The following is a 72,052-nucleotide window of genomic DNA, read 5'->3' as shown; positions in this document are numbered from 1 at the left end:
AATGAGAACAATCAACTTGGACTAATTCCTGATAACGTCAGCGGCTAAGGCTTAGTCTTTAATACCTAAAAATATATATGATTTTAAAACTAAAAGTTTTCGGGTTAACCCGAAACTTAGAATTCGGACCCAAGAATCAACCCGAATTACTTCGGTTTAGGTTCAGGTTAGTATTTTCTTGGGTTCAAGTTTCCCGGGTCGAGTTAGTTTGGGTTCAAATACGGGTTTTCTTGGGTTGGGTTTCATGTTACGGGTAAAAGTGACAGCCCTACTTTCAACGATTATAAATAAGAATCACCATCTTCACTTTATGCAACTTTTAATCTTCTAATATTCTTATAACTCAGAATAAGCACTATTATTTGAACATTGTTTTAATGTTAGTATGTATTTTTCATTTTTCTGGCAATTACATTCATATGAAATAAACAAATCATTTTTTTATATTTAAATTTTTGATTTTTATGTTGCTTGATTATACAATTTTTAATTGTAAAATATAAAGTCAATTAAAGATTGGTCATACATAGAATATTTTTTCAGTGACAACAAATTTATCATGATAAATCAATTTCAAATTTTAAAGATTTTAAGGATGATTATATCATTAAAGTTTAGGTATATGGTTTTTGGGATAATAATGTTTTTTTATAAACATGAGCAGATGTTCTTAAATGACATCATATTAATTGATTAAAAGCTTTGATATTTATGTGTATGAATATTATTAGTATCATGGATATATATTATCATTTATCTAGAGTTGGTATGTACTTGGAGAACCTTTTTTGTCACACGGACAACTATATATGGCTATATCAAGAGTTATAAGCAGGCCTATATGTTACTTTATTAAGAGTTACAAGCAAACATTGACTAAAAATTTTGATTTTTGATAAACAATGTATACCTGCTAATACAATCACAAATGTAATGTAAAAGGAAGTTTTTACCTATTTGTAACATATTTGTGTAATCTTAATTATGTAATTTCAATTTAATTGTAATTGTATTAACAATATATGATCAATTTGTTGACTGTATTTCATTTAACGGTCAAATTTAAAATTTTCAACAATTACCCATGTAATACACGGGCCTCAAACTAGTTATCTCATAAACCATTGCAAATAACCTTATTTTTAACAGCAAAAAACATATATATGTAATATATATATATAAAAAAGCTTGTGCCCCCGAAACTTATGTGCCCCGGCCGATGGTGCGGCTCGCACACCCTCCGAGCCTCCCCTGCACTTCTGGTAGCTATATCGATATATTTAGTTGTCATGGTTAAATACTTGTTAACGATATACTAGGCTATGTATAGTCGGCTAACTAAAAAGTGCATAACACCTCATTATGTCATTGTCACATAGACAATAGGCTTTAACTAATCTGCCGTTTAACTATCATATTGTGGTTTAACTAGTATTAAAATATTAAATATAAGAAAAAAATGAAAATAAAAATAAATGTGTGATTGATGGAGAGATGGCTTGACGTTAATAAGATGACGCCCAAAATGATGATGGTGTCGTGGTTTAGTGGGCGTCAACGGGCTGGGATGTTTTTAACACCCACAATGCATGGTACTACTAATAACAACATTATCAACATTATAGTCGCCCGATAAATAAACACAAAATAGGTGATTCTGTATTTGTCAAACTATTTAACAATACTCACATATCACATAGCTAGGATTATATTAATATCTATGGTAAGTGTAAGAAAAACTCGATATGGCCCACACCCCTCACTATCTTTTGAAGGTCTAATCCAGTGGCACTACACACAGAATTCTACAAAAGCACCAAAACCACCATTTATGTTCGATTGCTTGGAATATAATTCAGACCAAACCTGCACAAAAGCATCCATGCGGGGTACACAGAGACTACAATTAAGTGTATTTGGTGAACACTATCAAATCCCTTGTCATTGTATCCATTGGAATTATATGCAAAGTAAGTGAGGTCTTGAAATTATATTAATTTAATATATTTTTTTTAATTACATAAGAAGTTATTAAAAATAAGCATTTGCATGATGGTATATAAACTTATGGAATTGTTAATTATTAGATCAATAATAAAATTTAATATATTTTCTGTACAACCAATGTTTTTCAGACACGGCCCGTACGCCTTACCGGGTCAAAGGTCAAAGGTCGGACTGACCCGGGAGGGCGGACCGGTGTTTGACCCGGATATTGTCATAAATAATTTAAATAAATATTTATTTATATATATAATTTATATACATATAAAAAATAATAATAATAACAAAATTTAATGTTTATTTATGTTTTATACATTGATTTTTGAATATATATGATTTATGTTTAATTAAAATAAGACATCAATGAAACTTGGTTGATTAGCTCATGAGTAATTATTAAGCTTAAGCTTAGATCTTGGAAATGACTCAAGTTCGAATCCCTTCATGCACATTTCATCTTGGATTTAATGAAAAAATGGGTTTTACCGATTGACTCGCCGGATCACCAGATCCTGATCGACCGCCAACTGTAAAACCCGACCGAGTTTTTAGAAAACGACCCAAATACCCTAATCCGGTTCAGAGACCGGATCCCAATCAGACCGAACCTGCCGGGTTTCAAAACATTGAGTACAACAAAACATGTGGGGCCAATGCCATGACGACAAATAAACCTAATGCGTTATCGGACCCACAAGGCCACAAATTTATGAATACTCGAATCAAGTTAAAGTGGGCGGGTCCAACTCTTTTTAAAGTTTCTGGGCGTGACTTTTATCATACATTTAGACTGAGGGTAGTGGGGGTGAGGGGTGGGCGGGGCCGCCTACGTGGCTCGCGAACACCGCTACACCCCTCAGGTAAAAGCGGGCGCGGCCGGCCGGCGTGGCTGTTGTTGCGGGACAGAAAAGAGCCGTTGGGCTTTGGGGTTCAAAAAACTAGCCAACGGCTAGTTTAACTTGTTTTTTTTACTAAATAACACATTATAAATATCTACCCCATTTTATAACAATAACACATCATTCTCACTACATTTCTCTCTAATAATTTAAGAATTTATCAAGTTACAAACTGTCACACCCCGACCAAAGACGGCGGAACATGCCGGGGTGCAACGATTGCCCATAAGCGCATGACACTATTTAAAGCGACAATATTTAACAAACTCATTTCATTTCACAACATCGAAAATGTCACATAACCAAATATTCAAAAGTCAAATACAACAAAATATCACAAAATATAGCAAATCAAATATTGTTCATTTTTTTGCTAATATCCTAACGGTATTTGTGACGTTTTCTTCACCGAACTCCATAATCAACCTAGATGCAAACAAGTAACATTTCATAAAATAAAGTTTGTCAACACAAAGGTTGGTGAGCAATTCATAAGTTTGAACAATAGATATTAGTATGAAAAGCCACAAAACTAGTATACAAAACCGTAAATAATAGCTATAAACTTGGATAAATAGTTATCGCTAACAAGTTAGCGACACCCAACTATAAGGGTTTGCCAAATAGTTTAGGATTTTATAGTTATCGTTAATTGCATTACGTTAACGACACCTTGCCATGAGGGGTTGCCAAATGGTCTAGGATTTATAGTTCTACCATCCAAAAGCGATAAACACATAGGCAAATAAGCATAGAACACCAAATCGAGCAATTATTCAAGTAAAGTATACAACAACGTTTGTGGTTTAAGACACAAGTATAAAACATTTAGTTTAGATAAGATGAAATGTCACCCCCAAAATAAAAGGTAGAAAACGGGGTATGAAGTTACTCACGTTCAAGTAATAAACTTGAAAGTTTGATTATTTGGATATTTGCCGGAACGACGAGTTAACGTATGAAGCCTAAAATAAAAGAAGTCTTGGATTTAGAAATGTTGCCTTGAAAATCTTTAAATAAAATAATTGTTACAATAAGTAAACAATTTAAAGTTCGAGGTTTAAAATGTAACTATTTAAGAATTTATAATAATAACTCTTTAAAAATGTGAGTTTGCTCAAAACCGGGTTAAAGTATCTAACTTTAATATTTACTTAACCAATGTTAAGTAATAAGGTGGGAAAAATGCTAAAATGCAAGTTCCATTGGGACAAAGATACTAAAACGGGTTTTTAACGTGTGTTCGGGTTATCGGTTCGGGTCTTGATAATTGGTCAAACCCAAAGTCAACTTTCCAAAATACTGAATGTTATGAGATAACTCAATAAAACTTTATAAGAGTTAAGCAAGTATGTAGATGATCTATTGTTTTAGAACTAACAACGTACGTTAAGCGAGTGTTCGGTTTTGTCGGTCCAAACTATGTTATGAGATCAAGTTGGATCCAACAATTCCAAGTACTTAAGAAAGTAATTAAAATCATTTTGTAAACTATTTTTAGAGAAATATACAAGTCTTGATAGCTAAAAACACACTTGTGTGTCTTAAGCGAGTAAAATCGGGTTGGTTCGGTTTCCATCTCACAATATGTTCCTTGATTGTCTCCACATGCCCAAATATCATAGATCTTGTATAATAATTTATAAATGAGAAATATTTAAGTTATACAACTAAAAGGTCAACAACAAGTCTTTTTAACAAAAGTTCGGTTTGGTTTGGTTTCCATCTCACAATGAGTTCATAAATGGATTCCACATACCCAAGACTTGTAAATGTGACTAACAAACTAAAATGAGTAGAAGTTAGGCATAAATGATATGTATAATAAGTTATGTGTGTGTATATATATATCAAGAACACGAAGTCCTCCATGAAGCTTTGCCTTATGACATTCGAAACTTAACCAACCGGAGACGGTGAAGTAACGAATAAAGGAAACAAGGGGTGTGTATTATATATATGTTGTACCACCATATACTTCAAGTATTGAGTTAGGGTTAGTAAGTTAGTTAAAATGCAAGAATAGCATAAGTTTGACTTTGGAAGTCAAAACCGACAATAACATGAAAATAACCTTGTAGAATCTTTGAATTTGAGAGAGAAAGAAGTTTATAAGCATGGATTTATGTTAGAGATGACCTTGTATTTATAGGAAGAGTTAAATTTGGTTAAACAAGAGGTTTAATGGTTAAAACTCGAATTCGTTGGACGATAAAACAAACAAGGGAACACAAGAAACATAAGAAACATTTTGGTCTAGTGATACTTTACAAAGTTTCCAAAAATGACAGTTTGGCCCCCGAAGTTCGTTTTAGTGTTTTTAACGCGCTTTAAGGCCCGTAAAGGATGTTTTCAAGACCCAACAAGTGTAAGACAATATTGTAACATAAAAACCATCATTTTGATTATATCATAAGTCTCGGTTTACAAAACGGGTCGGTTTACATGATAAACAGATCATAAAACGAATACAACGAGACCCGAATTTTACGAATGTCACACAAACCATGTTGGGTTGGGGCAACATCAACGACACTCAATTTACCGAGGAATGTAACTACATGAACGACGATTCGTTTCAAGAGTTCATTGGGATGTCACAACCTGATTTTTCGGTCCCGGAAACACAACCGGAGCCGGCAAAACAATTCCACAAAAAGAAGGGGAAGAAGACCGGCGAAGCGGATGGTCCTTCGGCACCGGAGAAGCGGAAGACTACTCCGTGGTCTAAAGAAGAGAAGTTTGCGTTGGCGAAAGCTTGGATTGAAATATCCCAAGATCGGAACGCGGGTAAATTATTTCGTGAATTTTATTGTTTGATATATCTTTTAAGTTTTATGTGTACTTATTACATTTTTTGTTATTTATTTTGTAGCCGACTTTCAAAAAGCTAGAATTTTTTGGGCCAAGGTTCGGGAATGTATTTATGAACAAGTGGGGAGTAGGGCTCGTACCGATAATATGATATCGGGTCGGTGGACCGATACTCGTAAATATGTAGGATTGTTTACCAACATACATAACCGCATTGCTAACCGAATGCGGCCGAGTGGGTCCGATGATCTCGCGGTTTACCAATTCACTTGTGATGAATGGAAACAAGAGGTGTTGCGGAGGTATGGGGTGGTGAAGACGTTTGACGATGGCTACTTGTGGGAGGTGTTAAAAAGTGCTCGAAATGGATTGAACTATGTGCGGAGGACATGGGCGATGGGGCAAAACATACAAAAACTAGTGCGTCCGGCACATACGTCTTTTCGAGCGGGTCGGAGAATCATATTGACTACAACCTAAACTTGTCCGAAGGTCATTTGAAAGACCAAGGTTGTAGCCACCCTCCGGGTAGGGATCGTGGGAAAAAAACAGTTGTTGATGGGCGACTATAATAAAGAAATTAAGGAGTTGTCAAGTGGCCTCCAATCGATAGGTGAAGCTCGACACAAAAGAAACCGTTTCAAGAGTTTGGCTTTTCTAGCCAAAGACTTTAGCCACCTACCGCCATACGACCAAGCGCTAATGGAGGAAGAAAAAGAACGTATTCAGAAGGAATTGACAACACAAAAATAAAAGCGCTATTTATTTTTCTTTTTATTTTCCTTTTTATTTTTCTTTTTATTTTCCTTTTTATTTTTATTTATGTTTTAATGAAGTATTTTAATTTATATTTGTGTATATAACAAAAAAAAATAATAAATAAAAAAATCAATCAAGCTCCTGACCAAGCCCCTGATCACCTGGACCACTACACTCCCTGGGGCTTGGTTGAGGGGCTTGATCCTGTGCCACATCAACGTTTACGTGTCAGATTTTGCTTGGCTCACTTGTGGCTCAACCAAGCCCCATTACCCTCAGCCTTATACACCATTGATGTGACATTATTTTGTATTATGTAATGTTTTCCTATATTTTCTCACTTAATAGTTTATGTGAAGGTTATTTTAAGGCTAAATTACGATAACGATTTTTTTTGATAGTTTTATCTTTCTTAACATCCAAATTCTGCGTAACTTCATAAAGTAAATTTGAGATTAGGCAAAAAAAGAGGTGTAAAATGTATATGCCATATCAGTCTTTATAAATTAGAAGCAAAACACATATAGTAATATGGACACACGCTATAAATCAAAGTAAACCAATAACATGAATTAACTAGTTTTATACATGTCCGTGGATGAGCACTTTAATGTCATAATGCCATCACTATATTGAATTGCTTTCTAAACACAACTCGCTTTTTAAGACCAAAGCACAATTTATTAATACACGTAGTTAATAAATGCGTTACTATCTTTCTTTCATTCTAAAGAAAAGAGTATTTGTTTAAGATCAAAGTAAAAATCACTTAATGTGTGAGTTTAAACTTTGACCAAGTACTCTAAAAGAACCACAAAACATTAAGAAACATATCAATCTATTAAAACGTTGAGCGTGTCATACTACTTAATTTTGTAATTCTATCTATTACAATTAGAATTGATATGGACACGCTGCAATCCTTGCCATCCTTTTATGTATTATTCTTAATTTATAATTATAACTAGTTTGAGGCCCGTGTACTACACGAGTAGTTTTTTGAAAATACAATTTATAATAAATTATCAGTAACAAAATTCAATAAACCCCTTAAACACTATTAATACAGTTGTTGTACAATAGTCTTTAAAACAATTTTAAAGTAAAAAATAATTATAAATATCAAATGTTTGAAAAAAAAATATGAAGTAAATATTAAATTAACAAAAATTAAAGCATAAATTTTAAGAATGGTAACTATTATTTTACTATTATAAATCTGTTAAAAAGAGTGAGGTTTAATGTAGGAGTGACAAGTGGCAAAACTTATAGCCTTTTATTAGAGAGTATATAGATTACATCGTTAGAATTAGTTAACAAACGCATCCTTCATAGTTTATTCCTTTTGAGAATTCTAATTCTTACCGTGATGATAAGTATTGTGTCAACAAATACTTAAATAAAATTAAACTCAATCAATTACATCTTTACTCAACTGTCTTTTTGTTTCTCTATAACCACTAACCGTCTTTCAATCGTAATAACCGTCACTCCTTCCAAACCTATTACACATACAAATTGCATTCAATCCTTACAATGGTGGGTGGTGACGAACACATCCAGTTCATGCATCATCTTCGACATCGCCGTCCCATTACCGGATGTTGGCCAGGTATGAGATAGTGGGAGCAACGTCTAGTGATGAACGGGCACCTATGCATTACAAGAACTCGGGCCTTAACCAGTCCCACTTTCAGAGGATGACGAGTGCTTCTGTTTTGTTGTGAGTTGTCACATTAGATCGTTTATATATAACAAAGACATAATTGCCTTGAAAAGGGGGAGAAATTAAACATACAAACATGGTAGAGACAAATTGCTTGAATCGATTGTAGAGTTTAAAAATGTTACCTTCGATGTCAAACGTGACTAATGTATGGATTTCGATTTAAACTTTAAAGGACTGAGAACATGATTTGGGGATGTAAGGAGTTGGGGATTTGATTTAGAGCGGTTAGTGAGTAACAAAACATAGGTAGCCGAGTAGGATTTTATTCAAATGATAATGTTCAACATGAAATATAATTATAGATTGTTACTCAAACACCATTAAATTTAAATTAATTATTTATTTTTTTCTATAACTAATTTTAAGTAATTTCACTTAAAATTTTATAACTATTTTTAAGTATTTTTCACTTATTTTTTTTAATATGCATTGTTTACAAAATGTGTTCAATGTTTTGCTAAATATACTAACCAAGCGACACAACAACTGGACACATTTATACAAACCAAGAAAAAGAAAGACGATGCAACCAACACTTTTAACTTGAATTTTTTCACTGTTGGTTTTGTAACTAGTTAATACCCCACCGGCGCGTTGCACCGGACTAATGGTGTAGTCAGTAAAAAATAACTCCGGCAATGCCCAACAAATTAACATATATAAAAAACAAAACCCACGCGTTCAGCTGTGAACTAACGTCAATTCGGTCGGTGTCAACACTAACAAACAACAAAAACCGTGCATTATGGTCGCAGACCGATGTAAATTCAGGCCCAAAAACATCAAATTATCCATGATGAATCCGAAAAAAAAAAGAATACAATCCGCGCGTTCCAGATGCTAACTATCAATATAGACTATATCGACACTAAATCGTCAAACACAAAATGTTTTAATTAAAACATGTTTTAAACAAAAAAATAAACTTGTAAACCAATCTTGGATAAAATAATTTCTAAAAGAAAAAAACAAAGTCATGTATGAGAACCAGAAAAGTATATTGGCCCATCCATTTTTTTTTAATATACATTTAATATTTAATAATCATGTCATAAAACAAAAGTATCTTGGCCCATCCATTTTTTTTTAATATACATTTAATATTTAATAATCATGTCATAAAACAGCCTCGAACTTGGGCAAAACCCAAGAATAAAACTTAACACAAATAACTTGAGCCAACTAACCACCAAACAATCTTAATTATGTGTGCAAAAATGAATACTAATATTAAACAGGAAAATGAGGAGCATTTTTGTGACACCAAGATTCAGTATTTATCTATATATATAATTATACAATTTGAACAGTTTTAAATGTGTCAAACAATAAATGCAAGTGTCATTTGTGCCACATTTGATGTAAACTTAAGTAGCCCAAATAAAAACAATATTTATAATTATACAAAAATAGCACCGTTGGCATGTCGCCACACGCAGGTAACAATACTAGTTGTTTATACATTTGTAATTAATCTAGGTTTGTTATTGCGCTATTATTTAATCGGCTGAATAGATCAAATGTAAATTGTTGTCCACATCCGGGTATTTCAAAATAATAAAATTAAAAGTTTATAAAAATGTTCACTATGTTTATAACTTTTACCCATTATATAAAATATAAAATTTGGCCCATTCACTAAAAGGTAAAAATGTATTTTTGATTCATATACTAGAAACGATTATTATATGATAATGGGTTTGAAGCAAGGTCGCAAAAGTCGTTAGTCGGACCCTAGGCGGTCAACTAGGGAGTTGGGTGTACTCTAACTCTCTAAGTACTCGGACATGATAAATATAAAGAAAATTAATTCTTGAAAATTATAGATATGTCAATCATTATAAGTTTACTAATATTTATAACAATATAAATAAGAGAAATACATATTTAAATAATAAGTTATTCTAAAAATTACTAATCATTAATTAAAAAAATATATATTTGTTCTTTAATATTATAAAAATACGAATTTTATTTTATTTTTTAAGTCAAAATCGGGTCAAGTTAACTGTCTCGATTCTGTCTGAGGTTGACCACCTTTGATCGACTCTTAGTAACTAGGCGGAGTTGAAGAAAATCGTCTCGACGACATACCTTGTAACGAGTACTCGGGGAAAACTCGGCCTTGTTAACCTACTTTTACAACATTGGTCCGAAGTGCAAAGTATATAACTTGTCAAAGAGGTTGAACGGGTAAAACGGGTCAATTGGGGTTCCTTATAGTCTCAATTCCATGGCTTGAAGGTGGTCCCACGTATTTTGCTGCTGTGTTAGACTCACTAATCCATAATAAGAAATTATGAAACATGACCATCAATTTCGTATCATTATTCAAATTTCTTTCTCTGTTTAAATGTTCTCTGTCTCTTAAAAATACTTTATTTGTAAACTCCCCTGCGTCATGATCTATTTGTCAAAAACCCTGCATTCATACATATTTATGACCTATTTCTAAAAAACTGTATCATGAATATGTACTAATTTGACCTTTATTTTTCATTAAAGAGACAACTATGAAAGCCAGAATTTTTCAACCAGTCAAACAAACATTAGATTAATGAGAAAATTGAGTGTTCAATTAGAGGCTCAATCAACAAGTTATATCAAGAGTCCAATTAATATCTTGAAAACTATATGAAATTAGAATGAAAACTAAAAACAAAAATGTGACACCTCATGAATCACATATATATCTTACAATGAGGTATACTTGTGTTTAAGAATCACACAACTATTATAACTATTTATATATGTTTATACCAAAGCTCATCTTCATCATCGGAACGGGAATAATCTTCCTCATCTGAAAAGAGATCATCACTGCCATGTGAATTGTTGGAAATGGCATTCAATTGAATCGACACTTGTCGGCTATCTCCGAGGGGATTTGGTTCAGTAACAGTTTGAATAGCTAAATTGCAATCCACCATCTCACTCTCATATATCAAACGTAACCCACAACTCAAAACCGATCCTCGAGAAACTTTGAGTACCACTGCCATAGAGTCACCGGGTTCCACCAAAAGCGTTGTATCATTAAGTGGATAAAACATGACACACATCCAATTATTTAACGCGACTGATGTGGAAAGACGACTTGTATAAGCTTTGAAACGGTGACTTGTGTTTTACGTTTTATTATATATTTTAGGAACAATGCTAATGTCGCTTTCGTAGAAATCTAGGTAGATGTTTGCACATAAGATGATACCACAGATGTTGGCCAGGTGCACTGGTGTTACAAAAAATAAAACGTGTCCCGTGCTCTGATAACTGCACCACTGAGGAGCCTTTTTCTCCCGTGAGAGAATAATCATAAACTCATTACCGAAGAGTGATTCCTGTTGTTGGGAAAACGAAAGTGTGTTACAAGCAGGCAAGCAGCATATATAATACACGGAAATGAAAGAAAACAGTTGATACAAAATTAATGTGCTAGGAAGGAAATGATACCTTGCACGCTTTAGTACATATTGAGACAGACGACATTGCACCTAATGAACGACACCAACATGCATTTATTTTTGTCAAGTTTGAAGGAAGAACTGGAAGCCGCCTTAGCTGCTCGCAACTCTCTATGTTGAGGTAAAGCAGTTGGGAAAGGTTGCTTAAGGTGTCAGGAAGGCTAGAAAATGGATTGTCTGAAAGGTTTAGTTTTTTTAATAACACCAAATTCCCGATCTCGCTGGTTACATGGGAGACACCACAATTTTCCATTTTTAAAACACCCAAGTTTGTTAGTCCCGTGACCTTCATGAGAAACTGAGGGTCTTCACTTCCAAGTTTGGGGCAGTCTCTAAAGTTAAGTACTGTTAGAGATTTTAAGTCGGAAATGTTACAAGGAAGATTCACCAGACTTGAACAAGACTCTGCTTTAATGGATGTAACGGTTCCAGGAAGGTTTGGAATCGATTGTATGAGGCTACAATATCCAAAGTGTATTGTGTTCAATTCGCGGAATTGGAGAAGACTATTAGGATGGCTAGAGAAATTGGATTGAAATAAGTTGAAGTGTTTTAACAATGGTAGGCTTACAATTTCACCTGATAGGTTGCATCCAAAAAGCCTTAGGTCTGTTATGCGGCATGTCTGTAAAGGGTCCAGCAATCGCTCGGGAACCTCATCAAATCCTAAATTCCTGCTGGGCGATATACGTTACAGAGAAAGAGTTGTCGTAGAGATGCTAGCTTGCCTATGTTTTCCCAAGGGATCCTGTTTAACGGGATGGATGAGGATAAATTCAGGATAACGAGTTTTTGAAGGTCACCTATAGAGTAGTGCAACTCTTTTAAGTTTCTGCAATAACACAAGTTCAGTTCCTCAAGATTCTCAAGACCATCGAATTTGCCAGTCTTGGTTAATGACCTTGAACTACTGACGTCGAGAATCCTTAGCTTCTTGAGACTCTGGAAACACATAAATAGATACATATAACACTGCATTATAACATTTATATATGTATATTTTAAAATAAAATTAAGATGTTGCTTCTATTATTTATTTGTCCACACAGTTGATATTTATATGTGTGTATACATATATAACAGGAGAATGAAGTGCCAGATGTCAATCCCTCACAATGCTGCCCCAACAAAACTCAGGTGTCTAATTGCGAACATTCTACACCGATCGATAGGGCTGTAAATAAACCGGACGTCCGTTCGGCGAAAGTTCATTTATGTTCCTCCGTTTAATAAACGAACCGGACATGAACAGAAAATTTTCGTTTGGTAAGCTTAACGGACGAACACAGACAGAGGCCGCGTTCGTTCAGTAGTGTTCGTAAACGTCCGGTAATGAACATACTTTTTAAAATTAATATGTAATCGCTCATGTTCGTTTGTTCATTAGAGTCATTTATGTATGTTTGTTCATTAGCGTCCGTCTACAATATTAACGAACGGACACAAAGCGATACGGACAAACTCAATTCCTTAATGGACGGACACGGACAAGAATTTTCGTTTGGTAGAGTGTTCGTGAACCGCCCGTTTGTCCGACAAAAGCTTAACGGGTGAACATGAACAAGGTCTCGTCCGGTCCGGTTTACAGCCCTACCGACCGGTTTTACATAATTCGATTTCTATTTTCCATAAAACCCCTTAAGATATCGCCTAATAAATTGAGTTTTTTTCCCCTAATAAATTGTTTTGATAGAAATGGAAAACAATTAATCTCATGATGAATTAATTAAGGAGTTGCAATAAACTAACAAAATCAATAGTTTTAGTTTAATTAAATCAATACCCTTAGTTAATCCTATAAGCAAACAGAAAACCAAGCTCACACTCGGCTCGTTTATTAAACAAGATCGGACTCGGGCTGAGCTCGTTTAAACTCGGCTCAGTTAAAGTTTTTAGCGAGCGCGTGTTAATTCCATAAACTAACAAAAAGCCAAGCTCGAGTGCATGTAGGCTTGAGGTTGGCTCGTTTAATCGAGGAGAGCTCAGGCTCGCCAAATAATAATTATTATTGTGTGTGTGTGTATTAAATAAAGAATATAAAAACAATAGGCTCGTGAGCTCAGGCTCATTTATTAAACAAGCTTATTTTCAGGCTCGAGCTTGTTTAAGCTCGATTTAATTCAAGTTTAGCGAGTTGATCTCAAGTAACTTACGAGCGGCTTGGTTTTTTTACCATAAAACCAGGGAATGACTGCATTGTATCATGTTTAGAATAGAGTTACACTGGTCTCTATATAGAGAGCAATATTACAATCGACTATCATCTATATTTTGTTAGTTACAAGATGGTTTAATATTTACACCCCTAGGATAATGTACTCTTATTAACCTCGTCTTTACAAAATTCATTATTAATATGTTTTAAATAATCATTGAAACATATACAAAATAATACATACTAAAATTTTAAAAAATCAGCTTGTAATAAAATATGACATCTTGCTTTTTAAAGCTATAGATAAATAACATAAAATTTTGAATTATTAAAAAAAAAAGAGAGGAGGACCCCACATGATACACAATTTTCCTTTTCTATGCATTTACTTATATTTGAAACATTTGGTTTGCTCAGATCCAATATTTTATTTTTATGTTAGTCCAAATTATCTCTGGACTCTGTTTTAGACTTTTAGTGTTGTAATTTGTAATAGATAAGAAAATGTTGAGATAGGTTCACATGTGTATAACTAAGGGCATGGGAAATAAAAATGACAAGATCATACCTTGATTCCTTCCCAAAGAGTTTCCAATTTGCTCTTTGTTAAATTTAGAACCACGACATTGCAAATTGCTCATCTTTTTAAAAGCATCCAAATTTACGTCCTGCATGTTTTTTAACAATGTCATTGTAATACTTTCAACTGATTCTGTTCCCTGTTATTATATGAAGAAAGAGAGTTATAGCTACTTAAGCGTTAGCTAATGTACATATAATATCATAAACACAAAGAAATCATACCGAACATTCTGTCAATACACGCATCACATCCCTTTCGTTAGTACGTTGTCCAGGCTCATCTTCATTTTCTTGTCTGACAATTTCTAGTCCCATTTCTCTAATTGCATGATGCATCCAAAATTTATTGTCTGGTACACTTATCTATTTTCTACATTATGTGGATGACATAATTGTGACTGGGAGCAACTCGGATGCCATTAACAAGATTATTGCTAAACTTAGTACCAAATTTGCCCTTAAAGACCTCAGTGATCTCGATTATTATTTGGGAGTGGAAATTGTTAAACAAGGTTCATATATCATTCTTTCACAAAGAAATACATTCCGGAACTTTTACAACGAGCTGATCTATCCACAGCTAAACCGGCTCCTTCCGCGATGAGCACATCTGTTCCGTTATCTTTAGACGACATCTCCTTGTTTTCTAATCCGGTCAAATACAGACAGTTAGTTGGAGCCGTGCAATATGTTACTTTGTCAAGGCCGGATATCACATTCGTTGTTAATCGCGTATGTCAGTTCATGCATGCTCCTACTGAGAACCATTGTTCAGCGGTTAAACTTATTCTCAGATATATTCCTGGTACGTGTGCTTATGGTCTCCTTATTCGGCACACTTCTGGGTCTACTCTTCATGCATTCATTGATGCCCATTGGAATAATCTTCAAGCTTACTCCACCGAGGGTTTTGCTGTTTACCTAGGGTCTAATCTGATTTCTTGGACGACTCGCAAACAATGTACCGTTTCTCGGTCATCTACCGAATCGGAATACAAAGCTATAGCTGACAGTGTAGCTAAACTTACATGGCTTGAAGCCTTATCACGTGAGCTTGGTATTTCTGCTAAGTCCGCTCCTACACTTTGGTGCGACAATCTTGGTGCTATTTATCTCTCGGCTAACTCGGTTTTTCATGCCCGAACGAAACATGACGAAGTAGATTTTCATTTTGTCCGGGAAAAATTTGCTCGAGGGGGGTTACGTGTACAATTCATCTTAACTCATGATTATATTGCTGACATCTTCACTAAGCCGTTGCCGACAGATCAATTTTTGTTTTTAAGATCCAAGTTGCAGGTCGTTTCCCGGCCTCAGCTTGCGGGGGAATATTAGACATGTTAGATTAGATATTACAATAATTATAGTAGAGGGATCTAATTGTAATATAGTCTAGTATATAAACACTCTTGTACATAATATTATTATTCAACAATACAAGATCACAATTACACACGCTTAACTTTGTAAATCTACATTTACAACATTGGTCCAAAGTGAAAATTAGTATATAACTGCCTAACTGGTCAAAGAGGTTGAACGGGTAAAACAGGTCAATTCGGGGTCCTTGTACCTTGTAGTCTCAACTCCATGGCTTGAAGGTGGGCTCACGTATTTCGCTGTTGTGTTAGACTCACTAATCCATAATAAGAAATTGTGAATCTGTTTGTCACGTCTTAAAACACTTACATGACCATAGATTCGAATTATTATTCAAATTTCTTTCTCTGTTTACATGTTCTTCAAATTATGCCTACGGTCTCATAAATACTTAATTTGCAAACTCCCCTATAATATGCTCTATTGGTCAAAAACATCATTCATACATATTTATGATCTATTTCTAAAAAACTGTATCATAAATATGTACTACTTTGACCTTTATTTTTCATTAAAGAGACAACTATAAAAGCCAGAATTTTTCAACCAGTCAAACAAACATTAGATTTATGAGAAAACTGAGTGTTCAATTAGAGGCTCAATCAACAAGTTATATCAAGAGTCCAATTAATATCTTGAAAACTATATGAAATTAGAATGAAAACTAAAAACAAAAATGTGACACCTCATGAATCACATATATATCTTACAATGAGGAATACTTATATATGTTTATACCAAACCTCATCTTCATCATCTGAATGGGAATAATCTTCCTCATCTGAAAGAGATCATCACTGCCATGTGAATTGTTGGAAATGACATTCAATTGAATTGACACTTGTCGGCTATCTCCGAGGGGATTTGGTTCAGTAATAGTTTGAATAGCTAAATTACAATCCACCATATCACTCTCATATATCAGACCTAACCCACAACCCAAAACCGATCCTCGAGAAAGTTTGAGTACCACTGCCACAGAGTCACCTGGTTCCACTAAAAGTGTTGTATCATCAAGTGGATAAAACATGGCACACATGCAATTATTTAACGCGTCTGATGTAGAAGGATGCCTTGCATAAGCTTTGAAACGATGGCTTGTGTTATTTGTTTTATTATATATTTTAGGAACAATGCTAATATCGCTTTCTTAGAAATCTAGGTAGATGTTTGCACATAAGATGATACCACGGATGTTGGCCAGGTGAACCGGTGTTACAAAAGATAAAACGTGTCCCGTGCTCTGATAACTGCACCACTGAGGAGCCTTTTTCTCCCGTGAGAGAATAATCATAAACTCATTACCGAAGAGTGATTCCTGTTGTTGGGAAAACGAAAGTGTGTTACAAGCAGGCAAGCAGCATATATAATACACGGAAATGAAAGAAAACAGTTGATACAAAATTAATGTGCTAGGAAGGAAATGATACCTTGCACGCTTTAGTACATATTGAGACAGACGACATTGCACCTAATGAACGACACCAACATGCATTTATTTTTGTCAAGTTTGAAGGAAGAACTGGAAGCCGCCTTAGCTGCTCGCAACTCTCTATGTTGAGGTAAAGCAGTTGGGAAAGGTTGCTTAAGGTGTCAGGAAGGCTAGAAAATGGATTGTCTGAAAGGTTTAGTTTTTTTAATAACACCAAATTCCCGATCTCGCTGGTTACATGGGAGACACCACAATTTTCCATTTTTAAAACACCCAAGTTTGTTAGTCCCGTGACCTTCATGAGAAACTGAGGGTCTTCACTTCCAAGTTTGGGGCAGTCTCTAAAGTGAAGTGTTGTTAGAGGTTTTAACTTGGAAATGTTACAAGGAAGATTCACCAGACTTCCACATCCATATACTTTAATGGATGTAACGGTCCGAGGAAGGTTTGGAATCGATTGTATGTGGCTACAATATTGAAACTCTATTGTGTTCAATTGATGGAGTTGGAGAAGGCTATCAGGATGGCTAGAGTAATTGGAATCCCATAAGTTAAAGTGTTTTAACCATGGTAGGCTTACAACTCCACCTGATAGGTTGCATCCAAAAAGACTTAGTTTTGTTATGGGGCATTTCTGTAAAGAGTACAGCAAAGGCTCATGAACCTCCTCAAAATCTAATTTAGGTCTGGGACCATGTACGTTACCGAGAATGAGTTTTTGTAGGGATGTTAGCTTGCCCATAATTTCCCAAGGGATCCTCTTTAACGGTCTGATTGACCTTAAATCCAAGATGGCAAGTTTTTGAAGATCACCAATAGAGCTGTGCAACTCTCTTAAGCGACCGCAATCATGAAAGTACAGTTCCTCAAGATTCTCAAGTCCAGACAAATTGCCAGTCTTGGTTAATGAGTATGAACGACTCACATCGAGAATCCTTAGCTTCTTCAGACTCTAGAAACACATAAATAAATACATATAACACTGCATTATAACATTTGTATATCATTCAGGCTCGAACTCGTTTAAGCTCAACTCGATTCAAGCTTAGCGAATTGATCTCAAGTAGCTCACGAGCAACTTGGCTTGTTTCCCTATCGTAAAACCAGGGAATGATTGCATTGTATAATGTGTAGAACAGGGTCACATTGGGTCTCTATGTATAATGAGCAATATTACAATTGACTATCATCTATATTTTATTATATACAAAATGGTCTGATATTTACTTATATCTAAATCATTTTGAAGTTTTTGTAACATTTGGTTTGCTGAGCTCCAATTTTCCCGTTAGTCCAATTTAATTTACTATAAACTATGTTCTATTGTTCTAATTTTTAATAGATAAGAATATGTTGAAATATGCAAATAAGTATAACCAAGGGCATGGGAAAATGACAAAGTCATACCTTGATTCCTTCCCAAAGTGTTTCCAATCTGCTCTCTGTCAAAGTTAGAACCACAACATTGCACATATCAAAATTGTCCAAGCTTTTAAAAGGGAAGCGAATCCAGTGCATGTATTTCAACTTTTTGAAACATAAGTGAGCCGTTTCATCATGGAAAGATAAACTATGAGCATAGCCATCAATCCACACATAAATCAACCTCAAATTGCTCATCTTTCCAAAAGCATTCAGAGTTACATCGTGCGTGTCCTTTAAGAATGCCACTGAAATGCTTTCAACTGTATCTGTTCCCTGTTAAAAATATGAAGAAAGAGAGTTATAGCTAGTAAGTGTTTGGCTAATGTACATATAATATCATATACACAAAGATATCATACCGAACATTCTGTCAGTACCCGCATCACATCCCTCGGATCTGACAATCTAGTACGTTGACCGGGCTCATCTTCATTTTCTTGTCAGACAATTTCTAGTCCCATTTCCCTAATCGCACGATGCATCATAAATTGGTTGTTTGATGTTATTTCAACAAGACTGTTATCAACTAAATATTGAATTTCATTATTTGGGAAGAATCTTGAGTCTTCATCCTTTAATGCCGTGACAAGTAAATCCATATCATTCGTTTCATCATCAAAAGCAACATTAAAGAAACAAACAATATCGAGAAACAACTTCTTGAGTCTTGGAGTAAGTGAATCATAGCTCAACTGGAGCTGCTTTTGAACATCACCATGCGGGATTCCTTTCAGTGTCTCCAATATGCTTGGCCATTGTTCCCTTTCATACTGTTTAAAATGGCTACTCCACACCTTAAGAACCAAGGGAAGCCCTCCAGCACGACTCACAACTTCTTTTATAAACTTTGGGTTAACATGGCTGTCTCCTACAAACATAAGCCGAGTGAAGAGGTTGAAAGATTCCCTTCTGTTTAACAACATTGTATGGTACGGTACATATTGTATGTTACCAAGGGACCGTTTATCCCTCGTTGTCACAATTATTCTACTTCCTTCATAGAACCATTTAGGACAAATACCTAACGATTCCACCTGCTGAAAGTTATCAACATCATCCAGGACCAAAAGAACTTTTCGACAACTTACCAACCTTCTTATCTTTGAAACGGCTTCATTATGATTACTCATGATTATGAACCTATTTTCATGAGTTAGACAAGATATGAGCGCCTTTGGCAACTTAACCTTCCAATTTGGAATCTGGCAGATGTGATGAATATCCGCAAGAAAACAACTAAGATCAAAACTTGGAGCAATTCTGTTAAACGCCTCTTTTACAATAGTCGTCTTACCTATTCTACTTATGCCAAAAACTGCAACAACCAAAACACGATCTTTTTGGTCTAACCGTAATGTTGAGATGAGCTCTTCTGCTTGAGATCCTATCCCAACAGGGTGGTCTGTAACATGCAACTCTTGTGGTCTTTGCATCTTCTCAAGTTCTTCTACAACTTTCAATACAAATTTCGCCTCGTCCCTGCAAAATTTCAGAGAGAAATTCATCAATTTCCTTGTATATATGAATCATCTTTAAAAACAGCATGCCCTGACCTATTAATTACTTTCAGTCAATGTTGTTACTGATGAATATAAACTTGCGTAACACATCAACCTTTACAATGACATACACTTGCTCTATGCTTTTAAAAAATTGAGAAAACACTTTGTGTTGAACGATTATTTCTTTTCCTAAGTTGTTTCTGTTACTTGTAAGATAAATTCTTTCGACTACCTATAATCGATTCAAGTTATATAATTTTTTTCACGCGTATTAAATAGATACTTGAGGTTTTTTTATTCAAACGTTTTCCTTTGAAATGCTTGTACTAGTTTCACATTTACTTGTGCATTAGATTTTTGTACTGATTAAATGCACTTAATACTTGTAAGTTGCAGGACTCGGGTTTCCTGTCTTTTACCTTTACGTTGTAAAATTATAGACCGTGAATTTTACGGTTTTACTAGCATACTTCAGTAATAAAATATTAATGTGTAGACAACATAAGTTCAAATTTAGTGGCATTTCAGTTTAAAAGCACTATTTAGTCAAAATATTTCAAACATAGAAACGCGAATTTTTTTTTTTTGGGAAAATACATAGGCCATATTGGTCTTTATCATTTTATTTACTACACAGGAACTAAAACTTATTTGTAACAACAACTAAAGGCAAGGGTGAAGAAAATTACCCATTTTGCAAGGTAAGACCAGACAACTGACTGACATCTTTGAGGGCTTGTCTCCATTCTTGAACTCTATGTGGATCTAAGTTAGTGTTGGTCTGGTGAGCTTGGAAAGCTTCAATGAAGGGACCTTTTTGACTTCTAACATCAGACGGCTCCACCTTATAAAATACCGGAATAACTTTCCGTTCATCAAACTTGTTGAAGTTGTCCATGATATCGACCAGCTCATCGAGGCACCTTCTACAAGAAGCGTAACCAGGAGAGAATACAACAACATACATCTCAGATTCCTCAATAGCTTTTAACAGTTCTATACGCATATCTTGACCAACAGGGAGCATGGTGTGGTCGGATGTGGTAAAACTGTTGCGAATAAGCGCTGACCGAAGGTGACTAATGAAGGTATTGCCAATATCTTGAAACGAGTAATTGATGAAGACGTCATTCTTTGGCCTTTTAGATGATGATTCGGGTTCATCGTCAAGAAAACTTTGATCCCTTTTCCTCTTAGATAATGAGGGTGGATTCATTTTTAAAGTAGTGCAAGCTGCTTCTTAAAAGTTTCAAAAGCCTTGTCCACTTTTCTATTAATTAGCATGCCCTGACCAGTGACCAACAGAGCAACATAAGGAAACCGAAAAGGAAAAAAGAAATGATCGACTAAAAACACTCAACGGACCAAAGGATGCCCATCGACCCAGATCATAGTAATCAAGGGGATGAGTTGATATAACCGTATTTGAGTAAAAAACGATTAGTTTTGGAATGAACTCTCCAATTCTGTTAAGCAAGAAGATAACTTAAAACTTCATTACAATAATCCCTATCATAGACTCAATAGACTATAACAAGGATCCCTATCACTTATCCTCTAACTAATACTAATAATATATCTCTATCTCTATTATATATAATGCATAAGTGAATGACCTCTTAAATTTTAAGATGTACAATCACTAATGCATAATAAACAATCACTAATGCATACAAGATTGAAATTTTAGGGTTAGTATAGTATTTTACACATCATATACGGTTACAAATATTTAGTTTTGAAAGTATTTACAATTATGATCCTTTAACTTCAACAAAACTTTGTCAATTTATCAAGTAGTTACAAATAAACCCCCTTAACTTTACCCACTTATTTGACATATTCATTTAAAATTTTTATTTCTTCTATATCTTTTAATATATTACGTGTTAAAAAAAAACCGACTTTACCATTGCAACGTGCTTAATTTTATCGACGTTTCAATGTAAATTTTATTTTTTTTGAGGTGTTTATGATAATGTACAAGTCAATTAAGCATAATAGTACAACTCAAATATACACTTATAAACCTCAAATATAATTACAAATTTAACCCCTCAATTATATTCAACTTTTGTAAGTTTAATTGATAATTATCCTTCCACTCCCTTAAGTTTACCCATATATTCATCTATATTTTCTTTGTTTTTCTTTTATATCTTTGTATATATAAATTTTAATAAATTTCAACTTTACAATCACGACGTATCTATTTTTGTTGACGTTCCGATGTAAGATTTACCAAATATAATGTGCATGGGATAAAATAAAATGAATTCGTGTCAATTTAAAAAGAAGTATAAATTTTGGTGAGTTTCGATCATTTTTTTTTAAATATTTTTTGTTGATTTTAGTCAACGATCAACGACTTTGATAGGTTAAAACACGTTCGAGTTATCACGGGTTGTAACCCAAACGGGTTGGCTCTGGGTGGACATTAAATCTTTTGTTGTTTATGAAGATTGCAAACACGAGTCTTGGGAAAGTTGATTTCAAGGGCTGATCTAGATCTACGACGTAATTAGTGGGGTTGCCTGATCCCCCCCCCCCCCCCCCGAACAGTGAACCTCATGGGAAAAAATTCTTGATTCGTCACTGGTTGATGTATCATATACACACACAATGATGGTTATGAAACCATTTTTTCGAGTTTTATTGTCTACTATTTTTTAAGAGAGGTACACATATGTATTATTGTATTTTATGCTATTTCATTTAAAAAGTTTTTGAGAATTCAACTTATTTTTATATTTATTTACAGATGTCAACAAAATGACTAAGTCTCACTCAAGGGAAAAAATGTACATTTGATTATATGTTCAAAAAAGAATATGTTTTTTAATCATTTGTTAATATTGGTTTGATATTTGTTATCTTTATGATCTGATTATTGCATGTCTTGTAACTACTAAAAATCGTTTAAACATATTGTCATCGCCGCAGCATCGCGCGAGTTTAATACTAGTAATTAACTTAAACATATGATTATACCCAGGGGCGAAGCTTCATTGAGGCACGGGGTGGCCCCGCCCCCCTTGTTTTTTTGCGCAGTAATGTAAATTTATCCGTTTTCGGCCGAAATTCTTATACGTAGTGTAAGTTTAGCCTTTTTCGGCCGAAATTTTGAGCCCGGCCCCCCTCGTTTGTGAAATTTTGTATGCATTTTGAGCTCGGCCCCCCGGTGCCTCAGTCCAAACTTCACCACTGATTATACCATAACTTAATGATTATCTATAACCCTTTTAAGGCTTTAGTTAAACTTTTCTTGCACTCCAAGAGTCCATCCTTGTGACCTTGCATACAGGTCAAAGGACAGTTCGGTAACTAATTAGTATTACAACAAATAATAGAACGAACATAGCATTAAGAAAATACCATCAACTTCATATAATAAAAATAACATCATCAATCAGAAACAGGCAAGTATGAAAACAATACTACCATTTAAACGAATTAACATAAACGATAAAAGTTAGTTATCGTGTTATGTTACCTGAGTGATGACGATCGGAAGGAGCTATTAATCGTATGTGGTGATCGAAAGAGATGTGGAAACAGAGGGTTTGGGCATCCAAATTTTAAATTCAAAGTTCAATGGTGGAAACAAACAAAGTCAGCATGGGGAACGTTCAGGCAAGTTTCTACACGTTATATTTTATCCTAATACTAATAAATAAATATATAGTTTTTATTTTGCCACTTGACTTTTAAAAGCCCTTTTCTTGTTTTTATTTTTTAAATCAAGATTGGTAAATGGGCATTCCTTAACATTTGTCAAAAGTATTTTTTAAATAGTTTCCATATAATTCATAACATAGTCGTTGACTTTTCGTACTTTTCCTAAATCACATATGACGCAATTAACTTTCTCCATAGATCATATCTAGCGTAGTCAGGGCCGACTCCGAGATTTTAAATGCACAAAACAAATATGAAAAATAAGCCTTACAATTATAAAATAATAACTTGTTTAATAATTTAGCACTTAACACCAATAAATTAAATCATCAAAATCCAAATTCCTATTCAATTATATGATACTTAAACCAAAACTTTTACTAGAAAATTATCTAATTAAAACAAATAATCATAAATTAATAAAAACAAGTGTATACTTCAAAGTAAGAAAAAAAAACTTTTAAAAGTTTAAAAGTATAAAAATAATAATATGACTACTTTGAGATTTGGATTGAATCAAACAATGACCTGTCAAATGTCAATAGCTCTCTAGGCCTAGTTTATATAATTTATTTTATTAAGTTCATCTTCTTCATCTTTCTAAATAAACCAGACAATTCTCTATGCTATAAAAACTTTAATCTTTTCCTTTCACTTTAATATTCTTTTCACCGGAGGATCATTTGGCCGGAAACGTGTCCTAGACACCGGCCGAACCCTGCATGGGGTCTAGGTCGGGCTTGAGGGCAGTGTGCAACATTTGGAACCGCGAGAACTGAGTCGGAATTAGAACCGGAACAAAAAATGGCTACAAGTATAAAAGTAGAATAGGAACCATACATTATTATAGTAAACCGGTAAAGTCGATTCTTGCTAATTGGTTCTGTGATAGAGCCGGTTCGGTCGATTATTTATCAAATGAGTTGTGCAAACTTTGCAAATTGTAAAACAATTTTATATAATTGTATGTCTTATTTCACAAAAAAATTAATTTAGATTACAACATGAACATCTACTAAACTTTTGATTAAAAATCAATTGTTGAAGTTAAATGAATCATTGGTGACGATAGATTAAAGGAGGATCATATCATTATATGTCATATTAACTTGAAGCTTGAATCAAAATGATTATGGGTGCTAGGTATTGGATGTAGAGAATGAAGTTTTTGAATTAAAAAGATTGAATGGGTGTCGACTAATAAGCTACAAAAAATAGGGACTGATAATTTTATTTTACAAATTGTTAGATAAAATTTATAAATACTTTCATGATTTCTCTGAAACTTGACAATAAACCTCTCTTACCTTTTTTATTTTGGTCGAATTTATGATAATCCAGGTGAAGTATTGAGTTTGTTACAAAACTATTGAATTTGTTAAGCAATATATCCTGTCTCTATATATATGTCTTAAAAGATAATTAAATTATATATGCACATATCAATGGATATGTACCCTCCTAGGGTTTCAATTAATTGTTTAAATTAGAATTTGATGTAAATGTTATGCTTATGACGATTTTTTGAGAACTAATAAGACTGCGTGAGTAGAAAATAACTATTTTATTTTATAAAGATGAAGAAATTTGACGATAGTAGTGGTGTGGTGGTGGTTTCTTTCGTCCTTCTTTTGCGATTAAACAAGAAAAAAGAAAAGATGATTGGAGATCTTGAATCCGAAAGAGTTCATGATTGGTTGTTTGGAAGGAAAACACAAAACCTAAAAGAACTATATTTTATTCTTGGGGTTGAGGGATTCAAAGAAAAAAAATTGGTTTAACGACTAATATGTGGAAACGAGTTTATAGGTTTGGATGAGAATCTTAACGAAAATCGAAGTTTTATATAATTTACTATAAAACGATTACAATAAAGTGGCAGGTAAACGGGCAACAAGCTGTGCCGCAACCCCCTTTTGAACAGCAAAGCACATCAAGTTTGGGAATTCTGGTGGTGTCCGGTGTATAATGGCTTTTTCATTTGAATTAAACTGCCTGCCAACTTGACAAAGTGTCCCATTGTGCAATCGTCAGGGCACGGTTTGTCAGAAAATAAAATATGGATGACATCCTGTATTTTGATGTTGACTACATGAGTGCAAATTACAATTTTACCTCTAAATACAATGGACACAATTTGTAATTTAGCCTTAAAACTAGTAATTAGTAAACCCACACAAGTGCACACATAAACCAGTTTCTAACCGATTTTGTAACCGGTTATTAATCGGTCCAATCCTAACCGGTTACTAACCGATCTTAACCGCCGGTTTGTATTATTGATTTCAAAACCGGTTATAAATCGCTTAACCGGTTTTTAATTATCATTTTATTAAAAATCCAGCCTTTTCCGGTTATTAACCGGTTAACCGATCAAAATCGATTCTCTAACCGACCGGCTACTGTCCTACCCAAAAAACCGCTCTAACCGGTTATTTCTCGAAAAAAAATAAAACCGGTTATCAAATCAACAGGTTAACCAATTTGTGGACCTCTACCCACACACATAATATTTAGAAACTCTCTAACAGGCCCATTATTTTGGGCCGTAAAGCCCAACGGACATCCATCAGGCATCGCCAATCACCTTCTTCTATCTTGGTCACCAAACCTCCTGTGAGTGAGTTCTCCTTCCTTTCCTTTAATCAGGTATTGTATTATTCATTAATTCTACTTATTCTATTCAATTAGGTTTGCAAAAATCAATTATTAAAGGTTTCACTCACTATTGTTGCAGAGCTTGTTCGTCTACAATAACATGTAATTTATGCATCCGTAGTTGTACAGTGTTCTGGTTTGCCTAATTTTGATCGAGTTGAGGCATAAATGTGACTAATTATATATTTATTTATTTTGAGTTGAGTTGAAACTTGACTTAAAAGCTGTAATATGCAAGTGTTGAAATGAAATTGTAGCTATAAGTTATGGTTTGTTGCCTATACCTTAATCTATATTTATCCTTGCTTAAACCCTAACTTAAACTCAAAGAAATAGTACTATATATACAGGGCCGTCTCGTGGGTAAGCTAAATGAAGCAATGACTTTAGGCCTCCAGATTTATAGGGCCTCAATCTTCAATAAGAGTTATGTGTTATGAGATTTGGAAGTAGAGTTCTTTTAGAATTAGTAAATCAATGATAAGCCACAAGCTTAGGATGATTGCTTCATATCCATTATCACGACATATCATCCATATTCTATAATTCTTGTATACTCTAGCGTTATACGCATAAAGAAAATAAAATAAAAGGCCTCAACATTTTATCTAGTTTTAGGCCTCCAAGGACGTTGAGCCGGCCCTGTATATATAGTGTTGTATGTATGTAGACTAGTGTCATATTAATTTTTATGTGATTGTTTCATAATGCTCATTAAGTAGATTTTTCACTTGACTGAATGTGGATTTTAAATATTTGTTCATTGAATTTTCACTAAGTTATATACCGTAATCCGTATATTTATGCGGTAAGGACATTCATAGCTTGAGAAATCACAGTTTCTATATTTTTAACTTTCTTCACGTACTTGAAGTAAATCCATAATATAGTGATGCAAAAAGCTTCTTATATTATTAATAGTTGAGTCACCACGACTCTTTAGGCTACATGTAAGTGCATCATCACTTTTGAGTTGACTAGTAGCAGTCGAGTATATTTTCGTATGCCACATCATAATATAATTTTTCTTCCTATTGCTTAACTATTGAAATATGGTTGTTGGCATAAGTTTATATTCCATCCGTCCCAAAATAAAATGCTTCTTTTGACTATGCACACAGTTTACTGAAAATGTTTATTGTTTATTGAATATTCCTCAGTGAGAAAATAGGGACTTTTGTTCATCAAATTCACTATTTTGTATTTGGTTAAGAGGTCAAATGGAAAATTTAGATTAAAATTTGGGTAAAGCTAAACATTTCATCTATCTTGAAACTGATGTGGTAGTTACATAAAAGAAGCAGCTGAAAAGTTTGCTTGATTATAGTAAATTGTAACCTATATCGAATCATTTTCAATGTTGTTTGGTGTTTCTTCAGGTAGTAGACTGTTGGCAGATGTAGTCTCAGTTATTCAGGCATGCCAATGATTTCGCAATTCATAACTGCCAATGAGAGAGTTTATTGGGGAGGATTCTTCATAATATTTGGCTTTACTCTCTTGGGTGGTTTCCTCTATACTGCAGTTATATCAAAGCTGCTTTCTCCTTCTGATAATGCAATTATCTTTGCAATACAAAATGATAGGTATTAATGTTCAAAGTTGAAACTTCAAATTGTATTTCATTATACACCTTTAGGTAAATGTGGTAGAACGAAGGCCTTACGTTACTAATATCTTCAAAAATGTGTATCTGATTCTGCTATTATTCGCTGCAACAGGTATTATTGCTTCTTGGTGCCTTTGACACTCCCTGTGCTTGTGGTTTCTGTATACTTTTATTGGCTTAGCATGAAAATGTTTAAGCATGCATGATCTCATTCCCAGGTTTGGGTCTCTGATCTCTTATGATTATGGTAATTATATATTTGTTTGACTTTTGAGGAAAACTTTCTAACTTGGTAACCTAGTTTTTTTTATGTTGAAATTGTATTTTCAGCATCATACTAGTATTTGAAAAGCGCCATCTAGGATAAGTGTTAGATACCGGAAAATCAACGAATGATTTCATTGAAAAAGTACCATTGTTGGCCCGATTCAAGAGGGGCATTCTCCAATACAAACATAACTTGATAGTCAAATTAAAACAAGACTACCCTAAAGATATGACCATAGGCCCATTTATTCTAAATAAGTGTTGGAAACTTCCCCATTATTTAACCCCTTGACCTTAACTCCCCAAATCAAGCCTTTGACTATGACCCTTGACTTTGACTCTCCATTGAATACTTGTCAATAAGCCAGTCTCTACGATTCTGTATAAGTTCTCTTGCATCTCTTTTTGATCCGTCATCCGTATGTTTTTGTGGTGTAGACATTAATTTGGTATAAGCCTGAGAAAATCTCATATATTTGATCTTCCATAAGTAAAACCACAATAAGTTAATGCAAAAAGCTTGTTATAGCAGTTCTTGTATCACTAGGCTACGTGTAAGTGCATACTTACTTGAGTCTAGGTGTTCTTTGTCTCACATCACAGTACAAAACTTTCATATGGTTGCATAAGTATGGCTGTTGATTAATGATTATCGAACAAAATGCTACTTTTGAACTATGCACATAGTTTACTGGAAATGTGATGCTAGTTGCATGTCTAATGTACCGTCAAAAGTGTGACTAGTTTTATGGTTTTAATTTTAATTCTGTGGAAAATTGGCTAGATATATTATACAATTTTAAAGTTATGTAATTTAGTAAATGCTTGATTTTAGTGTTATGTAGCATATATTGAATCTTTTTTAAATGTTGCATGGTGTTTCTTCAGGAAGTAGGCTATTGGGTTGAAGGCATGCCAAGGATTTCATAGTTCGTAGCTGCCAATGACGCAGTGCTTTGGGGAGGGTTCGTATCTTGTTTTGCTCTATCTTTGTGGATGGTTTCTGTTGTACTGCAGTTAGATCATAACTACATAGAACAATGCTCTGCTTTTGCACTAGATAGACAAGTTTATTTTTGGTTTTACATGAAAGAAGCCAAGTAAACATCATTAATTCATTTTTTATATTGGTTGGTTTTAAAAGAATGATGTGCTATTACTCTATTAGAATCAGGTTTATTTTTAAATTCCCAAACGCCTTCTATATTGATGTAAAAACTACTTTTTAATAAAATAAAATTTCATTGGAATAACTATTTATAATACCAATTTACAAATATAAAAAGTTTGATTAATTACCATTTATAATCAATCAACTAATACGAAAACCATAATCATGCTCTGATATAAGTTGTCACATATACTTTCTTACGTATATCTCAAACCATGTTCACGATTTATTTGATGCTTTAATCATAGTCTATCATTATAACTTAAAACAAAGTCACATACATGATCATACAGTTAGAGAAATAAAAAATATAAGCTTAAAAATTCAATCATTAATACAAGGAAGACTATAGAAAGGCCTGCATATGAATTCAAAACTTTCTTATAGAGAGAAAGGTTATCTTTTGCCCTTCTTATCGTTTCGGCCTCGTTTTCTAAACTCCCGTCTCTCTGACGAATACTGTTTCTTAATCAACAAATTACGCATCGATGTTTTCACAGCTTCTGCAGCTGCTGAGAAAACATCCTTGTCAATAGACAAGCTTCCCTGCAGATGTTGCAACAGTTGTTCTCCACATGGGACTTGCTTATCTTCCAATAAGTTAGGACTGTCACCAGATTCTGAATTGTGTTTTGTTAAACCTGTGATTAAACGCACCCGAGCCAATGATGAAGCATTAAAACCGGGTAAGTTAGAAACACCCATCACCATCCATAGAAAATCAGATGTTAATGAAGTCCCTAAACTTGTAGGTATAAAGTCTTCTTCAATAATAGACACCACCTGCAAATTCAAGGCCAAAAGTTTTAAAATACGTGTTATACATAATTCCTTAAAATATATGTCACTCTTCGATATTCAAAGTTGCAGTTACTTACCCTTATAACAGAAAGAGTTTTAGCAGAAAGATCAGAACTCAACAACAATATTCCTGGAACGCTGCATTTTAAAATTACAACATTAGAGTGTTCAAGCACATCATAGAACAAAGAAATAACTGAAGATCACAAGACTTTACCTTTGAACAGCTACACAGATTGATGAACCATCAGATGTGGTACACAGATCTGTAACTGCATAATGATTGCTTTCTGCCCCATTAGCTTCTTGATTTGCTACCTGTAATCAACCAATATAATTTTACAAATCATGTATAAAATCAGAAGTCTGGAAGTAACTGCTGTTATATTACTCAAAACTGTTAAATTGACAGGAAAATGAGAAACCTGTGATCCAACATCACATGTATGAAGAAGCAACCCAGATGCATAATCCCACAAACGAACCTAAAGCACAAGAGTGTCAAAGTTATCAGGCAGGGATTAAAATATATCAATCAAAGCTATTAAAAAATTAACGTTATAATATTTCTTACTGTTGCATCGCCACTTCCAGAGACTAAATACCCGTGTGGACAATCCTGATTGTAAACAAAAGCTAAACACGACACAAATCTGCCATAGATGCAACACAACTGGTGTAAAGTTGACAGCATAATAATAACAAACTCAATTTAATCATTAGAGCAGGAGACCAACACTTTTAAAACATGTCTGATTTAATGTGAACTCTCATTGAACTAAAACTATAAAGCTTTTTAGCTATGTTTAATTTTAATCTATAAAGGGTATTCTTCTGTATTACTAAAAGCATAAAATATGTGATTTCAAGAAACTCACTCCATATGGCCAAGGCAATAACTTTGTATTTCATGAGCTCCATTTAAAGGTTTCTTCGGGAACACAGAGACCTGTGATATAGAAAAGAAGAGAAGCACATTTAAAACATGTGTAATTTTACTGGCTATAAAATGAGAACAAGGTTATGATAAGTTACACGAATTTTGAAATCACGGTCAGCAGTAATGATGAACCGCCCATCTGGTGAAAACTCCTGCAAAATGATATTTCTGTTAGTATTTTTAAATAGTTCATGCGTTCTACACAATCAAGATCAACCACTTACCAGACTAGTAATGATACTACAGTAGTGGGAAAGAAGTGGCGATCCCTTCTTCTGGACTAATGCTTGATTTTCAACAAACTCGTCCAACTCAACAACCCAAACAGTTCCAAATTTATCAGCATAGCAAACAAATTGGCCATTGTCACTTATGGCAACTGCACTCACTTTCTTTTCGGTTGGCCTTTTAAGATTAAAGTTAATCAATAAAAATGAAAAACAAGTTAAAAGATAACAGCATGACTAGCAATCGAGCATACAACGGTCAACATAGAGGTGATTGGATAATATCAAAATGAACAATGCACACATTTTTTATCCATACTAAAGTGGCATATACTTACACAGAATACAAGCACCGCCATGAATCTGTAGCCCAAATCTTAACTACTTTATCGTCTCCAGCCGACACAAGGATTTTACCCTTTGCGCCATATCGGATTGCTCTGATAGACTCCTTATGATTAAAAACCTCATTTGACTCCGCCCATAAGGTTACTGGACCGCCTTGCCTGTAAACAAATTAAAAAGATTTTCAAATCCAGAAAGTAGATTAATTTTTGGTTATATAAACATATCAAGTGCAAAAGTATCATTTTCACTGAATGGTTGATACTAAACTTGTAGAACTTAGGGATGGCAAAAAAGCCGGAGCCCGATGGGTATACCCAAAACCTGAAGCAAATGAGGCGGGTATACCCGAAACCCGACGGGCAAGGGCCAGGTATGGGAATTAGATGATATCCGGTCCGATTACACGAAAACACACACTCATTTACCCAAAACATATCCCCAAAAATTTTTTAGTTTTTTTTTTGTTTTCCTTTAAGGCTTTAACCATTGTCTATTAATACTTCATTTTAATAGGTTCATAGATAAAAAAAAATGTTTTCTTAACAAAATATTTAGTTATTGATAATCTTTATATTTTGTAGGTTGTAAAGTATATATATATAATAATATATAAAAATTATAACGATATTATTTATTTATTGTAACGCTTATAAATATATAGCGTCTCATATTATATAGTTGCTATACGAATAAAAGGTATAATAGATTTATAATGTTAAAAAAATGTACTTGAAAATACTGACTAATTTTTTAACAAACTAACAACTAACAAGTATACCCGATATATGACAGGTAATGGGGCGGGTATGGGACACTGTTTTACATATGGGTATGGGCATGTGATTACCAATACCCGGCCCATTGCCATCCCTGTAGAACTAGATGACTTCAGATTTACTAGGGGATTGCACAATTTAACTGTATGGCTTGGGTCGGTTGTGGGCTAAAACGAAATTTTGGTTATTGAATTTTTAAAATTGTTCAGTTTCGGCTTTTCGAGTTTGTCATTTGAGCTTGAAAATTTTGAGATGAAAACAAAATTTTGGCTCAAAAAAAAATTTATAGGCTAAATCTTTTTCCTAATTTATAATCAATTGATTATTACACATTTAGGCTAATATATTTAAATTACATGTTTATTAAATTCCAATAAATTACTTAAAATAAAAAAAAATGAAAATTTATAAAATTCTGTTAAGTTCAGTTATTTCTGTTTCTATCTATGCAAAACCAAAACCGAACCGAAAGTTGATTTTTACAAAAAAAAAAAAAAAAAAAAAAAACAAAGTGTCAATTTTTGTTTATGTTTTATCATATCACCTCACATACTCTCCTTCATTGAGATGCTGAAACCTTAACTAATAACAGAAATTGATATCAACTGATTAAAAAAGTTACCGGAGATCGAACACACGGAGGTCACATCCAACGGCGACAGCGACGGAGTGGTGAGCAGGGTGGTCGGAGATGAGAGCCGGAGCAACTTCGGTTTCCAAGGCTTCTTTATTATTATTATTATTATTATTATTATTATTATTATTGTTATTATTATTATTATTGTTATTATTATTATTGTTGTTGTTAGTATCTTCCGTAGTGTTAAGAGGTTCGTCGTCTTCCATTTTCCGTACGCCGATGACTTTACTCCGACTGCTAGGGTTTAATGGCGGTTTTTCGGTCTTCAACTTCAAACACTGTGCTGTGTTCGTTTCGTTGCTTAAACTTAAAGCCCAGTTATCAATATTCAAAGCCCACAAGAAACTCACGGCCCCATGTATTTTGTTTTTTCTTTTTTTTATATGTATTTTTTTTAACGGCCACACACGTAGCACACTTAGCCATCTATTTCTACTCTAAAGAAAATTTTTAGAATCAAGCTATTTTCAAGTCGAGCTGTTTTCAAGCAAGTTGTGATCCACAAACTTTTTAAACATCTCTACTAATCAGTGTTGTAAAAATCCAGATTAGGCGTCGATTAATCTTCAATTAATCTCTAGTCCTCACTTCACTGATTAATTTTAGATTAATCGGTCAATGGTCAAATCCAGCCAAAATCGAAGGTTGGTGGCACCACCTCAATGGTCCAACAACTTTTTTTTATTTACCATTTTTGTTTTATTGATTAAATGTTTGTCTTTTCTTTTTTCAAATTTGTAACAAAAATTTTGTTTTACTGAATTTGCGTCGACTCACCAACACAACGTCTGGGACTGATGATCATGTTCGGGTTTTAATGACACCGCTCAACGTTCAGTATCGACAACGCTCGGGTTTACCCACACCTGGGTTATACCGAACTTTATTTTAGTTCTAGTACCATAACAAATGTAAACGAAATCGACAAAATTTGTGTTGACCCAATACCGGAACGCTCAGATTTTTACTAGCGATGTAACATCCTGCTTTTGATAAGAATTAATAAAATAAATTTCGTTCATTCTATAAAGTGTCGTGTGTCGGTTTAAATAAATAAATTAATAGAAGGTGGGCATAGACTTTAGAAGATGGAAAATAAGGAATGGAATGGGCCTTAGGTCCATGGGCTTAAGGGAGTATAAATACCCCTTAAACCCTAAACCTTTCCATTTTTATCCATTCTCTACACCATAGCCTACACCTTGGAAAACACACAAACCATCCTATAACCCGAACCAAGATCCGAAGTCGAAACCCAAGATTGTTGGTGCTAGATCGTTGTGACGAACCAAAACAACATCAAAGACCAACTCGTGTTCGAATACCGACTCGTCTAAGGTACGTTTATATTTAGAAATCATTCATATAGGTTCGGTTTGATTAAGGAAATCATAGATCTGTGTTAGTTTGTTATAAACGAATCCAAAACAACAAATCTTATGGAAATTGGTTAACATTTGATGGGTTAATTGTAAACCTAAGTAAACCCGTAACCTATATGCCTAAATCGCACCCCTTAAACATCGATGTTAGGCCGATTTGATGGTTGGGGTTTGTAGGCGCTGGTCAGACGATTCCGTTGATACCAAAATCGTGATATTTGGTTAAGAAACGAAGGTTTAATTGCGGATCTAAGATCTGTTGACTATTTGTTGTTGATCTTTGGTTAAGTAACGGTAAAGTGTATGGATAAATATGTATGTTAATGTTAGCTTGATTGCTAAATAAAGGATATGTGAATGTTAGGGATAGGATTATTTGATTGATTAACTGTTTAGAATAGAACCAGCACAAATAGACTCATAGGGGGAAGTGTATAGGACACGGAAAGTAACGTGATCAGCTAATCACAATTGGCCACTGTTATTACCTGTTAGCCTTACTATCCTTGTACTAAATAGTTCCTTAAGTGATGACGTTTGTGTTTTCCCTTTTTTTAGAATACGATGGCTGGTACAGGAGGAGATGTGGAAGCGGGAGGGCGAAGACGCGGCAGGCCTCGTCGTGCCCAACGACCTTCGGTAGAGACAGCTTCCAACACCGAAGTTGAAGGAAGCACAGTTGGAAGAAACCCGGAGAACAACGAAGGAGTCCAACTGGATCCCGTGATTCAAGCAGCTATTGTTCAAACCGTAGCTACTGCTGTGAAGAATATAACTCCTGGAGGGTCTGCTGGAAGCCGTGAAAGAACTGCTGAAGGGGCAGGTGGTAATGGTAGGAAAGATGATGAGAGGGAAAAGGGTGATTCAAGTGAGGTACGGTCTGTGAAAGTTGATGATAGGAAGAGGGGCTGAGGCGGTTGCAACTATAAGTCCTTCAAAAGTTGTGACCCGCCTAAGCTGACTGGTTTAGGAGACGCAATCACTACTCTTAAATGGATAACCGCCATGGATAAAATTATCCGCATTAGCGAGTGCCGTCCCGACCAAGCGGTAGGTTATGCTACTCAATCATTCGAGGATGAGGCTTTGTATTGGTGGGAGAGTGTGGAGCAGAGGAAGACCCGTGAAGAGATCAAAGCGATGAAGTGGGAGGATCTGAAGGAGTTAGTGATGAAGAAGTTCTGTGCTGACGCCGAGGTTGAGAGGGCGGAGATGAAGTTTCTGAACTTGAAAGCTGGGACAATGACACATCGTGAGTACACCACCGAGTTCAATCGAATGTCTAGGTTGGTACCCGATATGGTTAACACTAAGGCCAAGAGAATCAAATGTTATGTGAGGGGATTGCCACATAAAGTCTGCGTGCTAGTCAGGACGAGTAAACCTGCTACCTCTGACTCTGCTGTCGAGCTCGCAGAGGTGGTTTATGCAGACCTGGCTGCGGATGACGCAGTGGTGGAAGAAGAAAAGAAAGATAAGAAGTGGGTTGCTCCTGTTAAGCGACCCGGTACTCAGTTATGAAACTCCAAAGATGAGAAGCAGAAAGTGTGGGAGAAGAGATCGTGTAAGACCTGCGGAAAGATGCATGGTGGCGAGTGTAAGTGGAGTAGGAGTTCTGAGGTTTGTAGCAAAGTGGAAAGACTCACGGTGGAGAATGCCGGATGGGGTCTAATGTGTGTTATAAGTGTGGCAAGGTAGGGCATTATGCCAATGAGTGCAGTGCGAAGCCAGCATGTTACAAATGTGGCAAGACAGGCCACATGGCGAGAGAGTGCACCGATGGTGAGGCTGGAGGTAGTGGGAAGAAAGATGCTGATCAAGCAAGGCCGAGGACTAGGGCCTACATGTTGACCCAAGAGCAAGCCAAGCAGATTCCCGATGTCGTCACAGGTACGTTTCTAGTAAACGGTATTTCCGCTCCAGTATTGTTTGATTCGGGCGCAAACAAAAGTTTCGTAGCCACACCATTTAGTAAAATAGCTAAAATGAAATGTTGCCGAGTGTCTGAAACTCTTATGGTAGAAACCGCTAGTGACACTTCGGTTAAAATAATGAAAATGGTTAAGGACTGTAAGATAGAATTGGAGGGACATGAGTTCCCTGTTACTTTGTATGTTATGACCTTAGGAGGGTTCGATGTGGTTTTGGGGATGGATTGGTTGTCTGAGAACGAAGCTCAGATAGTGTGTAGGAGTAGGATAATAAGGTTAAAGTCCTTGGATGGTAGTGCGGTGACGGTTTATGGTGATAAGGAAAGTTCTGGGCTTAATGTTATTTCGATGATAAAAGCCGAGGGTTTGCTAAGGCGAGGGTGTTGTGCCTACCTGGCGTATGTTGTCAATGCTACGGTCGAGATGAAAGAAATGAAAGATGTTACCATCGTGCGCGACTACCCAGAAGTATTCCCAGAGGATCTTCCGGGGTTGCCACCGGAGCGAGAGATAGAATTCCAGATAGACTTAGTACCGGGCGCCCAACCCGTCGCGAAAGCACCTTACCGTCTAGCACCACCCGAAATGAAAGAATTGATGTCCAAACTGCAAGAACTCCTCGACAAAGGTTTCATAAGACCAAGTGTTTCCCCGTGGGGCGCACCAGTGTTGTTAGTGAAGAAGAAGGATGGAAGTATGAGAATGTGCATAGACTATCGTGAGTTGAATAAGCTTACGGTAAAGAATAGATATCCTTTGCCAAGGATTGATGATCTGTTTGACCAACTGCAAGGTTCAAGTTGGTTCTCACGAATAGATCTCAGATCAGGCTATCATCAGCTGAAAGTGAAGGAGGCAGACATCCCTAAGACAGCGTTACGAACTCGGTATGGACACTACGAGTTCCTCGTAATGTCATTCGGTCTAACAAATGCTCCTGCAGCATTTATGGACATGATGAATAGGGTGTGTCGGCCGATGTTGGATAAGTCGGTTATCGTCTTCATTGATGATATATTGATTTATTCAAAGCGCGAGTCTGACCATGCCGAGCATCTGAGAGAAGTATTGGAAACTCTGAAGAAAGAGAAGTTGTATGCTAAGTTTTCGAAATGCGCGTTCTGGTTGCGAGAAATGCAATTTCTTGGTCACGTGATTAATCCTGAAGGGATTACCGTTGACCCAACTAAGATTGAGGCAATAACGAATTGGAAGACTCCACAGAATCCGACTGATATACGAAGCTTCTTAGGGTTAGCTGGCTACTATAGGAGATTCATCGAGGGTTTCTCCAAGATAGCCGCACCATTGACCGGTATGACCCGAAAGTCGGTAGTATTCAGTTAGGGAAAGTTTCAAGAAGAAGCCTTTGAGGAATTAAAGAAGAGACTCACGCAAGCTCCAATCCTTGCTCTACCCGATGGTGACGAGGATTTAGTTGTTTGTGCCGATGCCTCGCATCAAGGGCTAGGTTGCGTGTTGATGTAGAGAGGAAAGGTGATAGCTTACGCGTCTAGACAGTTGAAAGTCCACGAGAGTACTTATCCGACGCATGATTTAGAGTTAGCAGCTGTAGTGCATGCTCTTAAGATATGGAGGCATTATCTGTACGGTACTAAGTGTACTATCTATACAGATCATAAGAGTTTAAAGTACTTCTTCGAGCAGAAAGAATTGAACATGAGGCAGAAAAGATGGTTGGAGTTGATTAAGGATTATGACTGTGACATTAAGTACTATCCCGGTAAAGCTAATGTAGTCGCTGACGCGTTAAGTCGTAAGAATGAGGAATTCCTTGCAACAGTTAAGTCATACCAGTTGATCATGAACCCAAGTCTTTTTGAAGAAATTATCAAGGTGCAGTCAGAGGTGTTAGTAGATGAAGGGTTAGTAAAGAAAGAAAGGATTTATGGCCAGCAAGATGAGTTGATGGAAAACACTCATGGAGTTAAGACTAGGTTCGACCGTATGTGGATCCCACGCCATGGTGATCTTAGAAGTCGAATCTTAGATGAGTCTCATAAGTCAAGATATTCGATTCATCCAGGAGCTACAAAGATGTATCAAGATTTGAAAAGAGACTACTGGTGGCCTGGGATGAAGAATGATGTAGTGGATTATGTTAGTAAGTGCTTAACTTGCTTACAAGTCAAAGCCGAACATCAAAAGCCTTATGGGAAGATGCAACCGCTAGAGATACCTGAGTGGAAATGGGAACACATCACCATGGAATTCATAACTAAGCTACCTCGTACAACTAAGCATCATGATACTATCTGGGTGATTGTGGACCGTTTGACCAAGAGTGCTCACTTTCTGCCCATACGAGAGGCCATCTCATCAGAAACGTTAGCAAGCTTGTTCATTAAAGAAGTTGTAACCAAGCATGGAGTACCGTTATCGATCGTGTCTGATAGAGATACACGGTTTACTTCGAGGTTCTGGAAGAAATTCCATGAAGCTATGGGAACAAGATTGAACATCAGTACGGCGTATCATCCTCAAACCGATGGACAGTTTGAAAGGACGATCCAAACCCTTGAGGATATGCTACGTGCATGTGTTTTAGACTTTGGAGGAAGTTGGGATGATCATCTGCATCTAGCAGAGTTCTCCTATAACAACAGCTACCATTCAAGTATTGGTATGCCACCGTTTGAGATGCTTTACGGTAGACAATGTAGAACCCCGGTGTGTTGGGGTGAGATTGGTCAGAAGGAAATGGGAAGCCTAGAAGTGGTTCAAGAAACGTCTTCAAGGTTCGATCAGATCAAAGCAAGAATGAAAGCCGCTCAAGACAGACAGAAGTCGTATGCGGATAAGTGGCGACGACCGATTGAGTTTAACATTGATGACAATGTGATGCTTAAGGTCTCGCCTTGGAAAGGAATTATCCGTTTTAGAAAGAGGGGGAAGTTGAGTCCAAGGTACATTGGACCGTTTAAAATTATAGATCGTGTAGGCGAAGTGGCTTATAAACTAGACTTGCCAGAAGAGTTAGAAGGAATTCATTCAACCTTCCATGTTTCTCATTTGAGAAAATGTCTAGCTGATGACACGTCCCACGTGCCATTAATGGACATTGAGGTAGATGAACAGTTGAACTACATTGAGCAACCGATCGAGATAGTTGACCGCAAGGAGAAGCAGCTTCGTCACAAGGTTATACCTTTAGTGAAAGTGATATGGAAGCATCGCAAAGGTTCAGATGCTACTTGGGAAGCTGAGGAGGAGATGTGCAAGTTTTACCCGAATTTGTTTATGTAATAGTTAGGTTTCGGGGACGAAACCTCTTTAAGGAGGGAAGACTTGTAACATCCTGCTTTTGATAAGAATTAATAAAATAAATTTCGTTCATTCTATAAAGTGTCGTGTGTCGGTTTAAATAAATAAACTAATAGAAGGTGGGCTTGGACTTTAGAAGATGGAAAATAAGGAATGGAATGGGCCTTAGGTCCATGGGCTTAAGGGAGTATAAATACCCCTTAAACCCTAAACCTTTCCATTTATATCCATTCTCTACATCATAGCTTACACCTTGGAAAAAACACACACCATCCTATAACCCGAACCAAGATCCGAAGTCGAAACCCAAGATTGTTGGTGCTAGATCGTTGTGACGAACCAAAACAACATCAAAGACCAGCTCGTGTTTGAATACCGACTCGTCTAAGGTACGTTTATATTTAGAAATCGTTCATATAGGTTCGGTTTGATTAAGGAAATCATAGATCTGTGTTAGTTTGTTATAAACGAATCCAAAACAACAAATCTTATGGAAATTGGTTAACATTTGATGGGTTAATTGTAAACCTAAGTAAACCTGTAACCTATATGCCTAAATCGCACCCCTTAAACATCGATGTTAAGCCGATTTGATGGTTGGGGTTTGTAGGCGCTGGTCAGACAATTCCGTTGATACCAAAATCGTGATATTTGGTTAAGAAACGAAGGTTTAATTGCCGATCTAAGATCTGTTGACTATTTGCTGTTCTTGACGATTTTGACTTTGACCCTTGAGTCAAAGTCTGGATAAGAACTATTGGTGATTCGTTATGGGTGATTCTTTAGCTAGTTTGTTATGGGAGCTTAGCGAATCAGAGGGTGATTCGTTAGCTAATTCGTTATGGGAGCTTAGCGAATCAGAGGGTGATTCGTTAGCTAGTTCGTTATGGGAGCTTAGCGAATCAGAGGGTGATTCGTTAGCTAGTTCGTTATGGGAGCTTAGCGAATCAGAGGGTGATTCGTTTGCTAGTTCGTTATGGGAGCTTAGCGAATCAGAGGGTGATTCGTTAGCTAGTTCGTTATGAGAGCTTAGCGAATCAGAGGGTGATTCGTTAGCTAGTTCATTATGGGAGCTTAGCGAATCAGAGGGTGATTCTTTACCCAATTCGTTAAGGGCAAAGTAACGAACTAGGAGTTTAATATAAAGACAGAATGGTCCCTGGACTTAGAAAAGAATTATATAATTACATAACAGCCCTTGGAGTTTGGCAATTTATGAAAGATACCTTTAAAGGTAAATGAGTAACGATTAACTAACCAGGTAATGATTTAATGAAGTAAAACAGCTTAGAAGTGTAAAACTAATTAAGTAGCAATGAGATGACTAGAGCGGTACTTAATACTGTAATTATTATACAGTTAGTCGTGCACAGCTCAAGAAGGGAATAACCGTAAACGGTGAACGCAACCGCATTGAGGTGAGTTTCTAGCCCCACTTCTGTGTTATGTTTTCGGGGCTGTGTGCATACTCGATATGTTTGTTAATTCACTTATCCTAAGTGATAGTGTATGCCTTATATGAATGATGTGAAATGTATGAGCTATTGCTTGTTAGTACGTGAACGATCTTGGGATATTGCACGTACTGTCAGGTTGTAGTGTTACGCATAAGGTAAGTATAATGTATTTGATTATATGTATGAATGCGATAAAGTTAATAAACGAAGGAAAGGCATGGTTGTATGGTAACGAAGAGGGACCAGACCCTAATAATATATGTGATGTTAGGGACCAGACCCTAATAATATATGTGATGTTAGGGACCAGACACTAATAATATCTGTGATGTTAGGGACCAGACCCTAATAATATCTGTGATGTTAGGGACCAGACCCTAATAATATCTGTGATGTTAGGGACCAGACCCTTATAATATCTGTGATGTTAGGGACCAGACCCTTATAATATCTGTGAGGTTATAGGGCGAAAGGCTCTTTAAAACGTATGATTATGTATGTAAAGAAAGTATGAAGGTAAGAATGAAAGTATATGCACTTATGTGTGTATGAAAGGAAGTTAAGAGGTTAAGTATGAAATGTAAGAAGGTATTGTATGATTATGTGATTAACTAGAACTCACTCAGCGTAGCTGACTTTTAGTATGCACGCAGGTGAGTAGAATGAGGCAGGTAGCTTGAGGAGGACACATGGCAGAGTTGGACGAAGCTGGCATCTGAAGATTTTGCTATGATGTTTTATTTTAAAAGACTATGTTTTGTTTTTAAATGACTATGAATGCTCGATAAGACAAGAATTATGGTTATGAAATGTAATGGTTTGAATGTTTTTAATGTTCCGCAAATGTTTTAATTAACTCTGATATTTAGAACTGCGTTTATGAGTAAATCCAACACGAAAGTAGGGCTACCGGTAACGGGGCCTTATAAGCGCCCCGGTTTTACCAACGTCTGGATTTACCGGCCGAATAAACATTGTATTAAATATATTAACAAAAAGTTTATAATATGTTATACAAGTATCGTAGAGTCACTGCCTCAACATTTTGGAGTGACTGACGTCACCCATTGGCCAAACTCAAATTTATTTTGTTTTTTTTTTCATTTTGTTTTAGTTCCAATACCGTAATGAACGTAGGTAATATCGACTCAATTCTTGTTGACTTGTCGCTGTCGTCCGGGACCAACCGACGCTACCCCATTAGCCCGCTTCAATATTTATATTTATTTTTTTGTTTTCACTTTGTTTTTAGTTATAGTACCTTAATGAATGTAGATAATACCTACTAAATTCGCGTTGACTAGCCGCAGCAACACTCAGGTTTTAACGACCGATTTTACCGCACGCGCGGGTAAATCACTAGTATAGAGTATAATATAAAGAAGTATATGTACTTTTTGATATTAAAATCTCAATAATAATTTTTGTTTTACGTAAACAATAGTGAGTCTATATATTCAAAGTGTGACAATTCATCAATTTAATAACATTTTATGAATGTATAAAATCGATGAAAACAAAAACAATAAAACAAATGTATATGATTAATAGGCTCTAAATATAGAGAGCCGAACGTGTGGGCTTTTGAAAATAGAAGAAGTTTAGAGAAAAAATATATATTTTTCAGTTAAATTTAATAGATGAAGATAAAGACTCGTATGAGAATGCTCTTATCTAATCTTAAAACTAAAGTTATTAAAACTGGTCAAAACTAATTTACATTATTTCTTGTGGATAAAACAACCCGGCAAAATTTTGTTTTCGATTTGTTGCTCTACAATCGATAGCTCTATCGATGAATGATGTCAATTCTATCATTTTTTGATCAATTCCATCGTTCCTTAACCAATTATTGTTGTTCAATTTTGTATTACGCGATATAAACGTAAAATAGGAATCTATTGTTAGTTACACATATAAATGGTAGGACTATATTTTCTTGTAATTAGTTGATCCTCCTTGATCTTAGGAGTGATTGTTGTAACCTATTATATATTGAGATCAATGCAATCCCTCTAATTATTGAGGTTGTTTACTTTACATGGTATCAGCCTAACCATCGGTCCTCTCTTCCCTCTGCTTCCATCTTCATCGTCCTCCCTCACCTCTCATGGCCGATTCAGCCTCCTCCTCCACAAATTCGGAGTCACTCTCCATGAGTACTCTTCTCCATCTTGTCACTCTAAAACTCACCCCAACCAATTACCTAGTTTGGAAGAATCATATGCTTCCCATCTTCGCCTTCCAAGACCTGCTTCACCACATTGACGGGTCGGTTTCTCAGCCCCTACCAACAACTACGGTTGATAATAAAATTATTCCAAATCCAGATTTGGCTCCCTGGATGACTCAGGATAGAAAGGCAGTCATTATTCTCAATGCCTCACTGACCGAAGAAGTCGCGTCTGAGGTTCTTAGTATTTCGGTTGCTCGAAATATTTGGTTGGCATTAGAATCTGCATTTAGCAATTCATCAGTGGAGCGTATGTACTCCCTCCGCGATACCCTTCGTCAATTAACCAAGGGTGCTTCCTCCGTCTCCGAGTTCAGCCGAAAATTCAAAGATATATGTGATCAGCTTGCAGCCATTGGTGAACCAGTTAAGGAGATGGATAAATTGCATTGGTACCTTTGTGGGCTTGGTCCCTCATTTGAAAATTTTTCGGTCTCTATTAGAGCAATCAAGCCGCCCCCGTTGTTCCGTGATTTAGTTACCCAAGCGGAAAGTCACGAGATTTTTTTGCAGACCATACATGGCAGCAGCGGCCCAACTCAGCCCGTGGCCTTTGCTGCACAACAATCCCGTGAGGGTGGTTCACGTGGCCGATACAATTGAAACAATCAATCGCGGGGCTCTTACAACGACCGTGGGGGAAATTCTTCTAACAACCGTGGTCGTCCCTTTGATAAAAGACCACCAAAATGTCAAATATGCCGTACCCCAGGTCACTATGCCACAGCCTGTCCATAACTTTACAAATATGCCAAGAAACACTCGCCCTCTGATGAAGATTTGGCGAAAGCCTTTCACGCACAATGCCACGTGAACAACAACAGCCCTGACTGGAATGTCGACTCTGGAGCAACAGCTCACATAACCCCGGACTTCGATTCTCTTCACCACTCCGTTCCTTATCATGGTAATCACGGTGTTCAATTTGGAAATGGTCTCTACCTATAACCCACACGGATACTTCCATTCTATCAAATAAAATTAAATTGCAAGACGTTTTGGTCATTCCGAATTTGACAAAGAAGTTGTTGTCAGTTAGTAAACTAACTTCTGATTATCCGGTTGATGTCATCTTGTCTCAACCTTTCTTTTACATTCAGGATCGGGTGACAAAAAGAACACTAGCTAAAGGGGTGTGTGAAAATGGCTTGTATGTGTTGAAAGAGACGCCTCAAGCCTTGGTTGCTACAAGTGTTAATCGTGCTTCTTTTGAAATTTGGCATGCACGACTGGGTCACGTTTGTTTTGATTCCATTTCAATTTTGAATAAACTGGGGGTGTTATCTGTTACTTCTATTTTGCCCAAACCTAGTATTTGTGTTTCTTGTCAAATGGCTAAAAGCCAAAGACTTTCATTTGATGTTAATTTAAATCGTTCATTGCATCCTTTGGATCTTGTTCACTGTGATTTGTGGGGTCCATCCCCGGTTGGGTCACGTGATGGCTATTTATATTATGTTGTCTTTATTGACGATTTCTCCAGGTTTACGTGGTTCTATCCTTTGAAAACCAAAACATGTTTCTATGTCATTCTTCCAACATTTATAAAGCTTGTTCAAACACAATGCGGACGAAAGATTAAAGTCTTCCAAAGTGATGGTGGCACTGAGTTCACCAATCACACGGTCCGTAAAATCTTTGAAGACAATGGCACCTTTCATCGGTTTTCATGTCCTTACACGCCTCAACAAAATGGGCGTGCGGAAAGGAAACATCGGCATATTGTGGAAACGGGTCTAGCCATGCTTTTCAATGCACATGTTCCGGCTCAGTTTTGGGTAGAGGTTTTTCAATCGGCCACATATATTATAAACAGACTACCCACCCCGTTGTTGGATAACAAATCCGCGTTCCAAGTATTATTTGATCAAACGCCGCGATATGACAACTTTCCGGTGTTTGGGTGCCAAGTTTTCCCATACTTACGAGACTATTCTAAGCACAAGCTCGCTCCAAGAAGTTTACCGTGTATTTTCATCGGCTATAGCTCACAATATAAAGGCTATAGGTGTCTCGATCCATCATCGTCTCGTATTTATATTACAAGGCATGCAAGATTTAATGAAGAAGTTTTCTCGTTCACTGGAGTGTCTGATGCAAATGTAATATCCCAAAAAGAAATTACCACCTTTCTAGATGAATTCCAAATACATTCCCCTCCTACAGTACCCTCGGCCGAACCCCCTGTGTCACCAAATACCATCAAAAACTCAACAAACCCACAATTCACTAATCCTAATACTACACCTGGGCCTTGTCATCTATGCGACCCCTCATCAGAACCACCTCAGCCCATTTCCCCACCTTCGGCCCACACTAACCACCTCAGCCCACAAGCTCCTCCTCAAAACCCTCAGCCCATTTCACCACAACCAGTCCACTCTCCTAATCCACTTCCACCTCCAGCCGGAGTTGCATGTGAGCCACCTAACCAAGCCCCCTCGACACAACCCAACCCAGCCCCTACCTGTACCTCCGGTCATCCCATGAATACTCGCTCCAAATCGGGTATTTTTAAACCGAAACATTTTGCGGATTTTGCATCACTCTCAGATCACCCACTTCATGTTGCATTGGCTGCCATAACCGAACCTCGGGGTATCAAAACAGCACTTAAAGACCCACAATGGCTACACGCCATGAACGAAGAACTTGTTGCCTTGCATCGGAATCACACCTGGACACTTGTTCCACGTCCTGAATCCACCAATGTGGTTGGATCAAAATGGGTATATCGTGTCAAGTATCGTGCGGATGGCTCTATTGAACGATACAAAGCTCGCCTTGTCGCTCAAGGCTTTACTCAGGTACCGGGACTCGATTTTTCTCACACTTTTAGCCCCGTTGTCAAGGCCTCCACTGTTCGTATTGTATTATCTCTTGCTGTTTTAAATGGGTGGAGGTTGCACCAACTTGACGTTAAAAATGCTTTCCTAAATGGAAATTTAAATGAAATTGTTTTCATGGAGCAGCCGCCGGGATTCATTGATCCAAAATTCCCGAATCATGTTTGCAGATTATCCAAAGCCCTTTATGGTCTCAAACAGGCTCCACGAGCTTGGTTTCAACGACTCAGCTCGTTTCTGGTTTCATACGGGTTCACTTGTAGTAGAGCAGACACGTCTCTATTTATTTATCAACACAATGGTCGGGTTATGTATCTTTTGGTATATGTAGACAACCTTATTCTCACTGGCAACGATGAATCTCATATTACACGGTTTGCCTCCCGGCTCAATGACGAGTTTGCAACCAAAGACTTGGGGGATCTCAGTTACTTTCTTGGCCTTGAAGTGGCTTACACCGATTCCGGGATATTTCTTACTCAATCAAAGTATGCTACCGATATCCTTAATCGAGCCGAGCTCTTGCATGCAAAACCTATAGCTACCCCACTTGCACCGCATGAAAGCTTCCATTCTGATGGTGACCCGTACCCGGACCCCACCTATTTTCGATCTCTAGTCGGGGCATTACAATATTTGACAATCACGAGACCGGATCTCTCTTATGCGGTGAATCAGATTTCTCAATTCTTGCATGCGCCAACGGTTGATCACTTTAAAGCCGTGAAAAGATTCTTCGGTACGTTAAAGGTACACACTCCTTCGGTCTCACCTTCAGCAAACCATTGAAGTCATCTTTAGTTGGTTACTCTGACGCTGATTGGGCTCGTTGCATTGAGACGCGTCGGTCAACTTATGGTTATTCAATTTTTTTGGGGGGAAACCTTGTTTCTTGGAGTGCAAAGAAGCAACCAACTGTTGCCAGGTCAAGTTGTGAATCCGAATACAGGGCCATGGCAAACACTGCTGCAGAAATAGTTTGGATTACTCATCTCTTAAAAGAACTTAATGCTCTTCCACCCAATCGGCCGACTCTTTTGTGTGATAATCAAAGTGCCCTTTTTATGTCACAAAATCCGGTTTCTCATAAGCGAGCTAAACACATTGATCTGGACTACCATTTTTTTAGAGAACTTGTTGCTTCTGGAAAGCTCTATACGCGCTTTGTTCCTACCAATCTTCAGGTGGCAGATATTTTCACGAAAAGTCTTCCGCGTGCTCCATTCGAGGCCTTCCGTGCTAAGCTACGCCTTGGACCGCCACCATTTCGATTGAAGGGGGGTATAAACGTAAAATAGGAATCTATTGTTAGTTACACATATAAATGATAGGACTATATTTCCTTGTAATTAGTTGATCCTCCTTGATCTTAGGAGTGATTGTTGTAACCTATTATATATTGAGATCAATGCAATCCCTCAAATTATTGAGGTTGTTTACTTTACACGCGGGCTACGCTTTGTCAACGAATTTGCGTTGTACCTTTTTTGTATTACTTTTGTTCATTTTATGTACTCTAGATCAACAATTCTGTAGTCAATTGGTGTTCGTCCTTCAAGTTCTTCCATCAACGATTATGCCTCTAATGATATTATTTGATTTTTGTTGGTTCGATATAGAGATACATTGACTATTCATGTTCAATTCTTGTTGCCTAATTCAATCTATTCACTTATTTTCTAGTTTATATGTATTTTTTTAACGACTACACACATAGCCATCTACTCCTATTCCTAAACTACTCTAAGAGAAATTTTAAATTCGAGCTATTTTCGAGTCGAGCCTTTTTCGTGCAAGCCGTGGTCCACAAACTTTTAAAACATCTCTGCTAACTATTGTTGTAAAAATTCCTGATTGGGCGTCGATTAATCCCCAATTAATCGCTAGTCATCACTTCATTGATTAACTTTGGGTTAATCAGTCAATGGTCAAATCCAATCGGCCTTTTCTGATGAGATTTTATTCAAAATCGGCGATTTCCGGTGATATTCCAGCAAATAACAACGGTTTTCAGCGAAATTCCAACCAATTTATGGCCAAAATGTGTTTGTGTATGTATAAAACTGAAAAATACATAGAAAAATGTGTGCGTATATAAAACTGAAAATTATGCATTAAAGTCCGATCCGATTAATCCCGATTAATTGCTAGTCCCTGTCTTCCCGCCCGGTTAACGATTTATACAATACTGCTATTAACAATGTTAGAGCATTCACATCCCTTTCACTATATTTAACCTTATAATTTAAACAAAAAATATACTTTATAAAATTTGTCTCTCATTTTAATATTTCTCTCACATTTAATTTCCTATTTTTATCTTTATCTTACTCACAAATGCTTATTATATTATCTATCTCGTTTTTATACACTCACATAAATTTGATGGAGGATACATAGTTGCTTTTCATATATGAACAGTTATCGTAACAATTGTTTATAATATAGAGTTAAATGAAATATGGGAAGAGATGGAGTGTGTTATTGAAAGAATTTTATACATTTTAGAGTTATATGGATGAATTATGAATGCTCTTAGCTTTTTAAGAGCATTCAAAGTAGAATTTTCATCTCTGAAAATGGACGGCATACCATAGGCCGGAGCAAGTTCCGACACTGATTTCTGTGTTACAAATGTTACTTCGATTAGTTTTGCATGTGTTCTTACTTCGCAATAGCTAATGGCTGTTAAACATATACTTTCAGTTAAATACATCGAGCAGGAGGTAGATCGAGATCAAGTCTCGGGGCGGATTGTCGTTCACAACCCTTTGAGGAGTGCTGGTTGTTATTACAAAGTGTCAAATTAAATGAGTTGTATAGGGAATTAAACTATAATCTTTTTAATTGTCAATAGAGCTTGTAATCTTCACACCTTTTATATCATATGAATTTTCACGTGTTCAATTTCAAAAGGTTAGAACCAATTTTCCGCAATAGAAACTCATTATCTAATATACAAATTCTGGGTGTCACACTAAACCATTATGTGCCATTAATAATTAGTCGATGATTCATAAACCATATAGACACTCTTATTTTCTAGTTTCACTCTTGATTACAGGTTGAAGACAATCATTCTTTAATTAGTTTATCGTGTTTATTTCAATGATCGATCGTCGTGAAATGATTATCAACATCACTTGCTACCCAACAAAATGTCCAGGGAACGTTTTACGTGTCAATAACAGCATCATTAACTTTTTTTACAAAGGTCACATACATAAATACCACTTTATACAAAGCTTCGATGCATCACACATAAATGCATTATCATGTATTACACTAGTACTGCACAACATATAGTTTAAAACATTTTCAAAGTAGATGCACATAATACAATGAAAAGAGCCCATGTCGATATGTGTGTGTGTGCCCTTGCCCTTGCTCCATTTGATGCATAAGTGTTTTTCGAGGTGCTCGATTTTTTTCCTCCTGCATTTTACCTTTGATCAATTTTCAAATAATTTTTGTAAAAAACATTTCACTTTATATATATTTGGGACAAACGCCATAGAAATCAACATGCTTTGTATTTTTAATTTCTCAAAAAGGTTTTTTAACAAAACTTTTGCACATTAAAGTCTCCCTAGATGTTAAATTTGAACAAACCCATAGAGTTTAATTTTAAAACAACTTATAACGAATAAACAACCATGATAAAGAAAAATACAAGTCACATAAGAAAAAAAGGACATATAAGAAAACAAATATAAAATATTGGTTCCAAGTTTTTTTTCTCATCACTGTATTATTAAAATTTAACATGTAGAGTGACTTTATTGTGTAAAAAAATATGAGTGATTTGTGAGTAAGAAGAATTCGATTGAGAATTACTCGTCGGAGAATCAACCGTTGAAGATGTCGGTGTGTTGGTAACACCTACAAACAATAAGATTATTGGATCCTACTAGAATGCCTGAGTTTCCATTTACGCTACAAAACAAAGGACTTTGTCGATGAGAGAATCCGTCAATAAAGGTAGGACCTGTTGCTCTAGGCCTATTGGAAAACTGAGTGTATGTGTTTTACCAAGGGATATCAACGACGTATATCCCTTGATAAAAGTCAATTTTCTAGTAGTATCAAAGATCCCACCAAAATAATGAATACATACGGATCTTGATAGTTAACATGTAAACTTTCATCCGTACCATTTAGTCATTGGACTAATTTTAAAAAGTTACAGTTTTGTCAGTCAAGATATTGTAAGATTCCTTTTACCAAGTTCAATTAGTAAATTAGTAACAAATGACTATTACCTTTGCATTGACCAGCCGGTGGAGTTTGTATGCTACAAACACGAGGGAAAGACAAAGCTAATGTTCGATTCATCGGTATCCCAAGATTAGCCCCAGTGCCGTTTAGTAGCGAGCAGAAACACTGCGATTGAGCTTGCACAACTTTAGACAGTTGTAAGCAACAAGAAGATGATGGAAACGATGAGTTCCCTGATGTGTAGTTTAGGCATGGGGCTAAGTCAGTGAGTGAAGTGGTGCAGCTGGATTGAGCCATGGCTTCACCCCATCGCCTGATCACTAGGATCAAGACTAGACCCAAGTTGGTCCCTTTTGGTGCCATTGGTTAAGTTGGTTGTATAGTTGCTAAATGTGTTCTGTTTTTTAATGCAACTTAAGTGAAATCAAGAAATGCATATATATAGGAGACTTGAGTTACCAACTGATCCTAAATAGATGATTTCTTCTACAATAATTAGAACTATTTATGCAAAGTTTTAATATTAAGTTATATACTTATTCATGTTAATATCATATTAGATAAGTAGCTAACTTATTATCAAACTATTTTCAAGCAAAAAAATTACGTTTTCTAAACATAAATGACATAACTTAGGTATAGCAAAGCTTTTGTCACGATAGGTGTTTGATTTGAAAATACAGAGTTAAGTGGTGAATTAACAACAATATATAATTTTAATTTGTATGGAATATAAGTTTTGAGAATTATATTATTTAGTTTTTTTACGTATAGTATCTATATCATTTGAAGAATTACTCCCTAACATGTTATTTATTTAACAGCTAAATATTACACTTTACAGAAATTAAACCATTAATCTCCTATTTTATTTACATTCTCAGCATTTTACCATTCCACCAAAATAAGAATGACCAATAGATTGTTATCTAATCTATTTATGTTATACAATTGTATTATATCTCTAACTATTACTTGCATCTTACAACAATTTAAATCTATATTTATATTCTTTTCTACTTAAACTTGCACATCTGGTGTTTAAGGTTGTGTGTAATGGGCGTGGATTAGGGGCGAATTGTGACGAGAAAGGGCGCAAACACCGCCCCTGGCCGATATTTGGGCGATTAGGGGCGGGGGGCGGGGTTAGTTTGTCGCCGGCGATGTGTGAAAAATAATAATATTATATTATTATTACCGTTTGACAACGGTCAAATATAAAAAAAATTATTTAATTTAAACAATATATATATATATATAAACATGCACCATTCTTCTCCATTTTATATCCATTTCACACACAAATCATACCCAAATTCGTACAAAAATTTAACAAAATGAATCCTAGAAACAACCCGAACCAACCGAACTACCAATTCCCTGGTTTTGGTCAAACGTATGGTTCGCAATCGAGCCAACCGAACTACCAATTCCCTGATTTCGGTCAAACTTATGGTTTGCAATCGAGCCAACCGAACCAACCGAACTTACAATGAAACCCGATGAACCCGAACCAACCGAGCTATCCGTATCAATTTTCCGACCCGAACCTAAACATGTACGCCAACTATCTCAGCCCCCAAAACACAATGCCGGCGTTCGGGTCTACACCACCGGAGTCGGAGCCGGTGACGGTGCCGGAGACGCAAACGTCACGGGCCTCCGGTTCAAGCCAAAAGCCGACCCGTAAACACAAAAAAAACAACCGGGGGAGCCGATGGCGCAACGTTCCATACAAGCATTGGAGCGAGGAGGAGGAGGTGGCCCTCGCAAGGGCTTGGATCGTCATTTCGAAAGATCCCGACGTCGGTAAGTTTTTTAATATCAAGTTTTTATTAAAAATGTATTTAGTGTTTATTAAAATGTATACTAATTGTGACAAATAATTTTAATTTGTAGCTATCTTTCAAGCCACCGGGGTGTTTTGGAAGAAAGTCTTTGAAGCTTGGCTCGCGATAACCAATAAACCCGAAGACTACCGGAGAAAAGAAGCGGTTCAAGCCCACTGAAGGGGCTTAACGCCGATTGTCAAAAATTTGTCGGGATAATTAATCGATTGCAGGGGCCCAGCTGGCGTAGCGAGCATAACGACGGCGACATTATAACTTAGGCCTTGAGCGACTTTCGAGCTCAGGGCCAAACTGTTAAGCGGCCGTTCAAGTATTTAAATTGTTGGAAAAAACCACGCGTTTGCGCGAAATGGGGCAAGGCACCAACCATTCCCGTCGCCTGACGAGCCGGCTCATCTCGACAATCAAAAAGGTCGAAGAAATCGTCGTCGACAAATCCGAGCACACCAAACACACCCTCCGATGCTTGTAGCTTCTTCCTGGACGACACGGTTAATTTAGCCGACGATTTTAATATACCTGACGACGATGAGGTATAGGAGTTGCCTCGACCACGCGGGAGATCGAGGAAAAATAAGAGGAAGGTTCGTCGTCAACACGATTCAATACGGAGCCCGTTGAAATAAACGAGTTGGTCTGTCGTTTGGAAACAAATGCCACCGTAATTGGAAACGACCTTCGAGCATCCAACAAACAACAAGAAAAGCTGAACCAGACGTTAGAATTACGTCAAATGAAAGACGACTACGAATCCCTCAAAGCGGAGGGGTTTCACGAAGATGCCGCATTATTGTTTAACGACGATGTGAAAAAATGCGCGAATATTACGGATATTCGTTTTTTTTAGTTATGTTTTTTTTAATTTTTTTTTAGTTATGTTTTTTTATATTTTTAGTTATGTATTTTTTTTGTATTTCTTTTTAATTTTAATGCATTTTTATTTAATTATTTAAATAAATTGGTTTTTATTTAATTAGTTTGACTATAAAAAGAAAATAATAAAAAAAGACACTGTGGGCCCAACTTGTAGCCCCTACACCATTACATCCCAAAAACAAATTTCCACTCCATGCTGACTATGCGCCACGTGTCACAATTCGCCCTCAATTGTAGTCCCTCCACTACACATGGCCTAAGAGGAGAGGATCGAAACCATAAACCCCATATCACATGTTATTATTATTTCAGTCATGACTTAAGATTTGAATATTAGCCCCCACCATATGTTGACAAAAGAGGTGACATGACCCGGCAAGTCATATGGGTCTAACAAGGACAGTACTGGCATCATCACCATCAGCTATCACCACTAACCAAATATGGCATGTAATGGCAGGGCAACCTACAATGTGGATTCCACGATCATACCATATGAAACAAGAGCTTTAGACTGCTCGTTATCCGACAAAAGAGTCCAAAACCGATCCATTATATATACTATTTATCTCATTATATGAACACTTACTCGATCTCATTCCAGACTTGGGTCATAGAGAGAACTCCCTCCCACGTGATGAGATTAATGAATGCAACTTTTTTACAATATCAAACATTAATATTAATATCCGATCGATTATAAGTGTAAGAAACTATATAACATAGTTACCAGATTGTAATTTCAATACTAGTATAAAAGAAGAAAAAAAACATATTGATTTTAGATTTATACATTAAATAAGACATAAGAATAAGGTTCAGAAAGTTGTGTATAGTAACGTATCAGCCCATAAGAATCAAAACTTTGTTTTTAGTCGGATTGGGTTTGCTATCCAAAAAGGGGTTGCGGCGCAGCTTGTTGTCCGCTTACCTGCCACTTCATTGTAAATCGTTTGGATGTTTCTATGAAGTCACTAGTAAATCTTAGATTTGGATAAAAAAAAAAAATTCACATAAGAATTACATAAAATAAAATTAAAAACAAAGAAAAACAAATAGCAATCTTAATCACACAGAGAAACAAATGAAACAAATCGTGCAGTGAAATACGAAGAAACCAACAACAAGCTCTTTAACAATCACAACATTCTCAAATTTTCATTCCAAACAAAAAAACTAGAAGCACAAGGTAAGTTGGTGCTCCAAATTTGCTTCCATCCGATGCGTTGTTGTTTGTCGATGGTGTTGTCTTTGATCCCGACCCTGATCCTGATCATGCAAATTCAAATTATTAAAGCGGGGTCATATGGAATTGCTCGTTTGATCAAAATGAGTTCGGACTGAAACATATAAATCTTTAGTGGGTTATGAAACCGGATTGGTTGGATTTGAACCTTAAATCAACAATTTAGTAAAATATTGTATAGTATATATAATTAAAACTTAAAAGATAATAAAAGTTAATTTTCAATAATCCAATTTTTTTAATATAAATTATAAAAGGTTATGTGCACTGAAAATATATTTTGAGACAATAATTAGTTACCAATGGAGGATTGTTGTAAGATATTTTAGCGTAATTGAATTGATTATTTGATCAATGTGAATCATAATACTTATCAAGTTGTACTCAGCCCATGATTCAGTTTGGACCAAACCGGTTGTAAATCATAACCAGGCCAGTAAAAACAGTTGATCAACCCGATTCGGGTTCTTTCACTCGTATATTTGTACTATTAATTAATTCGGCTGCGACTCAGTTTGTTCATGTGCAACTTCAACCCAAACAACCCTATAAAAACAGACCGTGTAGCACATTACCTGAAGGAGTAGTTGGTGTTAATGGCGTGGCGGGAGCTTGAGCTTCAGGGGTTCCTTCTGAAGGCTCTCCGGTCGGGGAAACTTCTGAACTCGTAGGTGCACTAGCAGGTCCGCTAGCAGGTCCATTAGCAACTCCTACCAAATAAAATAAAAATGAAATTAATAAAACATTAATAAAAAAGGTCCCAACTTAATTTTCGTATATTAAAGTAATGAAAACCCGAAAAGGTTAAACTTAACTAGAGTAGTTTTGAAAAAAAAATGTTGAAAATAATAACTAGTTACCCGTTAATTTCGTTAGTTATTCTAATAAACTTTAAAAATAAAATAAAATAAAAACTATACCATTGCACAAAGTAACCGGAGGAGTTTGCACATTGCAGGCACCAGGTAATGTCACAGCAAGAGTTTGATTAATCGTAACACCAATATTGGGGACATTGCCATTAAGCAAAGAGCAAAGGCAACGCGGCTGTGTCTGGACCACACTCGCAAGTTGCGAGCAACATGCCGGTGATGGAGTAGGCGAGTTCCCGCTAACAAAGTTCAAACACGGAGACAAACTCGTGAGTGAGTTGATGCAAGTGCTTGATTGAGCCCGGGCTCCACCCCAAACCATGACCATTAGGAGCAAGACCGCACCCATGACTTGCTGCACTTTTAGAGCCATTGACTAGCTAAGATTGGATTTTTAGTAAGTGATTAAATGTGATTATTAAGTGTGCTTGATGGCTTATGGTGTTGTGTGATTAATGAAATGTATTTATAGGGTGAGACTTGGGATGTCAATATTTGGTTTGAATATAATATATGGTTTGGCCGTTTGGGTAGCCAACTTTTTTATGAAAGTAATATAATAATAGTATTGATTTTGGTTTTATTTATTTAATATTGACGGTTTGAAACATGTAAGTATGATGCTTAAACAGAATGTTCACGTCCCAAGACTTCTTTAGGAGTTGGTAACTGAATTTTTATAAAATTTCCGAATAGTTCGTTTCAATATAATTAAACAATTTTAATAAAATATTATTAATAAATTTATGAAAAATCTTTTATCTTCATTTTTATTTCCTTTAAATTTCTACAAGTTTTTTTTTTTCGAAGCAGCAAAAAACAAAATAAAAAAAATAAGAATATGGCCCCATGCAGGATCGAACTACAAACATCAAGTTTACAAGACTGGCGCTCTACCACTGAGCCATAGGGGCATCTTATTTACAATTTTATAAGTTAATTATGTGAAATATATCAGTTATACTAGCTGTGTTGCTTTTGCTAATTGTTATTTCTCTTGATGTTGCTAAATGTTTTATTCAATATAATGGTACTTGCAGAACTAATCCATATACAAGTTGCTAGTAATTCTTGGTAACAAATTATGAGATATGTACTTATTGATTGATACATCCTGGGCCGCTCCCTTGAAATCAAGATTGATACAGTGCTGGCGTGTTAGAGGATCAACGTTTATGTATATCATAGTCTTGCCTAAATACAACCGTATGTTACCTACTGCACTCTTGTTGCTAGTATGCTGTCACTCTTGACATCTTGTAGTTGTTTTCATTTCTGTCGAGGAACCTGACTAGACACGTTTATACGTGTGTGTTTTTAGTTATGCATTTTACATGCATTAGATTTACACATTTATGTAGGTTAATTTTGTAAATAACTAATATACTAGATGTATGTTCCATGTGCATGTATATATTGTCCCCGTGATTAATGGTAAGTAGGTGATAATCTATTGTGGAGGTTTGGCGATCAAATCCTGGGGCCTGGCACCATCCGGTGTTTATGTTTTCCACGCAATCCGTAACTAAAGTTAATTTCATATTTAATTCCCTCTAGCTGTGTATATATATTTATAGGTTAAAAAATGAAATATTAATGTTTTCACTTAAATTAACTCGAATAATAAAAGATGGTGACTTGTTGAGTAATGAAATTAAAAGATGAATTAGATAAGGTAAGGTGAACCAACTTAGGTGGGGCAGTTGTGGTTGATACCATTGGTGTTTATGTTGCTAGGTGTGTAGTTGGGTTCCAAAATCATTTAGTTGAATTATATAATTATAAAGTATTTTTTAAATGATTCTTCATTCCTAACTAAAAAATCTTTTAAGTTATTAATCATTCTTGTACAATTTTTATAACCATCATTTTAGAATTAAAATTGTGAATACTTGGTCGACTTTCACAACAACATGGCAAAAATGCCCGCCGCAACTCGGAACCATGAAACAATTGGTGGTCATAAAACGGTCACAAATTTTGCGGAAAATTCAGGCCAAATGATAGATTATTCAGAGGGATTGTGTGACTACATATTTGGTCACAAATCAGTCACAAATAGCTATAAGCGATGATTTGTGACCGATGATAATCGCAAATGCAAGTTCAAGTTTTCTAGCAGTGACGGTGGTTTTGAGGACTCGGTATTCACACATTTGTTATTTACAACTTTTTTAGAATAGTCAGAAAATATAAAATTTGGTCAACAGTCAACCCAACCCGACCCTTATACTTTCCCGAAACATGTTTGCTGTTAAATCTCTTATGGGCTTGCTCTACCTTAAGCCCATTTAGGCCCATCAAGCTATGAAGTCTGGGAGCATTGGTGATTGGTGCACCCATTTGAACTAGAGGTGTAGAAAACCGGTTGTTTTCCCAAACCGAACCGGTTTGGTCAAACCATGGTCCAAACTGGTTTGACTCAAACCAGTTTGGTTTAGAAACCAGTTTAGGAGCAAGAAAGGTCAAGTTGGTCCAACTCGATTCGGTTAGATTTAGAACCGGGTTTAAACCGGGTTTTCCTCAAACCAGTTTTGTAGTTTAGAAGGGGGAACAGGTCCCAAAACTGGTGGGCTGGGTCGGCTTGGGTGAAACCGGTTATTTTTTACATCTCTAATTTGAACATGACTTGAGCCCAGAACATGCAACTTTAACCAATTTAAAAGCCATTGTGTCAACTCTTGGTTTCTCATCTGTAAGTCTGTAACAAATTTCAAAGACTCTACCTCACAATAAATAATCCTACTTGATATACATATATGAGCACAGAAAATTTTCTGCATCTATGGATAAAATTCTTGGGTCCGCTACTGACAACAACCACTGGTAACGGAGTCTTTTAGCACAGAAAATGTTGCAATCCTACATTTTGACTATGTTTGAGTTGAAAATTTTAACTTACCAGCCAGTGTCATTATTCTACAAATATTAGTAACTTAAAGACGGTAGGAACCAATAAACTAGAACATGTGTAACATGTTTGCATATTTCTAAGGACCATATATGTAATCAAAGACCACATGCTCAACAAAGCATAACATGTCATGAGCATTTGCTTCATCCCACTCTCAGATATATGAAAATAGAGTTTGTACAAGAAGATAAATCACATAAACATATAAGCGTATATTATACTCACATATAAGATTGATACAACTGAAATTTCACAACCATTATTTATCAGTCTAGACATGGCTCTTAATAGAAGAACTGTATCCAGATTGATCATCATAATACTTATCCCACAGCATAACACCTCCGTATTTTGCAGAACCTTTGATGGCTGGAAGCACTTGGGAAGTAAGGTCACCAACAGGGATGTATCCACTTCCCGCAGCTGCAGTTGATGCCGGTAGCCCCAAGAAAATCTTGGTTGCTGGTATCTCGGAAGTCCACTGCTTCCATGCATCCTCAAGATTGGTGATACCTCCAGAGTATTGACAAGGTGGGTTGTTATAGAACTGAACCCAAACATAGTCAAACAGACCTGTTTTAAGGGCGGTTCCAATATATGCATCTGGGAAAGGACACTGGGGAGCTGCTGTCAAGTATACCTTCTTTCCTTGACTGCTGTATTTAGAAAGATACCTTGCCAGGTCATCCCAGTGTTGGGTTGTTCCTCCTTCGATGTCAAAATCGATTCCATCTAAGACGGCTTCACCAAGTGGACGGGTGGATGATTTGCCACCTAAGAAGTTATTCCAAAGGTACGTGGCAACGTTTTTCGCATCTGCAGCAGAGCTGAGATAATAGCTCCCGGCGGCTCCTCCAAGAGTGAGCATCACCTTGATCCCTTTAGCTTGACATGATTTAATGTCGGTGGTTAAGTTGGTGCAGCCATTGCTGTATGGATCGCAGTGACCTGCAAGATTGATCATTGGTGTCTGGCCGTTTCCAAACGTTGCTAGAAATGCAAGGTTGACATAATCGTAGTTCCCAGTCGAGCATGTCTCAGCCAAGGTGCCTTCACCGCCGTTTTGACCCCAATAGATAGCTATGCCACCAGCATTGGCACCTACTGCTAGTAACAGCATCAAAGAAGATAATAATGCTAAGCGGTATACCATTTTCAGCCAAGTATGTGTTTTCAGTTGAGGTGGTGGTTGAAAGTAATGGTGTGTTTAAGTGTTTTCGAAGTTTGGTTTATATAGCCAAGGGATTGGCCTATTGGGTTGATTCTATTTTTGTAGTGTTTTGAAAAACTAAACACCTTACAGGGCACTCTGCTGAATTCTATTTTAGCTTATGAAGGATTAATATCAGGAATCATTAAAAAGTTTCTGTTTGTCACTTAGTTGTGTTCTGTTTGTCCTTTCTTGATGTCTTCTGCATAAAGTTTATGTCAGAAAACCAACTTATGGTTTATTAATCTAGGGTATCAAACAGATTTGTATCTTTGTTATTGTCGGTAACTAGGGTGTTAAATGGATAGTGTTTCGGTCAAACTTGACTCGACACGAACCCAAAAATTTATTTATTATTATTTTTGCATATTGATGCTCACTTAATAATTATGTTTAAACCATAAAACATGACGCCGATATATTTCTTATAAATTGGCATAAGATACTTGATCGACGTAAATTATGAATTAAAACAATTTTTTTTAAACAGCTGTAAAAATAATCTGGTTCGTCGACCCTAAACAAGGTGTTAGCTAAATGTGCCCACGTGGTCTATAACTAAACCCAAATCCATGGATTTCATGTTAGGTTCGTGTTGTGTTATATATTCACACTATGCTTTTCTATACTATGATAATTCTTTGAATGAGATAAAGCTATGTCCAAAGTTGATCGATTATATATGTGTTTTCCTTCCATTTATCCAAAAATATTGTTGATATGAAGGTAGGCATTATCATTTGCCATTGTAACGTTCAGGTCCTATCCGAAGGTCTGCTTGAGTAGGGTTATGCCTGCTACCACATAAGGTCTGCACGCACTGTTAGTCTTAAATAATGTTCACTCATTTGTCAAAGACTCAAAAGTGATTCTTTAGATCACTATACAACTTTCTTAGATGCAGCAGGGCAGCACCATATATATCATAATCATACTAAAATACAAGACATGTTTGTTTTAATTATAGAAAAACAGCACTTTGTAACTGTTCTTTAGGTTTATAATTTGAAAGTTCAGATTCTTAACTTTACCAAGTACTTGAGATACTTAAAAGTCTTATTGGCATGTCTATAGTTACCATACAGAAGTTGAAAACCCAAATCAAGAACTAAGCAGATCACTATATGGCTTGATTTTGTGGTTACACAAATTACACATGCCACTCTTACGAAACTTCCTAACTTGAAACGGGTCAAAATGGGCCGGTACGTACTACCTATGATGGCCGCTAGACATAGCCATCATCACCACCAGTGGCACCACCTATATCGTGGCACATGCCACCACCAAACATCGCCACTAGCCGCCATAAAACAAATATAGCTGGTGAACCCATTTTTCTATTTTTGTGAAAACCCATTTGACATGTTAACAGACCCCCCCCCCCCCCACCCGGCAGCTTGCCAGGCCTATTGATAGCTAATGAACCCATAAAAGCACTAATATTTACATTTTTTATATAACAAACAAATGAACAATCATATACTCTCAAACATTATACTTGAGCAAAGTCTCCAAAAACTGACAATAATAGATGTGAATGTAATATACCTGAACTAACTTGTATGTTGATGACAATAGCAAAGAGATAAATCTGTTTCGTACCTCAAATTATGTTGCAGACAACAGGAAAGAGACAAAACAGATGGCAAAGGAAGACGCTTCCAATGAATTTAACCAATCCCGCGTCTGCTACAAGAGGAGTCAATAGAGTACCCTCCAAGGTGTTTGTTTTCTTAAAGATAATCCACAACCGGAACAATGTCTATAGGCCAATCTCCCTTTACTATATAAACCAAACTTCTCAAGCAACAGGAACACATCATTAGTTCATTACTTTCAACAGTGACTTCAGGTAAGACACACACTTGGCTGAAAATGGTATACCGATTAGCATTATTATCCTCAATGATGCTGCTACTGGCCGTGGGTAGCAATGCTGGTGGCATTGCGATCTACTGGGGTCAAAACGGGGGTGAGGGCACATTGGCTGAGACATGCTCGACCGGGAACTACGATTATGTCAACCTTGCGTTTCTAGCGACGTTTGGAAACAACCAGACACCAATGATCAATCTTGCAGGTCACTGCGACCCCTATAGCAATGGCTGCACCAATTTGACCACGGACATTAAATCGTGTCAAGCTAGAGGAGTCAAGGTGATGCTCACTCTCGGAGGAGCAGCCGGGAGCTACTACCTCACCTCTGCTGCAGATGCTAAGCAAGTAGCCACTTACCTCTGGAATAACTTCTTAGGTGGAACATCATCCACTCGTCCACTTGGCGAAGCTGTTTTAGATGGAATCGATTTTGACATCGAAGGAGGAACCACCGAACACTGGGATGACCTGGCAAGGTATCTTTCTGGATACAGCAGTCAAGGAAAGAAGGTATACTTGACAGCAGCTCCCCAGTGTCCTTTCCCAGATGCATATATTGGAACCGCCCTTAAAACAGGTCTGTTTGACTATGTTTGGGTTCAATTCTATAACAACCCTCCCTGTCAATACTCTGGAGGTATCACCAATCTTGAGGATGCGTGGAAGCAGTGGACTTCTGAGATACCAGCAACCAAGATTTTCTTGGGCCTACCTGCATCACCAGCAGCTGCTGGAAGTGGATATATTCCTGTTGGAGATCTCACTTCCCAAGTGCTTCCCGCGATCAAAGGTTCTGCAAAATATGGAGGAGTTATGCTATGGGATAAGTATTATGATGATCAAACTGGATATAGTTCTTCCATCAAGAACCATGTCTAGACTGTAAAAATCTGGTTGTAAACTTCTCTTGTGTGAATCCTTTATGTGAGTATATGCTTATATGTTTGTGTGACTGTCTTCTCCTAGTTTGACTTACCGCCTTGTAACTAACACGTACAGATACTCATGGCTAGAATATTTATAAATATATATATAATTCATATATATTACTTAATCTTTTAGAATATAAAGAAAAAACAGAAGCAACAAATAAAATGCATGGATGGCTAATTAACTTTCAACAATGGCCTATATGAGTTGAAAAATTATTGTTACATTGATTATAAGATAGTGGCATCTTAGCAGAGAATTAACAAATTCTTTTTTATTTCTGAATTGGATGCCAATGAATAGAAGGCAGTGGAATAGTGGATTGAATTTTTCTAAGAAAAACTTAATTAAGGTAACCAACATTACAAGAAACTTTCCATTTAAGGTAATTTGACAATGTAGCCATCAAGATAATATATCTGAACAAATTTGTAAGAGAACATATTAATGACAATAGCATACAGATAAATCTTTTTTATGCTGCCCAAAGAGTGGATTTTATGTAACAGACAAAACATATGACAAACCTGAGTCGCATGCAAGATATTAGAATTTAGTTTAAGAACCAGAAACAAGGTTTTTCATTGTAACATGGCCCTAAATTTTATGTAGAAAATAATGAACAACTCAAGACATACAAAACAAATGAATAAAACTTTAGGAACAGTTAAAAGCATGTTTGTGATCACCTATCCATCCCATGATAACTTATAAGACCATTTTATGAAGTGAACTCTATGATATTGGCCTGTCATTGAGATAGATACATAATTGCCCAAAGAACAGCTTCAAATTCAAAAATGGGTGAACAATATTTATGAGTCATCATTTATCAATATGTCCAAACATTGCGTGCTAAAGTTCATAAGTAATTTACCATATTAATATGTTATGACTCCAAGATTAGCGAATTTAGTTTTTAAAAGATTGGGTTTTGCAATTCAAAAAGGGGTAGAAGCGCAGCTTGTTGCCCACTTGCCTTATGTTTCGATGTAATCACTACCCTTCGGTGTGTAATTGAATATATAATAAACATTACTATTATTGATCTATTGCTCAGATGGAAACCACAACTTCAAATAGGTATAATCAGCAAACATGGGAATTTGTTAACAATAATAATAATAATAATATAGTAATAATGATAATATAATAACACTTGGTGTAATAAATCTGAAAAAAGGTTGTATGAGTCACAAGGGTTACAACGGAATGGCAGGTTAAAAGACTGTGACCTCTACGCAGCAAAAACTGGTCACTTTTTTTTTAAAATTAATGAACTGAAGTGGCAATCAAGGTTTTCTAACTGTCTATAAACAAATATCAGAATTTAGTATGTTATTATGCTACGAAAAAAAATAAGATTACAGGTATGCCAGAGAACTACACAGGCCCTCCTCTCATTAAATGGATTCTGTTGTTAATTTCATATAGAGAAGCATAGCATTATAGAGAATTTATATTAATTAGTAAATTCACTCGAACTAGTTTGAAAAAACACAGCTGAATGACAATAGCAAGGAGACAAATCTGTCAGTCTGTCACACAACCTAGATTAAGATGGACCTAAAATTTATGTAGCAGATAACAAGAAACAGACAAGACAAGAGAGATGACAAACCTGAATGACAGGCGGAAGTTTTTGATCAATATTAACTAATCCAGCATCTGTTAAATCATTATTCAGCAAAATACCCTCCAAGGTGCTTCTTTTTTAGACACAGTCCAAAACTAAAGCATGCCAAATAGGCCCATCCCTTCATTATATAAATCAGACTTCTCAAACACACCATTACTTTCTTCAGTCACCTCAAGTAAGATACAAACTCTGCTTAAAATGGCAAACCACTTAACATTATTCTCCTTGTGGATCATGTTACTAGCAGTGGGTATCAATGCTGGAGGCATTGCGATCTACTGGGGTCAAAAAAGGGGTGAGGGCACCTTGGCTGAGACATGTTCGACAGGGACCTATGATTTTGTCAACCTCGCGTTTCTAGCAACGTTTGGAAACAACCAGACACCGATGATTAATCTTGCGGGTCACTGCGATCCCTATAGCAATGGCTGCACCAATTCGACCACCGACATTAAATCATGTCAAGCTAAAGGAGTCAAGGTGATGCTCACTCTTGGAGGAGCAGCCGGGAGCTACTACCTCACCTCTGCTGCAGATGCTAAGCAAGTAGCCACTTACCTTTGGAATAACTTCTTAGGTGGAACATCATCCACCCGTCCACTTGGCGAAGCCGTCTTAGATGGAATCGATTTTGACATCAAAGGAGGAACCACCCAACACTGGGATGACCTGGCAAGGTATCTTTCTGGATACAGCAGTCAAGGAAAGAAGGTATACTTGACAGCAGCTCCCCAGTGTCCTTTCCCAGATGCATATATTGGAACTGCCCTTAAAACAGGTCTGTTTGACTATGTTTGGGTTCAGTTCTATAACAACCCGCCTTGTCAGCTCTAAATCCGCCCCTGACAACAAACAACAACAACAACAATAATAATAACTAAAATGGAGCTACCGATTACCATTCGATCATGATGACATCTCAAAGTGCTTGAAAAATTACCGCCAAATTCAAGTGTTGAGCATGCCGCTGGTGGCAGAGACGTTGAGTGCATCTTCATCGCCGCTACGGTGATCGAACCAAAAATAGCTTCGCGCTTAGGTCGTGTCAGTTTGATTGGTTATGATAAAAAATTTTGTGTCAAGAGTTAGGTCAGTATTGGTTCGATTTGTTAGGATAAAATGTTTACTATCTTCAATGCGGGCGTAGCAACTGGTAAGAAGTAGGTCGGTATCAGTTTGATTTGTTATGGTAAAAAATTTTGTAATAAAAGTTGAAATCGAGGAACCAAAGAAGTAGGTGGGTATCAGTTTGATTTGTTATGGTAAACAGTTTTGTGATAAAAGTTGAAATCGAGGAACCAAAAAGTTAAAATGTATGTTGAGGAATGTAAGTTTCATTACTAAAAAGTTGATGGGCCAAAAAGTGTATATGTAAAACTTGTGTGGGGTATTCGAAATCTATCGTGCATGGCAGCGACTACGTTGTGAGAAGTCATTCGTTATCGAATCGATTCGTTATGGTAGTTTTGTGGCAAAGTTTTATAATCAAAGTTAATGTGCAAAAATGTAAATATCTAAGTTGAGAGAGAAGCAATTCTTACAAAAGTTTGAGAAGCCAAAAAAAATAAATAGATAGGCAAAAACGTATATATTTGAAATTTAAAGTGGATGGGGCTAAAAACGTGTACATTTCAAAAAGTTGCGACAAAAACTTAATGAACTAAAAGTTTTTATAATCACACCGAAAAGTTTTGCGTAATTACAAAACTACCAACTGTTATGATAGAATATGTACAAGCAATTTTTTAGCCTTATTTTTATATACCTTTATCTAATTGAAAGGAATGATGATAATTTATTGATGATAAGAATGGTAACCAACATGAAACATTCAAGATGAACATACTACAGGAGAAGTGAATAATTTAAAAATCTTCTTGAACATGAGACGTGTATTGTATTAGATGATATTGGGCTAATTATTGGAAACATATATAGTTTATTTTTCTTTCTAATCAAGTCCTATAGTAATAGACTAATACACTTTTCATTTTTATTTTTCAATTTCCTTGATGTTAAATGAAAATTAAAATAGTATAAATTGTATTTGAGAATGGATAATATTGTATTAAACTAACGGAATTACCCATACGATGGTTATGGAACAAGCATAAGACATGCTTTTACAATCAAGTATGGGCAGACGATCAAGTCGCTCATTATCAATAGTAACTTACTACTAATAATCATATACCCATGATAATTAATTACAACTGATAATCGGTTTTCAAGCAATTTTTCATCAATCATGCAAATTCTAGATAACTTATAGTAGCATTATATTAAGGTATCACAAAAACTTTCATCTTGAACGATGCCTAGGGTGTTGCACCCGACCCTTGGTTAAAGGGGGTGCTTTGAGCCCATAGTTTGTTAGTACAATAGTGTTGAACTAGTGTTTACTCCGCATCTTCTAATTTGTATTTATATATACTATAATTTCACTTTGGTCTTAAAAAATCCACTTATACTAAAACAAAGTTGATGACACTAATAACTAACAGATTTTAATTTTGTCAAGTGCATTTCAAGTTAAGATCCAAGCCACACTCTTGTGTGAGGGCAATAAACTATGTATTTAGGTGCTGCTAGTAATTTTGTTTAGGTAGTATTTGAGTTAAATAGTTTTGAGTTCATCGAGTTTATCCAACCTTGTGCACATGGTTTTTGTGTAAATCATTAGTATTCAGTTAAATACATTTCTCTTTTAATGAATCAGATGATAAATGAAGGCCCAATTGTAATTATGTGAGCCCATAAAGCACAACCCGGTTTCTTAAGGAGGCGAGTGGTGGCCCGCTATAGGGTAATTTGGATTAGGATTGATTAAGACATTATTACTTTATTAATTAGTAAGTTAGTCAAGTCGAATTACACAATATATACCATAACCGAGTTTAGAGTTTGGTATGAGATTATTGTAATTGATTTTCTTTTACTTATATTTATTCTTAAATACAATAAAGTGAGTTCATCTAATTATGTGTTCGTGTTTATCGTTTTATGTTTGATGTTGATTCAATTTTTAAACAAGCTTAAGTTGAAGGTGTTGGAGTGTATGATTCAAGCTTTATGACGGGACTCTAGATATTGATTTGAACGTGAAGTTTGTACCGGATGGGAATATAAATTTACTTTCACTTTATGTTTTGACTTCTTGTATGTATATTTATGTAGCAAGAAAGAAATGCTTGTTGCTTGGACAAGGTATCTGTGTACAAAGAGATTTTACTGCAAAAATAGAAGTGACAAGAAGGATATATAAAAATTATGATGATACCTAACAATTTTTTTTATGTAGACTCATGTGCGAGTTAACTAATAGATTGAGTTTATGTGGATAACAATTAGAGAGCTTTTTAAGAGTTAAAAATTACAAGTGTATTTAAGAGTGTTGGGACATTAATAAAAAAACGTCTATTTCGTAAATTTAAAGTAAATTTGTTGTGTGTTATTAGTTAAGAGGTTTTTCATTTTTCTCATCAAAGAAGTATTCTAAGAGAAAATTGTAAGGGGATGTTTGGGACAGAGAATGGAATTGCAGAGAAATGGAATAGAGAAATGGAATTGCAGAGAAAGGGAATTGGTCTGGAGAATGAAAATTGACTGTTCTGTTTGGTAGTACAGAGATTTCAGTAGAGAAATATAGCTGAGAATCATTTCTCTTGTTTGGTACATAGGAAATAAACAGAGAATTATATCAACTTTATCATTAGCACAAGTATTTTTTTCATAACAAATATTTATTAAAAAATAAAAAACATATAAAAAGATGCATAAATTCCAACCAAAATATGCATTGATCAAACCAATTCACATACAAAACATAGTTTTTAAGCAAAAAACATCAACCATAGTTAAAACCAATTCACATACAAAACTATTCTTTAGTCCCCCTCTAGTTTCTAGCATATCACAAAGTGTTGTAAATGCATGTATATTCATTCTTATGTTAACAACACTCGTAACATCACTTTCATAAACCATCCTCACCATGTTTTCACGCCTATTATGGTAACTCATTAAATATTTTGTACGTAAAGTCATTGACTCAATCGACCGACGCAAATGATAAGTACACAACATCCACCAACGAATCGTAACATAAATGACATAAAATGCACCTATGACAACTATTCTTTGTCTGGAAGGTGATCTTGCCATCTACACATAAAAATATAAGAAAATTCAAAAAAAGCAAATAACTCCAAAATATAATCCATATATTAGCAACAAAGTGATCATGAAAGCAAGAAAAATGATTACAGGCTACTTTATTCACTGACTTGCTGAATGTTGTTTAATTGCCAATGTTTACATCAATATATATGTTATTTTGGATGAAATTGAACATCCAAGTTTCCATGTGAGTTACAAGTCAATGTTATACAAGATCCCTAAGGTTTCCATGTGAGTTACAAGTCAATTTCTAGATAAAAATGGTGTAAAAAGTGATGATTTGTTAATATGTAGAAATCTGAGTTTTTTGGTCAGATTTGAGTTTGTAAATATAGATTTATTTATCAACAAAACAATTGAAATAAATTATGAAAATATTTTCACAGAAACTTCAACATCTCTAGGTGTTTATATATTTTTCTCAAATTTTTAAAGTATGCATAAGGTTTTCAACTAAAATGCTAATTATCAAAGGTATCTAAAACTTACTGTTCAGAGTTTGTAAATGTCAAAATTTCTCAAAAATTGACTACTCAGGATTTGCATACAAGGCCAACTGGGAAATATTCTAGACACTTAAAATGTTCATTAGAAAGAGGAATGAAGTCTAAAACTTCAAAAACAAGAGAGTTATGCTCTTTAGAAGTGGACCTAAAATCTGTCAGTCAAAAACAGATTTGACCTTCGGTTTTATTTTTCACGTTTGGGTAATCAAAACTTCTCTAAAAATTACGAAACCAGTGGGGTTTGAAACTAGACTCTTTGAGCTTAATGTTAGACTCAAGAAACGATCAATTTGCATCTGTTATGATCAAAATATTGTTTTAACAAAACAGCATTACAGATTTCATCAACAACAGCATTCAAGCAACTCATGTAAACATTCAATTTATCGGTTCCAACATTCAACCTAGCATCTAAATATCATTCTAACATAAAATTCATGATTCAAACTCATCAATTTCATACCATATAATGTTCAATTCCCAACCTAGACATCAAAGATTTCATCAAGAGTCGAATTAAACATAAACCATTGAAATCTAACATATCTAAATCGATTACCAACAACATACAAACATCCCACGATAACAATCGACATCAGCAGCTGAGTTTGGATCGAGGTTTAGGTCTGGTCGAGCATAAGAAAGTCGAAAAAATGAAAGTTTCATACCTAGGATCGTTGGAATCGAAGCAAGGATCGCGAATACGAACTCGGTTCTTGGATTGGAGATGATTTGTGGGTGATTAGAGGCTGCAAGTCGATCGAACAGCAGGGAGAGGCGTGAGTTTGCTGCTGTAGATCGAACAGCAGGGAGAGGCGTGAGAGAGTGAGGCTGAGAAATGAAACCCTAGAAATCCAATTCTCCGCTTTTTTTAGAGAAACAAAATCAGAGAAATGGAAATGGTTTATTTCCATTTCTCACCTCTTTCTTTCATAAACAAACAAGATAATTCTTTCCAATTCCATTTCTCACCCCTCAATTCCCTCTACCAAACACCCCCTAAGGTTATTCATGACTAAGAATGTTGAGACATTAATTAAAAGAGGTCATTGTTGTAACTTGTAATTCCTAAACTAAAAGTAAATTTGTTTTGTGGATTAGATTTGAGGCACCAAACCAAACATGCTGTCGTGTTTCTTTTTCTTTAGCCTTTTTATGTTTACGTTACGGCTTAAATTTCATTACGTCACTTTTGTCCTAAGAGCCCAATTGTAACAGTCGTTAGCCCTACACAAAGACTCAAATTAATATGCTTGGTATATAACTAACTCCAAAGCACAAATAATAATCTAGTTCACTATAGGATCACAAGAGATCATAGTTTTAAGACCATTTATAACATGTTTAGCTCGAAAGATTGCCCTCGTCTCCAGTGACGGATCCAGAAAATTTTCTTACAGGGGTCGGAAACTTTAGCAATCGGTTGTCTATCGCTGAAAGTTTTTCGGTATCTTCGGTTCGGGTCGGTTCGCGTCGGGTTACATAAAAAGAAAGATAAAACAAAATAAAGACATAAATACAAAACAAAATTAAGTCAATCACAATGCGGATTGAGGCAACAAGACCCTGAGTCGATACACAAAAAAGCATAGGCGGATTTACTTGCATGGCAGGAGGTAACGACCCCACTTAACTTGTTAATTAATTTGTAAATTTCATATAATAAATGATCCTAATTCAATATGCCCCCATTATTTGTCTTTCACATGCCTAGAGTCTTTTATATCCTTCCATCCAAAATATAATGTGATTAAAGAAGACCGGTACTAAAGGTTGTCTTACTAGTTACTACGAATCTAGTTTTTGTTTATTTAGATAATCTTCATTATTGGTCATGACTTTTTAGAAGAAAGATAGGTACTAAAGAGCGTGTTTCAGCCCCACTTTGTTTATTAAATATATGGTAATAATTAGTTCGTCTACAGTATAAAAACCGATCCTTTTTACCGATTACGTTTTACCCCCAGTGAATAAAATTTCTGGATCCGCCACTGCAAAAAACACCGATTTACATATCCCATAACGATCATAAATAAACTTTGTATGTTTTATATATATAAACAACGATAAAGCCAAGAAATTATATATATACACATAATATTTTTCGTGTAAACTAAAATGCTAAAATAATAACACAACATAATAATGTAAAAAAAACATTAAAAAAAAGCTAAAAAATTTGAGTAACTCAAGAAACTCGGTGTACTGTCGTCATTAGAAAGAAATGAAAAAAGAAAATCTATCTATTTTAATAAAAGACTACATACTTTTGTCACTTGTCATCCTCATAGCCCTCCTCACATTTTTTTTTCAATTATTTCAATATATGATCCTTATCATCTAAGTCATGTCAATATATGAATTCAAGTTTGTTTTATTATATGTAATCCTAATCGATTCATTCATTCACATTAATGGTGAAATAAGAAAATATTACAATTGTCGTTACGGGTTTGTTAGAATATAATTTTAAAGTCACAGGTAATTGCAAATTAAAGCGAATAAAGATGCATTACTGTCAGATTAAATTTGTATGGTAAACTACAAATTGTTTTTTTAAACTGTGATTCGAGCAACAATGCATTAATTTTTTATATAATATTGGTCTCAAATTTGAAGTTAAAATCTTCTCATATGCATTTAAACTCGGGAAAATGTGTGTATAAATATTGCAAACATAGAGAATACTTATTATATATCTTGGTGTTTAGCATTAAATTACAGAAGTTGAATTATATATTTTTATTCTATATGTATACCGATTTACTATATGAAGTATATGTCATTTATTTATATGATTTTTTTTTTGTGTAGTATAAAGAGTTTTAGCAATAAGAAATCAATATTTAGTTTTCAATATTTTCTTTTATAATTCAGACCAAAATGCTTCTAAACATATATTTTCACATTAATTTAAAAAAAAAATTTATCCGCTTAAAAGTCATTTACCATGCTTCCAACGAATCCGAAATGTTTGCTTTTTTCTATAAGTTTTTAATATATATATATATATATATCGATTAATTAAATATTCCAACAACTCTGATAATATTAACAAATAACAGGGGATTAGTATACAAAATTTAAACATTCCTTATCCAATACTTTCAACTACTATAAATAAGAAATACTATATTCACTTTATGCAACTTTAAATCTTCTATTATTCTACTAACTCATTTTCCATTAATATGAAATGAAAAAAAAATCATTTTGTTATATTTTAATTTCCGGTTTTATATTTTGCTTGATTATACAATTGTTAACTGTAAAATATAAAATCAAGTAAATATTTGTCATACACAAAATATTAATGACACCAAATTTATCATGATCA

At 35.7% G+C, this 72,052-nt stretch overlaps 6 protein-coding genes, 1 long non-coding RNA gene and 1 other non-coding gene across 11 annotated transcripts; 3 read left to right on the top strand and 5 right to left on the bottom strand.

The window, feature by feature from the left end:
* Positions 1-18,052: 18,052 nt before the first annotated feature.
* LOC143532340 (disease resistance protein Roq1-like) lies at positions 18,053-21,504 on the bottom strand. Of its 3 annotated transcripts, none has more exons than XR_013135158.1 (3): positions 20,835-21,504; positions 18,626-20,122; positions 18,053-18,170 (listed from the first exon to the last, which is right to left on the bottom strand). XR_013135158.1 is itself a non-coding variant. In XM_077027421.1 (2 exons), exons 1-2 carry the CDS (start codon positions 21,359-21,361, stop codon positions 19,084-19,086), a joined length of 1,566 nt encoding a protein of 521 aa, XP_076883536.1. In that variant the 5' UTR covers positions 21,362-21,504; the 3' UTR covers positions 18,053-19,083. The 3 variants fall into 3 exon arrangements, 1 of the variants encoding a protein (XP_076883536.1); XR_013135159.1 differs by having other exon boundaries at positions 18,053-18,916; positions 19,003-20,122; XM_077027421.1 differs by having other exon boundaries at positions 18,053-20,122.
* A 4,922-nt stretch (positions 21,505-26,426) lies between these two features.
* On the top strand, positions 26,427-28,325 carry LOC143532323 (uncharacterized). Its single transcript, XR_013135155.1, has 3 exons — positions 26,427-26,472; positions 27,861-28,067; positions 28,203-28,325. It is a non-coding gene; the product is annotated as an uncharacterized LOC143532323 (long non-coding RNA).
* Positions 28,326-29,859: 1,534 nt separating this feature from the next.
* LOC143532321 (uncharacterized) lies at positions 29,860-33,534 on the bottom strand. Of its 2 annotated transcripts, none has more exons than XM_077027406.1 (10): positions 33,243-33,534; positions 31,835-32,002; positions 31,494-31,674; positions 31,365-31,421; positions 31,208-31,278; positions 30,904-30,982; positions 30,755-30,814; positions 30,547-30,647; positions 30,407-30,467; positions 29,860-30,311 (listed from the first exon to the last, which is right to left on the bottom strand). In XM_077027406.1, the coding sequence occupies exons 1-10, from the start codon at positions 33,464-33,466 to the stop codon at positions 29,925-29,927; spliced, it is 1,389 nt and encodes a 462-aa protein (XP_076883521.1). In that variant the 5' UTR covers positions 33,467-33,534; the 3' UTR covers positions 29,860-29,924. The 2 variants fall into 2 exon arrangements, with proteins under 2 accessions (XP_076883521.1, XP_076883522.1); XM_077027407.1 differs by having other exon boundaries at positions 33,268-33,360.
* Positions 33,535-54,393: 20,859 nt separating this feature from the next.
* Positions 54,394-56,030, bottom strand: LOC143532320 (non-specific lipid transfer protein GPI-anchored 15-like). Its single transcript, XM_077027405.1, has 3 exons — positions 55,505-56,030; positions 55,160-55,294; positions 54,394-54,607 (listed from the first exon to the last, which is right to left on the bottom strand). The coding sequence occupies exons 1-3, from the start codon at positions 55,827-55,829 to the stop codon at positions 54,489-54,491; spliced, it is 579 nt and encodes a 192-aa protein (XP_076883520.1). The 5' UTR covers positions 55,830-56,030; the 3' UTR covers positions 54,394-54,488.
* Positions 56,031-56,298: 268 nt separating this feature from the next.
* On the bottom strand, positions 56,299-56,370 carry TRNAT-UGU (transfer RNA threonine (anticodon UGU)). The gene has a single exon. It is a non-coding gene; the product is annotated as a tRNA-Thr (tRNA).
* A 2,271-nt stretch (positions 56,371-58,641) lies between these two features.
* On the bottom strand, positions 58,642-59,589 carry LOC143532338 (acidic endochitinase-like). Its single transcript, XM_077027419.1, has one exon. It carries the CDS (start codon positions 59,521-59,523, stop codon positions 58,642-58,644), a length of 882 nt encoding a protein of 293 aa, XP_076883534.1. The 5' UTR covers positions 59,524-59,589.
* A 1,580-nt stretch (positions 59,590-61,169) lies between these two features.
* Positions 61,170-62,363, top strand: LOC143532339 (hevamine-A-like). Its single transcript, XM_077027420.1, has one exon. The coding sequence runs from the start codon at positions 61,459-61,461 to the stop codon at positions 62,338-62,340; it is 882 nt and encodes a 293-aa protein (XP_076883535.1). The 5' UTR covers positions 61,170-61,458; the 3' UTR covers positions 62,341-62,363.
* Positions 62,364-64,180: 1,817 nt separating this feature from the next.
* Positions 64,181-64,864, top strand: LOC143532303 (hevamine-A-like). The gene has a single exon (XM_077027391.1). The coding sequence runs from the start codon at positions 64,229-64,231 to the stop codon at positions 64,862-64,864; it is 636 nt and encodes a 211-aa protein (XP_076883506.1). The 5' UTR covers positions 64,181-64,228.
* The last annotated feature ends 7,188 nt before the right edge of the window (positions 64,865-72,052 follow it).

Source organism: Bidens hawaiensis, unplaced genomic scaffold (assembly GCF_021521415.1).
Source record: "Bidens hawaiensis isolate Kalapana, Puna unplaced genomic scaffold, B.hawaiensis_p1.1 tig00009443_1, whole genome shotgun sequence".
NCBI lineage: Eukaryota > Viridiplantae > Streptophyta > Magnoliopsida > Asterales > Asteraceae > Bidens > Bidens hawaiensis.
Note: the sequence above shows the minus strand (reverse complement) of the source record. Positions and strands in the feature narration are given on the sequence as shown.

Coding starts and splice junctions, on each gene's coding strand:
- LOC143532303 (XM_077027391.1), top strand. CDS start 64,229: ATGGCAAACCACTTAACATTATTCTCCTTGTGGATCATGTTACTAGCA.
- LOC143532339 (XM_077027420.1), top strand. CDS start 61,459: ATGGTATACCGATTAGCATTATTATCCTCAATGATGCTGCTACTGGCC.
- LOC143532340 (XM_077027421.1), bottom strand. CDS start 21,361: ATGAATCCACCCTCATTATCTAAGAGGAAAAGGGATCAAAGTTTTCTT. Junction 20,123..20,834: donor GGTCTTACCTTGCAAAATGG/GTAATTTTCTTC, acceptor GAAATTTTGCAG/GGACGAGGCGAAATTTGTAT.
- LOC143532320 (XM_077027405.1), bottom strand. CDS start 55,829: ATGGCTCTAAAAGTGCAGCAAGTCATGGGTGCGGTCTTGCTCCTAATG. Junction 55,295..55,504: donor TCCGGTTACTTTGTGCAATG/GTATAGTTTTTA, acceptor TTTATTTGGTAG/GAGTTGCTAATGGACCTGCT. Junction 54,608..55,159: donor AACACCAACTACTCCTTCAG/GTAATGTGCTAC, acceptor TTGCATGATCAG/GATCAGGGTCGGGATCAAAG.
- LOC143532338 (XM_077027419.1), bottom strand. CDS start 59,523: ATGGTATACCGCTTAGCATTATTATCTTCTTTGATGCTGTTACTAGCA.
- LOC143532321 (XM_077027406.1), bottom strand. CDS start 33,466: ATGGAAGACGACGAACCTCTTAACACTACGGAAGATACTAACAACAAC. Junction 30,815..30,903: donor CTGGAAGTGGCGATGCAACA/GTAAGAAATATT, acceptor CTTGTGCTTTAG/GTTCGTTTGTGGGATTATGC. Junction 30,648..30,754: donor CATGTGATGTTGGATCACAG/GTTTCTCATTTT, acceptor GGTTGATTACAG/GTAGCAAATCAAGAAGCTAA.